We start from the raw sequence: 72,089 nt of genomic DNA, 5'->3' as shown, positions 1-72,089 counted from the left end.
TGGAGTCCAATGTTGGCCTGACCTGTCCACATTTTCCCCAGCCTGTCTCTGTGCTCCCAACATCCCTCTAAGTAGTGCTTTACACTCGGGTACCCTCTGGGGGCTACGGGGGCCACTTTGATAGAGATGGATGCGCTGGTGCTCTACTGCCCTCCAATGGCAGCTGCCACACACACCCAGCGTCGCTCCACTCTCCACTCTGCCTGCCAATGCTGGGCAGTTAGCGCTCAGCACTGAGAGGATGGACTTGGAGACCAGGGAGACTGACCAAAGCAGGGCCAAAGGAGAAAGGCCTCCACACAGGAAAACTAGTTCAAGCAGATGATGCCATGCAGGAGAGGCATGTAGTGGAAGGCTGTGAACAGGTGTATTAAAAAAAAAAAAAAGAAAAAAAAAAGAAGCATGCTTGCATGATGGATGCTAAGACCTGCCACTGCTTCCTCCTGCATTCACAACTGGTGATGGTTATGGTTTAGGAAGCAATGCAGTATGCCTTATTAATTTCTACCCTGTTACTTTCATCTCATTTGAACTTACACTTCGAAGCAAGCAAGTACACAAATACACAAATATACTGTATATATACTCGTGCAAATACACACACACACACACACACACACAAGAAAGCATACACACAGAGCCACATATAGTTCATAGAGATAAATGTAGACAGTGTGCTGAGGCCCAGATGGCTCAGTCACAATGGCGGTGCAGGGCAGTCTTTGATGGGTGTGAGTGATTGATTTCAGGCTTGACTGGCTCTGATAGAGTCACCTCAGGAGGCGCCTGGCAACCACAGGCCCACGCCAGAGCCTTTCGGCAAGAAACAAGATGGAGCTGAAATTCGCCGGATGCCCAGCAGCTTCATTCGCGTCCCCATAGAAGTCCAATACATTCTGGATACTTACAACCACTGGAATTGGATAGATTTTGTCACTGGCTTCAGCTTTCAATGGCAAAGAGGTTTACAGTAGAGTAATTGGTCATTCAGTATGTCACAGCATGTTACTCTCAACACAAAACATGTCTATTTCCAAGTGTTTTTTCTTCATTTTTGAACCTTTTTCTCCTTTTATTCTTTTTAAAGCGTGTATGGAACTGTGAAATCACAATTAACTATCAAATCCAGTACAATTTTAGAGTTATGCAGCCCTCACTAAAATAATTCTAGTTTATTTTATATCCATATGGCTTTTCTTTTGTTACTTTATGCTCTGTTGAAACGCTGTAATTTGCCCTGCATGAAGATATTGAGCGATAGCTGTAATGGAATATGACTGTCATCTTGGGGTGACATTTTCAGCGCTACCACTGTGTTGCGACTGACTCCGCTGAGCTAACTGGGCAGGAGGGCACCGTGTTCATGAGGACATATTTGCCCTGGAGTCATCTCAGTTACCCGCTACACTGTGACATGATTTGACAATCAATTAACCATCCCCTTCGCTAAACAAGACCTCTCGATTCCAAAGCCCTCGCTACAGAAAATCAGCCCGTCCATGACGTCAACATCAGGCTAACCTCCGCTGCCAGACATGTTGTCAGTGTCAACATGGAAGTTTGGGATTTAAAAAATAATAAATAAAAATTGTCCCTGCAAAACGCAGTTGGTTCTCAATGGGCATATTAGTTGTTGAGCTAAGAAGATTACCCTGGGGTGCTGTTTTGACTACATTTATTTCTTTGAAGTTTGCAAACTGACTGTCTAAAATCTTTGCTTTGCTAATAAACATCTAAGGAAATGTGAGCCCAGATGTGATTTTTTTTTTTTCCGTATACGATGCACAAATAGTTATTGAAATACGTGAAGGATAGCATGACTGTGGAGGGTCGTGTCAAAGGATGCCGGAGGAATGTACATTAAAAAAAAGAAAATGGCCTATAAAAGAGAAAAATGAGTTTAAATTTGCAATTATGTTTGTATTTCTAATCGCACCACCTAATTGCCTTAACTAAATAAATCACACCCCGATTCACCATGGCAATAGCATTACCATGGTAATAATTACTACTGTGATGACATTGACATCAGGCAGGTACACTTTGCCTCATTTGAATAATTAACATCTTAAGAGCCACTGCTCTTTCTCCTTTCCACCTTTTTTTTTCTATCATCCTCCATTTCTGCTTTTAATTGTGAGTTTAGTAAGGAAGGGATTGATGAGGCCTATGCATAATTTACCAATTAGTTCTACACATTTATAAAATTGCATCCTCGAATAACACGTGTCACATTTATTTAAGATTAAAGTTTAATGTGTCTTGTTGCTTGTTGCTTGTGGCTGAGAAATTAATTTGTCTAAGAATATCCCGTAGCTGTTCTGCAAGGATATAAATCACAGGTTGGTTCACAGTGAAATGCAAAAGAGAAAAAATAGTGTGCAGTATCGCCCAGATTCACATATTTATGAACAACTGTCCATGATGAAGGCTTTTCTTAAAACTGAGGAGCAGTGATGTCTGAACAAAAACCAAAAGAAGTCACAAAAGTATTAGGAATATCTTATTTTTGCAGTATCACCCATTCAACGTTCTAACAATGAATGATACTGTTAATGTAAAACAGCATTTTGAAGACTCGGTTTCAAAAGCAAACACCGTTGCCAAAACCTTATTTCAGCTGAGACCAACTGTCTAAACCCTGACATGTAAGAAAAGTGAAGAGGGGTATCATCGCCGCTCATGCAGCCCTGGCTCCAAACAGACATATATCTAACTGGAGACAGAGGGGCGGGCAGAGAGGTGAGAGAGAGGGCAGGACAACTCTGCCCGCCTGGGGAGTTTGGCATGTGCCCTCCCTGGGCCTCCTGCGGACCTGGGGTCAAAGTAAATAAAGGGGCGATGTGGACCGCCTCCAGCAACCCCCTTACCAACCCCTTTTTCCGCCCTTCATCCCACAGCCCAGCAACAGGAATCGGTCTCCTTATCCAGTGACCACACCCTGCTGTAGCCATCCATACCTCCACTGCCACATGCCGCCTTCTCTACATTCTCCAGCTCCATGTCCAGACATGAGGCCAGGGCCCCCTTCCCCACAGTTTGTAACAGTGTGACACTGAAACTCAGCCGGGTAGCTACAGTACACGGCCTCTGGTGGTGGTGCAAACAGCGATGCAGCGATGCGAACACGTGCGTAAATTTACAAATGCAAACATGCACCCGCATACAAAATGTACTCTGTTACAGCAGCATGTGTACACACATCCCAACTGTAAACATGCATGCATACATGAGCATGCTTTGTAACTAATTACATGCATGTGTGTAGCCGCACATACACATGTATTTGCACACTGACTTGCCTTAAATTATGGTTTTCAAGTGTGGCTGACTGCTCCATTTTGGCACACACGAATGCATGCGTGCATGCATACACACAAACATATGTGCACATACACACAACCCCCCCGTAATGAAATCCAGAGCTGCGTTTCATAGGAACATGGGTGGAGAAAGTATAGAAACTGATTCTGAATTGAGGCGATGGCGGACAAAGAGTTCACATTCCCCAATAGATTTAGAAAGTGGAAAAATGCTTTACACGTAATAAAAAACAATAGGTAGCCCCAGAGCTTGCTGAGCTCATAGCAGGGAACACGGGATTGGCAGAGTGAGCAGGGTCTAAGAGAGCTTAGCAGCTTTATAACGTCATGTTAAATGCTATTAGTTTACAGTTGTTGCCGAGGTTAACACTCTCCCACACTGATCCTATAACAAGTTCATTATACTACTAATTCACCAAACTTCCATCTATGTTCTGTCACACTCCCTCTGTTACTCGTTCAATGAAATCCATCTCCAAACTTTCATACATCTTCAGTGATTTAACCCTTTCAACAGGACACCAGCCATGTCTGACAAAAGAACAATATGCCAACATCCTTTCCAAGTTAATGTCAGGGCAGAGCAGACACATGGAGACCGACTCTATTCTTCCTCCTCCTCCTCCGCCTTCTCCACCTCTTCCATCCCTCCATCTCCCCATCCCTCCTGCTGGAGGAATTCCCAACCCTCTCTGCAGGTAGCCAGCCAGCCAAGACCAGCAGAACATGTGTTTTCCTCCCCTGGTTGGGTCAAAGTGAGGTCGTTCATTCACTCCCAATGATATAGCGGCCTGGCTCACCCTCTTGCATGCTTATCGTGTGCCGCGCCCTCGCAACAGATGATGAATTCTACTCAGCCGATAGATAGATAAAGGAAGAGAGAGGGATGGAGGAGTACGAGGAAGATGGAGAGAGACCCCCCTCCGGTGCCTCCAGACGCATCTCATCCCAGCCAGTTTGCAACTCAATCAGCGACATGTGATTTTAAGAAGGGAATTGAATGTTATGCCACTCTTTTTTTTTTTTTTTCTTCCCCCATGTGTGCGAGACGGGGATGGTTTTGAACTTTGACCGCAAAGTTATGAATTTTCTTTTAAGGCTCAAAGGAACGTAAGGAAAATATTTTCAGGACAATGTATACAGGATATTCATGTTTCAAAGCAAGTTTTGATTTCAGCAGCATTGAGAAATCTGGCTTTTAAAACCATGCTGTCTCCACAAGTTTGTTTTGCTCATTCTTTAGAACATTCATAATATTGATGCAAGGAGAACCCAAATACAATAGTGATACACGGCTGACGATAGGACGCTTATTAGCTGATTTACTCAGAAAAAAAACTATATACGAAGGTGACTTTTGTGTGGTTTTCTTCTTTTGAGTCTTCCTTTTACACTATGCGTAATCGTTACATAAACAGTCAAATCAAAAAAAGCATCTTTCAGCTGCACCATTATCATAAAGGTGCACTTTTCTACATGAAGCAGACAGCAGGTTTGTCTCTATATCAAGATTTTTATAATGTGTAGATCGTTCACGCACATAAGAAGTTCCCTTAAAATATTACGGTTCAAGTCAGTTAAACAAGTTGAGCCAGTTCAACACTGGTGTATTATTTCGACATGTTTTGGGAGGGGTGCTGTAGTTTTTTTCTAACCCCAGAGAAGGGTTCAAAGAAAATATTGCTCCTCTCACCAGCCCTGTACTTTTCACACAGTCCCTGACTCACAAAGCAGGATTACAAAGTTATCTGGATAACTTGGCTAATTAAATCCCAAAGCCCACTTAAAGCTAGAACCTGGGCTAAAGAAGGAACTTTTTTTTCCCCACCTCTGGTCTAAAGAAAAGTCATCTTAAAAACATGCAAACCCCCATATCACTTTTTTTTTTATCCTACAAAACGACAGCTGCAGACAAGCTGGGGAGGCTGTGAAACACTAAGGGCACATAAAATGAATAAACAACAATAATAACACTTAGGTATCACAGCCTGTACTTAATGTTTATCAGGTGCTGTGGCGGCCATGACACCGTGCTGAGTAAGATTCTCTACAGGAGGCATCCTCTTGGCCCCGTCACCAGCATGTGGGCACCGACGGGAGCTGAATAGGCGAGACAAGAGATTAAGAAGGCAAGAAGCTTTGTGTGTGCACCCTCCCTGCCTCAAACACAACAACCTCGCCATACACCCTCACCCCTCCCATCCCACAACACACACATATACTCTTCTCCCATTTTTTCTTATTACCGTAAGCACGAAGGGAAAAAAGGGCAAAATAGTACTTTCTAATGGACTAAAAATGTCCCAAAGTCCCTACCCTTTCACTCACCAAAAGCCAGAAAGACCACTCACCAAATCTGTTCTCAGTCCCACTATCGAGGACTCCATTTAGTCAATCATACAGGGCCCTATAAGGAATGGATTTCGGGACATCTTGTGAGACTGGGTGAAATGTGAGTTAATGGGAAGAGAGTCGGTGGTTGAGTGAAGAAGCCAGGCAGAGTAGGTAGTTAAAGAGCAGAACAGTGCCTTAGGGGTACTCAGTGTATCCGGACTCACACTGGGAAAAGTGTATTTATCAACTTAATAGCAGGTGTCTGATTGAACATGACTATGATTACAGTAAGTTGTTCCTTCTTTTGGCTCCTCTCCTCCTCCTCCTCCTCCTCCTCCTCTTCCTCTTCATCATACTCCCCCTCACAACAGCTTCCTCCTGTTTTCCACCTCGCCAACCTCCACCTTCTTTTCAAAGCTACAGGAAGATGGTATGGTGGCTATTATCATTGTCAACACTAACTGATTTAATTATTGTACAGGAGCATAATATATCAAAGGAGCATGTCATTTAAAATTCAGATTATGAGGTACATCAACAACCTGTGTGCGCAGCAGCGTTCCAAGAACTTCCTCACGCTTTCCTGTTGTCTTTTTTCTGTTTTTAATATTAACCTTTATAATGTGCTTCATGTAAATTCTGCTGCCTGAGCACACACACAGTTCAACAGACTCAAAACTAGAGAAAAAGCAGGATTATCAGAAGCAGAAATGATATTCTGAGAGACGAACAAGAAAATAAACAAGAAGAGGAATCTGACTTGTGGAGGATGGGGAGCGGGAGCCATTTAGCTGATAAGGCAGGGAAGGCCCTTCAGGTGTCTCCTGCTCCACTGCTGTGTAAATGAGCTCCAATTAAACAGGCGGCCCCTAGCTCTGGGTCTCCCCGCAGCCCTCCCCAGCCTCCTCCTCCATCTCCTAAGCCTCCCCCAGCCCCTCGCTGCTCGCCGTAAGGCCCAACCCACCCCATGGCTCCTGCAGCTGCTCGTTCACTCCCACTCTCTGTTTTTCACTCACACTGCGTGACCCAAAGGCCTGCTTAACTTAACTTGTGTACGCACAGTTGTCTGTTGATGTGTGCGCTTCTTTATGCATGTCTGTGCGTTTGTTAGCCCTGAAGCACTTCGGCTTACTGTCAACTCTCGATAAGTGACAGCATGGTGGAAATGCTGCATCCCAGTGTAGGGTTGATTTGTGTATATTGCAGTAATTGCTCCAGAACTGGAAACTTGTTCTCACAGTCAAAATCAGCCACGAAATAGAAAAAATAAGATTCTGCTCTATATTGATCTTAACTTTTTTTTTCCCCCAGGACCTTGTAACCTGTATATTCCCAACTGTTGGAAGCATCTCCAAATACTGACCAAACACAACATTAACAGTTTGCAAACATTGTCTGATTCCTTAGAAGGCCTTTGCCACGCAGCGACGGGGGTCTGAGAACAGCGGGTGATTTGGCCAATTAGATGAGGCGGTGATTTAGGTGGCCAGATTGGGAGAGTCACTGTTGGCTGCTGGCCAGGACACTGGGGTTGCCACCCCTGATCCTCAAGAAGCCATGCCACGCGTTCCTAAATGACCACAGCAAGGGGAGAGCAGGGAATGAACATTTGATGGCCGGCAACGCGCTCATTTTTACAAAATATTGGTCACGCTGAAGCCTGAAGGGGCTCCAAGTTATGATTAGTTTCATTACTGAAAAATATGTTGATAATTTTTTTCAATTAGTTCACTGTTCAGTCCAAAAAAAAAAAAAAAAAATTCCAAAAGCTTCTTAAATTGCCTTTTTTGTGCGGCTACAGTTCAGAACTCAAAGACATTCAATTTAGAATGATATTAAACACATAAAGGCTTTACAGTCTCACACTTTAGTTTCTGTAACCAGCTAATATTTAGCAATTTTGCTTGAAAAACGCCTGACTTAATTAACTGATTACTAAAACCGGTGCTGATAAATTTCCTGGCCAATATAACTTGTCGACTAATCATTTAAGCACTAAATCCTGCAAATTTCGAACTTAACTATTACACAGTACATGAAAAGGAAAGGTTTTTTTTTTCTGTCAGGCGGTACAGCACATTCCCACAACCTTTCTTATTTTATCCTAGTGATGAAAATTCAGTTGGAGTTTTTGTCTGAAAGGTGCCATTGTTTACGATGGATGGGTCAGAGCCACGAGTCACACTCCAGCTCGTGTGTAACAGATCGCTCCCTACCTCCTACGGTACGGGGAAAGCACAATTACCTGTTCTTGTCGAGGCATACAGGCCCCTGTCAGCAGCACCTCGTGCATAATACATACCTGACATTCTGCTAACGTTACCTGCCACATGTAACCAGTCACACTGTAAAAGGTGTTTGTCTGCTCCCCCGCCACTCCAAATGCTAGATATTTAAAATTAATGGCTGTGATTAAGATACTTTAAAACCGGCAAATGGTATATTTAAATATTAAGTCACATGTAATTAAGCAGGGAGAAATATTCATCCCCACTGTTAGGGCAATTATAACAATTTCCATCAAGGGATTTCTCAGCTTGACTTTTGTTCTGAGCAATAGTGATTAACATTATGGTTAATTGAAGTCATTTTCCAAGACTTGGGGTATTTCTTATTCCCTGGCCTTAGAAAGAAAAAAAAAAAAAGGGAAGCTGGACAGAGCACAGGCAGCAGGCTTAGTGTAGAGTCATAACGACATGATTTTCTCCTCTCTGCTTCCTTCCTGTGAGCATATTTAACTGTGCGTAGGGGGGCCGTCCCCAGGTGGCTGAGGAGGTCAGTCTCCCCTATGGGAGCGGTGAATCAGTGGACAGTCGGAGATGAGGGCTCAGTGGGGAAACACCACTTGGGTTTGCAGCCATTTCCTTACATCACTCAGGACAAAAAGAAAAAAAAAAGGATTTGATGGTGTGATGTCCACCTTGTTAGGTGATAACAGCCTTGTTATAACTCAACATGTTATGTTTTTCTCCTCATTAGCCTTTCCCATTAACACTATACCAGTGATTAAGCTATTAACTGAGCAGTGGGTAAAAATTAACGCTTAATAGTTTAACTATAGTATAATGGCTATAATAGCTTATGGCCCTCCTCCATTCAGAAATGTGAGTTGCTTATTTCACTTGGATGTTTGACCTTGACTGTGAAGAATGGAAATGATGCATATATGTGCATATGAGTGGGATTCTAGAGCCTGGTTTTACTTTTCAGTTGCTGAAATCTGCTTTAATCTCGGTGTATGTCGGAGCATGATTTTATGATCATGACTAGTTTAAGACAATCATGATCCAGGGCTCACCTTACATATGTGTGGTGTGGAAACTCAAGCCTCCAGTGCACAGACAGGCTGAGAATGGACTCTTCGGTGAAGTAGGAGTCATAAATATGTCTTCAACGAGTGTCATAGTTAAACTTTTGAAATGAAAAACATTAGCATATTCATAGCTTTTGTATTTTTCAATAAGGGAGAAGGAGTAGGTGTTTTTTTTTTTTTTTAATCTAGTTAATTTAACATTTTTGTGGAAAAACCTCATCAGACACAAATTATCCTTCCAAGTGGACTATTTTTACACGCTCCTGAAACATGTCTGGAGGGGGGTCTTTAACTCGATCAGCCCATATACTGTGGTTCCTGCATCAGGACATGTTGACAAGAAAATCCCACTTTCATGTTTCAGAAGAAGTTTTCCCCATTGCCTCATGTGGTATTAATAACTGCCAGGGCTGAGATTAAGTTTTAATGGTGATGTGGTTCAGTATATCATATAGTGTGAGGCAAAAGTAACTAAGGCTGACACTGTCAGTCAAACTGACAAAGTGTTTGACTGAATTTCTCATCTGTCTGTGCAGCGAGCTCTCCTCCGTTCTCCTCCATTGTTTGTCAGTTGCCAAAATTGACATTTCATTACTCTAAATCTGTTTACACGATGATTTGATGATGTGCCTCGATATCAGCTAATTGCTCTTGAACAGAACGCGTGCAGTCACACCGCGGCCCCTCTGTTTGGATGCTCAAATCAAGACATAATTGTCCCCCAGCATTCACGCCAGACAGTACAACTCCATTTCCAAATCCGTCTCACTGTAAGTAATACGCCTGCATACTGCCATGAGTGACACGGGCCTCTTCTCCGCGGCGCCGTGACCCGTTTTAAAGATCAACGCCAGCCCATGAGCATGCACCCAGCAGTTGTCCTCCCCCTGAATGTTATTACAGAGGGAAGCAAGGTCAGATTGCAGAGATGATGATACATGGGAAGCACTTTTGAAATAAGAAAGTCCTCTTTTCTTTTTTTTTTTTTTTTGCTACTGCATCGCATATTGACCTTGGCATTTCTGACAATAGCATCCATCACACACATGAAACCTTTCCAACAGGCAACACTGGTCTGCTGAGCAGCCAAGTGAATCAGATTAAGGAATAACACCAGTAGATGGATGCCTGACGTCAAAGCGGCAGAGGGATCAACCTCCCTGTTCCTCATGCATTCCACTTCCTCTGCAGCCCCCCCCCCCCCCCCCGCCCACCACACCCCACCCCCCCGCCCACCACACCCCACCCCCCCGCACTGCCTGGCTGGGTTATGTTTCTCTGATTTTGACACGAATGATTAACGGCTGCAGGATTACTTGTGTTTTCGATCGATACGACAGCATTATGGCGGTGATTAATTCTGCGGAGCATCGAGAGGTTGTCGATTCAATCATCCGCCAAGCAGGGTTCATCAGTTCAGAAAAAAGTAAAAAAGTTCTGTGAAAGAAAATCTATTACTCATGTATAATTGAATCACCCCGTCCGTACTTTTCATAAATTCGGTTTGTTTTTTGTTTAACATTATTTTCATTACAAATTATTACAATTTACTATGATGCGAAAAACTTGCCTTGTAATAAAGTGAAACTCAGTCCCTTTATGGGCTTTCCAGCTAATCACTGCAGGACATGCCTTATAGGACTAATGAAATACCCATTCGCTACACAGACCTTGTTTTCAAATATCTTGTATGGTTTCAATTTTCCTGAACCATTAATGGTCGCATTATTGTAAAATAAATATAAAAAGGATCTCACAAAGAAATTACTCATTTTACGAGGATCCCAAAGTAAGATTCCAGGCTGAAGGTTGCTTTGCTCCAGGCTTTGCTCCAGCAGCCAGGATTTGATCTCAGTAGTGTGCCAGCTGAGACACAGAAAACCCTGCCACACCTGTGTAAGGGCGATGATGACAGCGAACTAAAGGGAATCTCTTTACTTGATCACTTTATGCTGTTACTTAAATTAAGAAACTAAAACGTCCACAGTTATATCAAACTGTTACTAGAGAAAAGACAAGTAACTTTTTTTTTAATCAAGATTGTTATTCTTAGCAACAGAGTCAGCAGTCTCTCAGCTGTCTAAGAATGCTTTTGTGAAACAAATTTTCCTGATTATATAATGAGAAAAACATTCAGTTAATGCTCGAGTTTCAGAGAGAAATGCAGACTACAACACCCCCAAAGCTTTGTACAGGGTGCCAGCATGGAAAAAGACATTAACACAGTGCACGTGTAGATGTGTGTGTGTGTGTGTGTGTGTGTGTGTATGTGCGGGTGTAGGTGTGTGCCTGTGCGCCTGTGTATGTGCGTGTTTCAGAGAAGGGCTGCACTGAAGTGCTCAGCTGGGAGCATCCAGTCAGTGACCCCTGTCTTTCCAACTGTGTGGAGAGAACTCTACAGTGTGCGTGCATGAGTGTGTGTGTGTGAGAGAGAGAGAGTGTGTGGTGTGTTTGCAGGACTGAAAGAGAGAGACACACAGAGAGAGAGAGAGAGAGAGAGAGAGAGAGAGAGAGAGAGAGAGAGAGAGAGAGAGAGAGAGAGAGAGAGAGATAGAAGTACTACACAAAGAACAGAGGAGCATTGTGCGGCGCTGAGCCTCCTCAGGCCCACTCCGAGCACGTCGTCCACATGCTGCAGCTCACGTAGCACGGCCTGAGGAGAAGTCCTGAACCGCACTGACCTACGCACTTTGCACTGACACTGACTCACACAGGGCAAGGTGGCCACCTCGCTGTATCTGTCTGGCCGGGCCAGGTTCAACACAGTCCCAACACCCGGGGAGAAACGGCACACTCACTATACACATGGAGCTGTTCCTCATTTAATATTCAGCACTGGTGCACTAACCCCAGCACCTTTATCTCCATAAGCATTCTTTTCAGCACGGATATGGAAACACAAATTCTAAAAGTTTAAATTTGAAACTGATATTTTTGTGCTCAGAAAATCAATTGTAGTAGATAGTGTGACACCTTAAAAAAAATGTTTTTCCTAAACTATGAGTAAATACTAAAACAATTATTTTCAAATTACACTGCATTCGCAAAGACAAGCAAATCTCTCTAAGCCTGTGTGGTCCTCTGCATGTAACGCATTTCTTTTGAAATAAAATCACTACTGATTTATCCAGACAAAACATTAGCCTAGAATTAAAGACAGCCAAATTAGAACATAGAGAATAATGAAAAAAATAATTTAGTAAGAAAGAATAATTAGAAAGAAAAAAATGCTACAATTATTTTTATCTGCTAAATATCTATAATTGCCCATCAGCTAAATAAATAACGTGTCATGTACCAATGTAACCTACTGTATAGTTTTCGTGAAAGAAAAAAAGGGTATGTGGCATTGAGAATCAAATAAGACTTTCGCACTCCTACAAACATTTGTCATAAATCTACAAGGGTTTTGGAAGTAAAGATAAAATATAAAAATGTTATTTACACAACAATTTCTTTCCTCCTCTGCTGTTACAACCAAAATTTGAAAATAAAAACATCTCCTATTTTTCCTTTTATCAGTCTCAGCGTGATGGTGTTTTCCACAATCAAGTTTTACGGTGTGCCAGCAGGGCACCATGTCCACAGGGGCTCACTGGAGAAAGAGGTGAGTACCAGGTGCTGAGAACCCTCTCACGCTATTACCACCACACTGTCATGGCTCTCTGTCCCATTTTACCTTGCATACACCCTCCCCCAACCCCCAAAGACAACAGGATGGCACCACAACAGCTGCATGTTCTGCAGCTTTGTCCATTTACAGCATATTTCATAGTCTTCATAGATTTTTTTTTTTTTTCCCCATAGTTTTGTGAAATGGAGACCGACATGTAGCACAAAACATGGAGGACTCATTTTGTGTAGGCAACTTGCACGCATGGAGGCACCAAACTAAAATGGAGAGGGTGATTTCATTTTTTTTTTTTGGAGGGGGGGGGGAGAAGGCGGTAGTGTAGGGTTGCAATGCACCAAACAACATTCTCCTCAAACATGGACTTGGAGCACCCTCTACCCATCACAAGTCAAAATGCAGGTCCATTCTGCCCCAGAGTCGTCCCATTACTACGTCTGTAATTGTCTGGGAGCCAGGCCTTGCTCCTGCTCCTCAGAATTTTAACAGAAACCATGAGAGGGGAGGCTTCTTTAAAGGCTTCATCAACTGTGACCAACCACCGTCAGCAGTAACCCATGTTATACAGGCCGCAGTTATGACACCCTCAAAGGGCTGCCCCTGAGGAGGCAGGCGACAGGGAGGGGGGTACAAGTGGAACAGGGCCTCAGAAGTTTCCCACCTTCCCTTGAACCGCAGCCGCACATACTCGGCAGGAGGTGGACAGGGGCAGCTTTGAAAAATAACACCTTTGTGATCCCCAGTGTTTGGGGATGGATCGTGGTCTGCAGATGGCTCCAGATACTCTCTCTATGGATGGATGTTAAAGACAGAGAGAGAGAGAGAGAGAGAGAGACGGAGAAAGAGACCAGACTGAGGACTTTTTTCTATTTTCTACCGAGAAAAAAAAAAAAGACGTCTGAGGTTTATAATGTCCAAAAAGTTTCTAAACATTATCTCATCCAAGTATTTATTTAAATATTCCATTCTAACGATGCGTATTCAAGTTTGTGCATCCATAGACTGAATAGAGACTGTATGCTTTAAGAGAAGGTTGCAAAGAGAACAGTCCATGCACAGCAATGCTGTGGAAATATAATACAGAAGAACAGGCACAGTGAAATGCATACAAAGATGCAAAGATGCTCAACAGTAAGCAGTTTTACAACAGTGCCTCCTCTAACACAGTCATGATGATGAATATGGGTTGCAATTAAGTTATACTAAAAGTTGCCATCATTCTGAAAGTTCACACGTGTCCTGCATGTGGCTAGCTAATGGGCGTGAGTGGAAAACCAAGAAGCAGACGTAGGAACGGGGAGCCAACAGAGTTTTGTACAGGGGGGAATAAATTATTGCGGGCCCAGCAATGGTGACAGCGTTTTTCCCTCAGTCTGGGGGAAGAAAACAGTACGCTGAACTTCTAACCCCGGATTCTGAAATCATTTTTAGCTGCAGTTGACAGTCGGTAACCGGCACTTGACAGCGAGCTCACGAAGGCTGGTGACACTTTCCTGCGGCTCAGCGGGGCCCTCGAATGATCCAACCCTCTGTAAAGGTGATCGGCTCTTTCACTGTTTTTCTTTCCTTCCTCTTGGCTCTCACTATGGAATAGAGCAGGTTTGATCCCTTTTCCACCTCATTTGCATCCTCCGCTCTTTTTCTTTTCTTGTTCGGTTGCTAGCATCATATAAAGATCAAATAATTCAAAGGCAAATGTCCCAGTATGAAACATCCTCTTTTCAGTGACCATTCCAGGGCGCGTCATAAATATCAGAGACAAAAATGATGGATTTCATTCAAGTAAAATAACAAACCTGATTTTAGTAGTATTACTTGTTTTCCTTTAAACTTTAAATTTCACATAGACTTCATCTTGGAAGATTTTCTACCCACAAGTTTAAAGCGATGATTGTGTTACAGTATTCAAACAACAACTCAGCTTACAAAGTCAGCGTGAGTGCCAGTCTGGGAGCTCAGTGCAGAAGACAGTGCCTCCTGAAGGCTTGTTTTGCCTCCAAACAGCTGTGGTGCCTCTTTTGTGTTATTTGGAGGGCCTGTTGCCCCTGCTCTATTCAGGGCTTTCACACCAGTCTCACTCACTTCTCACTCCCTGGGTTCCTCCTCACAGGTCATAAATTAAGCGGAGGGAGGGGAGGCTTGAGATCAGAGAAAAAAGATCAGTCAGGACCTTATTTCAGTTTGTTTTTAATCAAAAATTGAGTGATATAACAGCACAGGGAAAAAAAAAAAAAGTTTAAAAAGTTCAGCGAGCAACAGTAAGAAACAAACCTGCTGCTTGGAGGGGAATTCAAATCCACAGACTTGTCAGTGGATTTGTGAGCTAAGCATTTTGGGGTTTATCCACTTGGGGCCACACTGCTGTTGACACTATATGTTATTTTAATGAGTGTTGCGGCGTAGTGGTTAATGTGGCCACAGCTCATGGCTCAGAGGTGCTGCAAGCCTGTGTGTGTGTGTGCGTGCGTGTGTGCGTGTGTGTGTGTGATCATGAGAGAGTTGGTGGGGAGTGGGGCAGAAGGGGTGGGGGGGTCACAATATGGTTATGGTGACAAGCGCTGGGATAACTCATACCGCCTCTCCTGTCAAAACAAAGACTACTTGAAGTGAATGGGGCGGGCAGCGATGTACTTTACTGTTACTGGAGAAGCTTTTGGTGCAGCGGACTTTTATTTTTCCTTCATGTGTTGAGTTGGATTTCATTCTCATTTTCACTATTCAAATGAAAAAATATAAATAAATAAAATAAAATGATGGACATGTTGTATTCAGCAAGGTCACTATACTCAACCCAGCAGTGCATACTGTGACAATGACTTAATGACATTAATAAGGGAAATATTGCACAGTTCAGTGGCTTGTATTGCCTGCTATTATGCCTTTGTGATACGGAAAGATCAAAATTATGAAATATCATGTGACACATTTGGGATCTATTCAGCAGTATCACAAAACTCCCATTGAAAAACGGTTAAATGGCTTTGCATGAGGCTGTGTACGGAACCATATGGACGCCTCCACATCTCCTCATTTCATACATGTTTCTTTTGACATCAATAATGCCTCGGTATCCAGTGGCGTTTGGAACGCATCCAAAACAATTATAAAGTTGCCGTGGAAACTGAGGTCCTGTGCCAGGGTGAGGCATACTGTCTCCGCTCAGATAACCGCATGGAAAGTCACAGCAAACAAAGCACTTGACAGGGGTGCAGAAATGGGAGAAATAAAAAAGAGGGAGGGAGGTGAGGGATGGGCAGAGGTGAAGAGACAGAGACGGAATAACAAATGCGGTGAATGTGGCAAATTTGGACGTCCAACAATGATGAAAACATACACAATACATTTGCATTTTTTTTTTTGTACGTGTGGGTGTGAATTACAGACAAACATATTGTAGTGCAAAACCCTTGTGATGTGTATATTTGTAAGACCTACTCTAAAAACATTACTAGAAAAAAACATCAAATTAAGGCTGAGAATTAGTATGTTGAAGCTCAGTTAAGGGTTAAGTTTAGGCAGATAATACTATGTGCATGTGTGGCTGTGTGTACATGAATGAGGATTATCACGGCCAACTCATACACAAGCCATCAGTGACACGTGCAATTGCGTGTGTGTGTGGAACATTGGGACCGGAGTAATGTATTGTAACCTTATGCTAACCTAATGAACAAGAGGATGAAAGCGGTGTAATGGAGGCATTTTTACATTCATCTTTAGGCTCCTCATTATGCGCCGAATATGACAACCTCGTTAGGAGTGCACGAAAGATTACCCATGCGGGTAAAGAGCACCACCTTCACGCAAAAAAGAAAGAAAAAAAAAACAACACAAACACATAGAAAAATTGTAAAACAGGTAGGAATGTAGAGAGCAGAGACTGTACAATTGGTGCACACATACACACACACAGACACACACACACACACACACACACACATTCAAACCCCTGGTGGGAGTAACTGGGCTCTTGGAGTCAGAAAGACAATCTGACTGGCTTTCAAAGACCCCTGACTGTCTGCTCTGTTTATTCAGATGGGAGCGGAGAACGCCACCATTTCAAAGTCATTGCATTACTTTGTTTTGATCTCGCTGATGAAGAACATAAGTTTCAGTGCTCTCGTAGGGCAGTCCGGATAATAAAACGGGCCCTTGATGCTACCAGCAGCTCGATTTATTTCACATGTGAAAAAGTGTTTTTAAAGCTCAATTAAATACATGAGAAGAATGTAAAAAAAAAAAATGTAGTTATTATAAAAAACAAAAACAAATACTGAGGCTTTACTTAAAACATCTGTTTATTTGTAAGGCAGAAAACACTCGACTACAGTGTTTTCTCCGCTATTTCAGGTCACTATAAGCAATAGTTGTAACATGAATCAATTAAAACATGTTTTTAGTTGTCTGTGCCTGAAGTGTCAGCAGTTCTGCACGCGAGTCATCATTTGTTCTCATTAGTGTTTCTTAGAGAAATCAGTAGCGCTTGAGGAAATCAGGTAATTTGTATTCGCAAATAAGGATACCCGACCCAACAACGTCATGTCGTTTGTAACAGACTAGCGAGTGTGTGTGTGTGTGTGTGCATATCCGTGTGAGTCCATTTGTGACTGTTTTGTTTTACAATGAAAAGGCAAATTCTGCATTAGTCTTAGTAATGGCCATGAGGCTGAGCATCATTAGCTCAACACTGCTCTCCAGTGGATGAAAAGTATAATAACCAGCACATAAAGTTCAAGTGCACATTAGCTGTGTGTAAAGGGTTGTTTTGTTTTTTTCCTTTTCAGATTCAATGACACTTCTGTCTTAAAACTTGAAACAGCATGATGTTAACTACTGACCACTGCCATAATCTGAAACAACACAAACAACAAAAACTAGTTGCCATCAAAATCCTAAAGCCTGATCCGGTCAGCGTGTTTTACTGCGCTCCTTACTGTGTGCAGAAAAGTTAAAGGTCAACTGTTCTACAGGACGTTTAGCTCCAGTCATTCATGTCACAGCTACATGACATATGTTTTATCTGCCAACAGTTGTTTCTTAATGAAAATGGATGTGATATTTTTCTTTCTCCGCTCTTTTGTCATTAACAAATTCATCAGATGATGTAACTGATTAATTAACAGGCTGATATTTTCTTTATAAAAAGGCAATCCAGTGATCAGCAACAAAAAATGTTGATGACAAAACAGTGAGTTTGAGGACTAAATCATAATAAATGAGAGTCCACAGCCGCTTGCCTTAAGGTAAAATGAGTATAATGAAATTAAACCACTCTTCATTTCTTAAGTTAATTTTGTAGCTTCAACCCCCCTATATTTTTCCAAAGGAAATAACACCTCTCTATACTAAATCATATCGAGAGGAATCCAGTGGAGCTGTTTTTAAAAGTCCTGATGAGTAGGGCCTATCTGATCTATTCTAAAGCACATCCAGAGAACTTTAACCGTCATGTCTCTATTCCCATGCACGAAGCTCAGTCACGTGGAGCACAGCTCTGTGGTTACAGCTGTTAGGAATTACTCGACCACAGCGATGTAGGGACAGCAAAACTACGGTGTAACTATGGTATACTCTCATAACATACAATTTGCTGGGAGATGTAACACAATCGCTGCTCGATACCTGATAGTATAAATACAACTTTAACAAAAGAGCAATGCTGTTTTTGGAGAAAGACCTTCAGTCAGTCTTTATGCATTGTATCCACATATATTTTGTTATTTAGAAATGTGTGTTTTTATGATTTTTATGTGTTGTTGTTAATGCCATATATGGTCTAATGATCTGCACTGACTCATATTCTAAATATGGATTGTCACTTAGGATGAAGAGGTTTGTCGGTATTTTGAGAAGTGAAGTGTTTAGTGTTAACTGGCTTTTGACCTACATTCAAGACACTACATTATACGTTTAAACACATTCATTAGTAGCTAATTACACTGCAGCTGACAGTTTCATACAGTGGTGAGCTCAGCAGTGGTTTTAGGCCGGGCGATGTTCACTCTCTTACATCATACTGGCTTCAAATACCATATGGCCATTATCCAACACATGCTCACATGCAAACTTGCAATGCCTTGATGTTAATATTGCATTTTTTTTAGTGGGAGAAATTAAAGCAACTAACAATAGAATGCATTTTGTTGTAAAATCAAAATGCACATGCATTTAAAACCTGACAAAACTGCCAAATGTTTCCGTTCCATATGAACAGGAACGAAATCCTCACACCTGATTGGTGTTTGTCAGTACGTCAGTCTGGCGTTGCAATGTCTCATTTACACTCTTGATGTTAAATAAAGACACAGCAGCAAATTCTCTCACATTAATCACAGCTTTAAAAATATATATTCTTATATGTTGCTGCAGACTGACTACAGACTACAGATGATGGCATAATGGGTTTATTAATAGAGTTAAATGACAAGCGATAAAACATCTGCTATGGAAAATAAGGTTTACAGCAAAGTTTTTTGTATAAGATCCCACTGTGCTGTACATGTGCTGTTAAGTAATAACACACATTTTCACTCACGTATGTTTGTCTGTATTAAGGGTGACATCTAGGGGATGAAAAATAAAAATCTTCTACACTATTATCATTGTAAATATTCCTGAAACACACCCAGTAAAAAAAAAATGTATGCTACTAACAAATGCTTATGAATGAGCAACAAAAATCCATGACTTCTGTGAAATGAACAAACCTGTGTGTGTGTCCTCCCCGTATGTTGCTGTTTAATTATGCAAATGAGCTTTTATTCATATTCAGATCTTTTCTGTTGAATCCTGTTCTAGTTTATTCTACTTGGTTCTGTCGTGCTGTGTTCTACATTCCCGTTTGGCCATTGGCGCATGAAGATGGGAAGTATGATGACACCGACCAATGAGATTAGAGGTTTATTCCATAGGCTTGGTTCCGGAGTGGCCTGTTATTATTTTAAGTAGCAGGTGAAATATCGGTGAGTATTTCTGATTCCGATATAACAGTTACGTGTCTTATGGCTCATATTAAATGTAGTATGTATAATAAAACAGTTGAGTGTTGGCGGTAGCAAGTCGCTGTTAACAAGTCGCTGCCTGCTATGGATGAAAAAGTAGGCAGATACACCCTCGGGCGTGCGCTCTCTTTACCAGCTGGCGAAACATTCACAGGCAGCAGACATCACACGTTTAACATGATCAGCCACAGAGATCTGCACTGATATGACCTGCATTATTATTATTAATTTATTAATGTATTTATTTTTCGGAGACAGGCGGTGAAGCTGGTGCAGGCTTTAGGCCTGTTGTTTATGAGTAAACACGCACAGAGTAAGAGGATTTCTTATGGTGGTGTCTTCCCGTCAGAAGCCCGTCACTTCCACGTACAGGAATATCTGTGTCGCCCACCATGTAGGTCTGCAGCCGCTGCCCCAGGCTGCGGAAACGCCACTTCGCCGTTTTACTCGCAATAATAAAGGCAATCACGGTATAGCAGAGAAGCTATTGGTGCCGCAGACCGTTAAGTTCACCAGACAATTTTAACCCGGACAGATAGAAACGTACAATAACCGCTGTCCATCTGCCGCCGTTAATCGCCATTTGTTTATGACTTTCACCTAAATAAACACAGGATGGCGCTGTATCTCCGTCTTTCAGCATTTCATCCATCAACAGGTCTCCTTCCACTCTGACAAAATGAACATGTACGCTGTGCCCAGCCCGGGAATACCAGGCTGTCCACCAGGATTAGAATACCTGACTCAAGTAAGTATCTAAATATTTTTTTTTCTTACACGTTTAATTAAACGTAAGTGTCACATAGTCCAGCTTTTGTTAGTCAAGGCACAGAGGAAATGAGAAGATACTATATCCCTGATTAATTCTGCACAGCAGAACCTTTTCTCCATACATAATGTGTGTACCTTCCTTTTTCAGATGAGTTCATGCCATGCCTTACTGGGACACCTGAATAGATTGGTTTCCCATTTACAAACAGTCCAGGATGTGTGTTCAGGCAGGAGAGTAGAAAAATTATTCCCACAATGTTGTGATAGTTTATCTATGGATGTTTTCAGTATTTAGAAATAAAACAACTGGATGAAAATCTGAATTTGAACCCTATCCTCGCATTTCCAAAACTTTCTTTCTTTACTAGACACCACACTGACAGTCAGCTAAAATGGCACATATTACAGTGAGAGATGGTCACTATAGTCGTACTGATAATGCAAAGATCAAGTGTATGTGGTCGTCTTGGTTTTCTAGGTGGATCAGCTACTCATCAAACAGAAAGTGGAGCTTGTTGAAGGTACAGTAAGTAAACATGCTAACAGAGAATACTCCCGCTGCTATGTTTGTCCTGTGCAGTGACATCTACATATATATTGTTCATCCTCCCACAGCCCTCGTCGGTTTCGAAAGCAACAACAAGTATGAGGTCCGGAACATCATGGGTCAGAATGTGTTCTACGCCGTCGAGGAGAACGACTGCCTGAGTCGACAGTGTTGTGGTCCCATGCGCTCCTTCACCATCCACGTCCTCGACAATTTCGGACAAGAGGTCATCACTGTCACCAGACCACTTAAGTGCATGTCTTGCTTCTTCCCTTGCTGTTTGCAAGAGGTGAGCGGAGCCACTTTTAGACACGCCGGTTTTTGCGTCTATGAAATTACACTGGCTCTGGTTCTCTCTATATTGTTGTTACGCCTCACATCTTCTAGTTTTACATGTATAGCTGAAACCGCCTCTACTGAGGATATGGCTACAAATCACGCTCTGTTCTCTCACAATCCCTCACCCAGCTGGAGGTGCAGGCTCCCCCCGGTAACACAGTGGGGTACATTATACAACAGTGGCACCCGTTCTCCCCTAAATTCATCGTTGCGAACGAACACACGGAGCCTGTGCTGAAGATCCATGGGCCCTTCTGTGGATGGAGCTGCCTTCCAGATGTTGACTTTGAGGTGGGTTTATCTAAACACAGAAATCCATTAAATTTGTGAAAACAGAACATGACACGGTAACACTCTCGCCCTCTGGGCAATTTTTTTTTTTTGTAAGGGATCCTCCTCGTGCTCTGAAGCAGGAAATATGTTTCCAATCAGAGTGCGCTGTAAGCTTGGATGAAGCCATCACATAGGGCATGCTCTTGTGTGGTACAGTGTGGCCATTGTTCCATGGCTCAGCTGGTTTTATTAGACTGAGCTGTGAAGGGGATTCGGGTCAGTGGTACAGACCTTTTACCAGACCCAGAGGAGGGGCCACTGAAGCATGATATTACCATCCCAGTTCTTCTTTATCCGCTTTGAAGACATTACTGGGGATACAGAACTCAAGTTACCATTACAGCGGTCAAAAAGCTGAAATTGGATGGGGATTATGAATTGTACCCGTGATCTCCTTCCAACAAAACCAAACAAGTTTAGGGACTGATCTCTATCCTAATGCAACACATGTCAGCAATTTGTCTCCTCTGTAACTCTCTCCTCAGATTTTGACAATGGATGAAGTCAGTAAGATCGGGAAAATCAGTAAGCAGTGGACGGGACTTCTGCGAGAAGCGTTCACAGATTCAGACAACTTCGGTATCCAGTTCCCTATGGATCTGGATGTGAGAATGAAGGCTGTAATGATTGGCGCATGTTTCCTCATTGTAAGTGCAATAATAAGCATTTTAATATAACCTCATCAACTTAATAAAAAAGTATTATCATTACCTGCAAAGTTGCATTCCTGTATATCTGGGTTTTTTTTTTTTTTTTTTAGGATTCTCACATAGCAATTAACTGTTGCCAGAACTGTGGTTATTACAGATGCAGTAACCTCATATGACCCAGCTTTTATGGGGAATGTTTTTTCCCTTCGCCAATAGTCGGAAATTTCACATACCCAGCACTTAATGCACCACTTAGCTTATGTTTCGTGGGAAATGTGACCTGAAACCACCCCAATCACCACAAATGCAAAACAGCTTGACAGAGCTACTTTCTGTTGTAGCACAGAGTCACACTGGCTAAAAATGCAACACTCTAAACATGTTTTTACAGTTAATTTAGAATTGACATATCAGCGAATAAATTCTACACCTTGGCTTATATATTTCAATTAGGCATTAATGTCAATTTAATGTGTTTGCTTTTCTGTTTTTTCCTTTTTTTGCACAGGATTTCATGTTCTTTGAGACGACCAACTAGAAACCAAACAGGATTTTTATAAAAGCGTAAAACATTCCTGGAAGAACAAGGCCAGAAAGCCATGATGATCAGTCCCAAAAGCCCTAACATGGAACAACCTTCAAACGGATAGTTCAAAGAAAGTACCAAAAAGGTACCTAAATGTTATAATTTTGCATGAACAATAACATAGAAGGTTTCTTTTAGTCTTAGCTGCTCAGGTTGGTTGTTGAAACATGTTGCTGGACTGTGAGTGAAGTGTCTTTTGTTACTGCTAAAGAAAAAAAAACAAACAAAAAAAAACACGAACAGAAGGAGGATACAAGAAAATGAAAAGGAAACAGTGTTATATGCAAGTGCTGATACACAGTTTGTGAAAGAAGGATTGGTTTCATTATAGTTTGTATGCAAAGGTGGTCGGCCTTGTGCAGTGTGGTCATAATAATAGTCAAGATGTTAATTTATAGAGAACAATATGTTTGTAGCTATATTGTGTGAGACCTGAGGGACTCATGTAATGTAGTAGCTTGTAGTTCAGATATCCAATGCCCTTATTTACTGATTTATATTTTGTCTGTTCAACAATTTGTCAACATACAGCAATGTGTGTGCGCGCACCGCTTTGTGTGTGTGTGTGTGTGCGTGTGTCTGTGTGCTACGAGTGTACTTGTGTGTTTTAACAGAGACAGAAACTATCATAGGAGACAAAGTAATATTTTCAATGCCATAATACTTATGCATCGTCAACACTGAAGAGGTTGTTGATTTGGGGAAGGGCAGGTTACAGCATGATGTACTATCCCAGTCTTGTCCACAAGAGGGAGCTAGCTTTTCATTTAAGAATAACCCAGCACAGCCCAAATGAACAAACTCAATACTTGCTTATGCCATAGGTTTTTATTCAAGTATTAGTGTCTGATGACATTGTATATTTTTGGACAAACTCAGGTTGAAATGCATGCTACTGTAATGTAGTGTTGGCTACTGCTGGCTCCAGGAATTACACACCGGCGCCTCATACTATGAACTAAAGGACAGAATAATATTTTGGAGGACTTTTTTTTCCCTTTTTATTTTTATTTACATTAAATCATCTAAATATCCATGTCATACATCATATTTTACATATATTTCCAAGCATATCAACTTGAATTTTGATCTTTTACGCTGTTAGATTACACGTGTGGCATCTCTACGTGTGTCAAAAATGCAAAAGTAAGCCCAGTGACACTGCTGTGCACCATGCATCATTGTAAAATTGATTTAATGAGTAGAGCAATCAGTCTGATTAGGGATGGTAAAGCATTGTAGCAAAGACATTATCTGTGCGCTACATCAGCATTAAGGCCATTCAAAGTTTGTTTGTATATGTAATGATAAAAAAGTGTTTCTCTCCACATGTATGCCATCTGAGACTCTGTAAAACTGTTGAAAACACCCACTTTAAGTCATTTTAAGAGGCATCAGGTCTAAAAAGCTTGAAGGCTTTTATTTTTGTATCAAGTATTATAAACTGCCAGCTGGAAGAGATAATGTTTCCGATGTAGACTTGCATTTTTTTCTTGAACAACAGTGTTTTTGTTCCTGCCTTTAGTGTAAAGACACTCGTTTGTAGAATTACCATAAGTGGATTTATCTTTAAGAGCAGCGTTTTTTTATTTTAATTTGATTTTAAAACAAATAACATGATTACTTACATGAAGTACTTGAGATGGATGTTTTTTTTGCCGTCTGTTCTGAATTCATGGCTTAATTTGTTGAGAAAATACTCTGTTTATGTAAAATTGAATTACATTCTTGCCATTACGATTACACTGATCATTAGGCATGTTGTGTTTGGTAAAATGCATTAATAGTATAAGATGCTGGTACTACATCCTCTGAAAGCTCTTTGATTGTGTTTAAAAGCCAAAAATTAAAATCAGAATGTGCTACAAAGGGTTTTTAGCTATTCCTAGTCAGTTATATATGAAAACAGAAACATTAAAGTACTTATTCTTCTACTTTTGCACTAATACTGTGAACTAATAAATCATTTAGTCATGCAACGAATGCAAACAAACTCTGTGAGCTAAGCTTAAATTGTGCAAACAGTCAATGGAAACACTTCAATAAACCACAATGGTGTGACACGTGTAGTTCTTATGATTTTTGCTTCCTAAATCACCAGATCCATTAGGCTTTAAAAACCACTGATCCTCCAAAAAGTTTTTTTTTTTTTTAAATCTGAGCTCCAGTCTTTTCAATACAGTTTGTACCTTTGAGTGTTACAATGGGTAGTGTAAAGGGTAATGTAAAACCACCAAGCTTTGCTTGTTAATTAGTATACTTCACTAGATACTGTAATTACCACCTTCATCTTTTTATCAATCTTCTGAATCTACTCAGGTTAAATGTCATATCTTTTGCTTAAAAAATCTGTCCCACTAATTGAATGGACAGATTACGTTGAACATTGATGTCCTTCAATGATAACATAAAAACGAGAACGTACTTTTTTTCCCCTTTTCAAATAAATCATTAATATGAAGCTGTTAACCTTTGGCAAAAGAACTCTCCTTTTTTTAAAGTAAGTAAAGAGGAAGGCTGGAACAGAAGTCGTGCTTAAATGCTTACTGTTTCTGGTACAGGTTTGGAACAGATCCTGCAGTATCTTCTCACAAAGTGTTACACCTCTGGAACAATCGAAACCTTTCATTATGACATTTGATTGATGGAAGATACAAAAAAAAAAAAAAAAAACACTGTGTTGAGTGGTCGTTCTTGTAATACAAAAGATTTGAGGCCACAGATCTCTAACATTTAAACTTTGATTAAAAAAAATAAAATAAAAACTTACTCACACTTTCATGAATTTCCACAAGTTTGGACAGATGCTAGATGTTTTGTGATAGTGATGCACATTCCCTGGCATGATTTTCTGGAATATATGACGCAATACTGCTGTGAGTTCTATAGCTAATTATGCTGTGGTTGGAAAACAATGTGAACAGCGGAGGTGTGTATGGGCCAGAGAGGACACGGGTAGGTACGTTTTTTTAATTTCCTAGTAATCATGAGACCCTTTGCTGGTAGCATGGCTTTAGAAATGGCAATGTCAGTCTGTCAATTAGTCCGTTCACCACTTTGGTCCAAACTTCAGTATATCAATAACTATTACATTGCTGTAATATTTAGAACAGATGTTCATGGACCCCAGAGGACATTTCCTCTGGTTCCACCATGAGGTTGGTCCATGGCCAACCAATTTTTGAGAATTCATACCTTAATGTTTAACTCGCCAGTATTTCCTATGAATTGCTTGCAAAACGAACTGCTGAGACTTCCTTAGAAATCACCCTCTCCGGGGGTACACCACACAGTAAGAGAACATGCGGGACATCTCTGGATTTGCGAGAACTGTGCTGCAAGATCAAATGCTACAGAGCAACACTCCTCCTTTGGAACGAATGAACCAACCAGACCACACACACAAGTGATGTCACTGATGTCACTGCAGCAATGATTTGCTGGCTGAGAATGGGAAAAACACAGATGTTCTCTCTAGCTACATTATACGGGATTCTGTTTTGTGCAGTTCCCCATTTCACAGACTTCCCTTCTAATTAGACTGGTATTAAAGATTTGCAGCCCGTAAACTGTGTGATAATTGTATGGTATCTGCCTTTAAAAATGACACAATGCTTTACACAAGCAAAATTTGAAGTCTAGCAGTCAGGAGATACAAACAAACACAACACACAAACAACTTTCACATGCTTTGCCTTTGTGATTTAAGCAGACATGTCGGCTGGGGTAACTAACCAGCCATGTGTTGCACTGTGTATTTACACTCTTGACACATTCAGAGTGTAAACACTCTTAATGTGGGCTGAGGTTCTCCTATTGTTTGTTTCAGTGAACTGCTGGGTTGAAGTATGCCACACGCTCTGGCTGCTGCCAAAAGACTTTAAAATGAATTTTAAATGGCATTGTGAAGACTGACTGGGACTGTTTTCTCTAAGTTTGACCCGTCAGGGTTATGATAACAAATCAGTAAAATAATAGTCTTAATGGAAACTCTGTTTCTGACCATCGTGGAAACAAAAACACATTCTTTTGATTAGTTTTGGAGCTCAGCAAATACTGAGAGCCAAACGGAGAGCAGTTTGCTCGGTGTTAGGGTGATTACAGTTGACTCACAACAGCATACAGTAAGTGGAATTCCTGGTATCTGTGCTTTAAACCCACTATGATAAACAAATGGCTGAAGCAACATCTGTGCAAACGCAGCCAAGGAAAACACCACAGACACACAACTGGGGGACAGACAGCAGATGTACTGTGATATAAAATGGGGGTTGGTTATTTACTTTTACACTTGCATTCTTGAGAACAAATCAAAGACCGGAGACATTTAAGACCTCACCAACACTCTCTCCTAAAAGTGATGCCCATACTTTTGTACTGAAAAATCCAACACAGAGTTGATGCATGAGACAAAGACTTTTTACAATATTTAACAAAAGTCTGACCAAAACCTAACATTTAAGTAGCAAGTACTAACATTATGTACAACAGAAGACCCAAATCCCAGTCTATGCTGTCAAAGTCTTTGGGTGGGTGCCCCTTTGGGCTTTGCACATATAAGCACCCACCCTAAACTCTCCTCTGTCTGGGCATTATAAAGATGACGCCCTTTCTGGACTGCAAAAAAATGTGTCAGTGAATTTAATGATGTTTCCCTCAAACTGCATCTGGCAAATGAAATTAGCAGTGTATTAACATACTCTTGCCACCTTTTTAAAGCAAAAAGGTGGCACTGGAAGGACAGGATTAATGCAGGGTTGAATCCTCTACTCCTGAACCTACTCCTGGTATAGTCTTGGAGCCTTGTGGTTTTAGTGTGGTTGCCTAATGATGACATTCAAATGAAAGGCCCAGGAAAAGAGCTCATTATGTGTAATTTTCAAGGAACACTGCCCCCAAACCCTGGTCTACTCAGAAGAAGTTCTAATCTATAGAACTGCAAATCGCACAGGTATATTTAATATACAGTAATTTGCTGCTCAAGTCTTTACCTTAAGCTCAGGATGAAACAACAGATGGAAGACCGCTTATGATTAAAAAAAAGGGGGAAAAAAAAGAATCAATGCATGTCTAACCCGTTTCCCCTTGTGGCCAGTCGCTGGGGTGACACTGGTACTTGCTGTGCTTGTTAAAGTTCCTTGGTTTTAGATTAAATGTGATGTTGATGTTGAACCCCTTTGCATGCACCCTCCCTGCAACCCCTAGACGGATGCCCCGTGGCCTCATATGTGGAACCAACGTAGACAGAAATGGGCCGGGGATGACGCAGTGTTGAGTTCTTAGAAAGATGAGCTGAGTGAAGGGAACGAGCGCTGCCCTTTCCATTGATCTGTACTAGTAATTAAACTCTCTGTGGAGTGATCAAAGCATTTTGGGGATAAAAATAAAACCCATTCTTTTACAATCATGGTGCAATTGTGGGTTCTCAAGCAAGGTTTAGGGGACCACGTGTCTAGGATATGTGACTCACCAAGGCAATTGCAAAACCATCCGGCTGTACCACCAAAAGAGGGTTACGTCAAAAATAGAGTAGAAAGAAATCCAAGGTGTGTCCCGACCACTGATAGTTCTGTGATTTTGGTTTCGATATTGCCTGAAGCAGTGCACTGACATAAATGAAAGGGACTACACATTGTTTTTTAGATTATATAACCAAAAATACTGATGGCAGTCATTAAAAAAAAAAAAAAAAAAAACAGTGGATGAATGGAGGAACAATTTCAGCTTTACTTTCCCATGAGTCTCTTTTTTCACTCAGCCCTCTTTTTCCTCAAAGGAATTTTTAGTTTTATATTCAATATTGGGCACCTCCATCAGTCTCCCAAATGAATCATCTGTTTCTTCTTTCAGCTTGATTAAATTTAAACAGCGCCTGTAAACCCACTGTCTCCACAACAGTGCCAAAAATAGATGACGGTTTACTGTCGTCAGGAAGCTGCATTCACTGTTTAGTCTTTTACTAATGCAAGGACAGCGAAGGCTGGAGGCTTGGGCGTTTTATGTGGCACCGAAATAAGCCAAAATGAAAAAGCAGGTTTAAGAACACACCACCTGTGGTGTAGGAAGGTTCCCAACACTCAGTGTCTCTGTTTTCAGGTTGGTAAACAGCTGTATTTAGCTGCACGTACATCCATGTGCGCTGCAGTTCTGCATCCACTGATACCCGAGCACATAGAGAGTGAGGATAATCATGTGCAGGTGTGCCTGGTTGTTCTAATGAGCTCCTGGCTTTCTACTGCGTCCTCACTCCACTTACCACAGCAGTCTCCCAGCTTCTGTGTGCTGTATCTGACAATTTTTATGCAATTAAATGTAATTTTCACCCACACCGCATATATATCCCATGTATTTAAATTTGCCACCAGCGCCACTGCCACCACTACGTGCGCTACTAAAACGTGTCTGCAAATCCTGACTTCCAAAGATGTAAAACTAAACTGGACGGCCTCATGATTCATATAGACTTTACAGTATATCACGTCTCCCAGTATAGGACTCTGATGGGATATTAAACTCCTCATATAACTTCTGGACATTTTGTCTGGGTGTAATCAAATCCAGAGGACATTTCACTAACTTTTTTTTTTTTTTTTTTAATGTTTAGTGGGTACGCAGACTTGAGCCAGAGAACTGAAGCGAGACATTGCATATTCCCTATCACCTGCTGCCAAGATGCAGCATGAGGTTCTGTGCCACAAACACTTCTATTTTCCAGCTGCAGAGAGTTCCCTCACTAACCCACAGGGCAAAAATCCCTGTTAGGTATTTGTCACTGAGCCATTAAATAACACATTCTTTAAAGCTCTCTTTGATTACAAATAATAGGATTGATCCCTCAGTAAAGCTGCTAAGCCATTTTTTCTTTCTTTTTCTTTTTTTTTTTTAAAAAAACTTCCTTTGTCTGGGTTTAGCAGCAGGGAGGACTGCCTTTTTTGGTAGAATGTGTTTCGATTTGAGAGACAGTTCAGACAGCAAGATTTAAAGTGGTGATTTTCTCATGACACTCTAATTCCCATAAACGTGCCTCCTCATTTCTCACCTCAGTGTCAGCTGCATGCTGAATTACAGTAAAAAAAAAAAACAAAAAAAGGAATGGCTGAAGTCCAAGTCAAGTACTTTATATTGGGTTTCCTGGCATGGCTCTATGTTTTCAAGGATCATCGGGGCCCCATTGGAGGGAGGCAGTTTATCTCATTTAAAAAAAAAAAAAAAAAGTTCTGCTTCTACTCCCTCCACATTCAAAACCATGAACCCGGTGACGTCATTAAGTAAAACAATCTGGCAGTCATCGCAGCTGAGCTGCCATGCAAAGTGTTTGCCAGCACGAGTGGGCTGAGAAAGGGGGCAATTCTGTTACTCCTAATAAGGAATGAGCGACGCAAATGAGACAAAGCATTGGTTTCAAGGTCAGCTGAGACACAGATACAATCCGACAGTAAATGGAAGCTGGATTTAATGTCTGGCTAATGTTTTCCTCTTTATTTTTCCCTCGTGTGTGTGTGTGTCTGTGTGTGTGTGTGTGTGTGTGCACTGCTGTAGGGGAACATGCGTGACTTGACTGTTTTAAATATGCATTTTTCCGAATTGTTCAATCAATAGTTCCTTCTTATTTTGATTATTGTCCAGTAGTGTGGTCAAGGGAGTCAAATAAAGACCCTGAACTGCAACAGGAGAATTAACATCACCATCAGAACACACAGAACCATTGGTTGGCCTGTGGTTAGGGACAGGATGGTTGTTTCCCTGTTCTTTTTTATAACAAATATTTCATTTGGCTAAAAAGCCAAATGTCCTAATACTAATGGTCAGTACTTTAATACTAGGTATGCTTCATAAGGTTGTTTTTCCCTTCCTGTCTCAAAAATGAAGACAAGGCAGTGTATTGTTACATAAAGAGGAATGAAAATATGGAACGGTTTGCCACCACACGTTACGCATTTAATAAGTTAAATTGCTTTTAAGTTTAAAGAAATACCCGATGGCTCCTGTACTTCTAATAAATCCCAGTTACAGAACTGTCTCCGACCACGACATGTTTTTTTTTTTTTTTTTACAGAATATGTGACTATATGATCATTACAGAGGGATTTGTTGTTATTATTGTTATTATTAGTTTTTACTGTTGTTGATTCATTGTACTTGCCTTGGATTTTATTAAAATATTGTGTATCTATCCCAGAAATAGGAGTTCCTACCTTAACAGTAGCTAATGGGGATCCACTGCTGATATAGAGTCGTTTTCATGTTAGATTGCCCCATATAGAGCATTAAAGGGACAGCTATATGTGATCTGAACAAAGGGAAAATGAGGAATAAAACAAAGCAAGTATTGAATAAGTTCAAACATGTTGAATGAACATTGCATATTTAAAGTGTGATTTTGTAGTTTTATTCCAGTTCTTCCATGAATGAGCCTGAAAACAGCCTCCTCTGAGCAGGGTGCACGGTAGAAAGGGTGCAGTGTTGGTTAGAGAGAGGCTGGGTGCTCAGGGAGGGAGGGTACCAGGGGAGGGATATTTAACAGCCAGGGGGTGGTGGAGGGGGGGGGTTCAAATACAGCTGTGCTTAGTCACACTTTCGCGCAGGACCTCCCTGCGTCAGGGGTGAATACCGTTATCTTTCCTCCTTCACTCTCTCCTCTGTGACTTCACTTCACCGGGAGCCCAAGTGGCTGCAGTTGCAATTAAGGAACCACGCCTGTTGCGCTCTAATTTCCCTGAATTGCAGTACTTATACGAACCCTCCCTGGAGCAGAAAGAGCTGTCTCTCAAGAACCGCTTGTCCAGAAAACGTGATATTCATCAGACGAATTTTTTTTTTCCTATATTATTTTTTATTATCGCGAGAGCGAACATTACGACCCTCCAGGGTTGATCCTGACCACTGCTGTGCGTCTGGGAGGCGAATAGTCCAGTCGGTCATCCAGCGCTCTCTGACCGGGAACACGCGCTATAACAGCAATGGAGTACCTCATGTTTTGTTTTGTGTTTTCATTCTGGATGAAGTTTGCAACTTCGGTCCTCTCTACTGATGCACCTCAAGCTCCCGCGTCTATTCCTAAAGGTAAATAACGACAAAACTTTCTCTCCCTTACTGTTACTGTTGGGGGGGGTCGCCTCGAACTCTAATACAGCCCAACTTACTGTCACATACTCAGCATTTTATTCCTCTTCCAAGTTTGATCAAAGTGTTTTAAGTCTCACATCTTCTTGCTGCATTTCCCAGCTGTCATCATGCCAGTTGTGCAAACTGGGAATTATGTTTGCGAAGATGTAATAACGCCACTGTACAGGAGGAGCAGGTTGCATGCCTGTGGCTCCCTGTGTGGGAATCTGAATACGTCTAGCGCGACATATGTTGAAGCGTAAAATTACATGATAGAGCTTGACACAAAAGAACCGTCTGCGGTTTGTCACAATCCTGTTTTTATTTTATGTTGCTTGGCTGCGTGCAGCCCTGGCTTTTTTTTTTATATGTACAGATGTCAGCCTGTTAGAAATAACCAATTGGAGGCGAGTCCTTTTGGTGGTTTGACTTGTTTTCCATTGTTTAGCGCTTATACATAAAAGAAAACCAGAACAATCACACGGTTATTAGACGCGATTTACTATCCATCAGAATGCGCAAGAAATCCATTAGTATTTGATTTTAATCGCAAAACAAGTAATTATGAGTCTGAAAAACAGAGAAGCAGTTGTAAACCTGTGATAATTGAAGGCTTGTGGAGCAGAGCCAAGCACAACCTGCTCTTAGAGCTGAGAGCTCAGCTGCTGAGACAACCTATGCACAGTACATGTATAGGTTTTTGCTCTCCAAAGCAGCCCCGACGAGTTGCAATTTTATTGACTTGTTTGAAAATCCTTGCGGCTAAATTGCTCTAAATTACCCTAAAATCATTTCAGTTAAATGCAGCTTTTGTCAGAGTCACAGTTCATCTTGTAAAACGTGCAGACAACATAAGTAGATGTATGTTTGTTTGCTTTTTCTTATGCCAGTGCTGGTGTCACAAGTACTGTGGGCCTTATGCTTCAGCTAAATTTGGAAATCTGTATCTTGTCTGATGATGCATGTTGCTGGAGAAGGCAGTATATTTTCAGGGCACAACAGCTGCCTTCAGTCTCCACAGACTCGTTTTGTCCTCTGGTCTGGACTAACTGGGTGTCTTCCACACAGAAGCCACTTCTTTAACTTTTACGAGGGTTAAAATGTTTGCTTGTGAAATCCTTCCAACAACTTGGAAGGATCATATCACCGGGGAACGGTGATGCGGCAAGTTATCACGCTCAACTGTGTTCTAAATTCATGGCAGACAGCAAATACAAAGTCTGACAAACAGGATTAGGACTAAATTAGACATGGTAAATGAAAACTTTGTATGACTATGCAGACTGAATGTGATGGACATTTCACTTAATGACCATTTTAAATGGGGATTTTAAAAAAAGGATTTTTTTTTTTTAACTTTTTTTTACTCTGTGCATTCAATAGCTGAACGAAAATAACAAACAAACACTTTTTGGAAACACTAGCCAAACAGGAAAGTCCACGGCCCAAAACGCACAGCATGAGGCAATTACACATTATATGCCACAGTTCGATTTGTTGTGCATAAGTTCTTTTGTTTCTCTCATTATATGTGATCCAAATGGGAGCCATATGTTATTGACTGGGGCATAATGATAAAACACTCTAGTCCACCAATTATCATTTTGGGGGCCTATCTGAGAATGTCAGACACACTCACGGAAACACCTATTTCATGATGTGTTAACAATGTGAAATATCAACCTCATGAGTCATGTTTTCCCCGCTCTTTTAAATTTCTTTTCCAGATAAAGCCCAGAAATACAGAGTATTTCTCGTAAAACTTAGTAGGATCATGTTGAGTCTGGGTTAAGGCCTGAGTACGTTTCCTGAGAACAATGGGCCGATGGCCTGTCATCCGCCATGTCAAAAAGAACAAGCTGTTACTAGTGTTTGGCACAGGGACAGTAGGAACGCAGAGCTCTGCCCATTTCTCACCTATGCACACCTGGACAGTCACTGTGAACAGCGGACGTGGCTGTGGGTTTGCCAGTTTTGGAAAGTTACAAAAATTTGGGCGGCGTAGACCCCCACTGTCCAGCCATCTGAAAGGAGCCTTTCACTGATTTCTGACTGACTGTGTGAACAGCTACTACTGACAGAGTATACACCGGATTTAACATGTAGTTCTTGAGGTGTGAGTCTTAACAGCTGCAAATCTCTGTTCATGATTTGACTCTATGATTTCAGCTGCTTTCAGTGTCATTTTACAGTATTGGTGCCCGAATAAGTAAAATGGACAAGAGTCAGAAAAAGAAAACTGAAAACAATGTTTCTCCGGCGTTTTACGTGTCCTTAGTCCATCTGTTCAGTAAGATATTAAGTTTGAACTGAAAAACTGAACTGAAAAAAAAAAAAAAAAAAAAAAAAACTCAGGTCTTCTAAAGAGGGATCCACTGCTTCTTTATATCAGAAATATTTAATAAAGTTTTAAAATGACATTATTCCTGACACTTAGTAGGACATATTTCTTAGTGAATGTTTATGAGAGGGTGGGATAAACACCATTACTCGGTATGATCTGCTCCAACGTCCCTGTGACCAGTGACCTCTCCCAGACATCACTGACGTGTCAGCGGGACCATTTTATAGAGAAGAAAAGGAAACTCCACCTAAGGTTGTCCATGCATTATATACGGTATAATAGCGCTCTCTATTGCCCGTAATTCCAGTCTAACAAACTAACAAACCCCGTTGGCAGGCCAAGCCTGTAATCATGTCTTAGAACATTGTCACTATATCACCACAAGGTTGGTTCCGTGCCTCAGTTTCAGCCAAATATGTGTTGTGTTGTCTGCCTTTTTACTCTTTTTTTTTTTTTTTTGCTGTGTCTGAGGAATTTTCTGCCAACTATCAAACAGATAAGAACAGAACAGCAGGACATTCAGCAGAGAGTTCCCATGATGCAAAGTCTTTGTCTTAGGCAGTACTAAAAAAAACAGATGACTGTTCAGCAGTGTTGTCAGGACTAGCCAACTATCCTTTGTACTGTATTACAAATATTCCATTATTCTACCCAGCCAGTAATTTAAATAATGACTGTCTGAAAGTGGGAGTTGAGCAGCTGTAGTTATTTAGCAAAAGCTATTTTGGCTGAATCTTGTATTGACACAGCTGACAGGGCGGACTGTTCAATATTCCTCATATTGCTCAAACTCGTAAAACTTTGTTTTAAATTGTGATTATTTCTGGTTGTGAACATATTAAAGATATTAAGACTGGGGTATTTACTTTGATTTTGGCCATTTTACTTTGGTATCTTTTTTAAAAGGAGAGAAATGGCATCAGAAAAATGAGACCATCGCAGTAAAAAATAAATAAATAAATAAATTGTGACAGTGTTCAGCTGTCAAAAGTATAGACCGGACTAAACTTCCAACTTTTTCCTGGGAAATTCTCTCTTGGTCAAGAAAGAAAACAACAAAGGCATGGGCTTGTATGAAAATGTTCAAGGTTGTTACTCTAGTTGATTGTTTAAGTAACTGATCTCCGAACAAAATTGGTTTTCCAGTAGCAAAAATTTCAAATTACAGTCCTTTTTCTGTGTTTTTATGAGCCCATGATTTCAGTTTATTTTTAGCACTCACTGAAGCCTGTTAAAACAAATCAGCTCACTGAGCAGAACACGCAGATGCCAAACAAAGCACTTGGGGAGCGACTCACTGCTTATCTTTCGATTCACGTTCCAGGTAGAGAAACAGGAGCCATTTCAAAGCAACGGCATGTGGCTGTACATGAAAATGCTTGAATCATATCAACCTTGCAGAAAATATCAAAATATAATAGCTTAAATAATAAAATGCCATGTTCTCCTTTCTGCTTACAGTGATTTAAGCCCAAAAAAAGACAAATTCCTTAAAACACATTCTTAAACTTAAACAATTAACCCCTAAGCACATTATGTTGAGTTAAACTAGGTGTGTGTTCCTGTCAGTAATGAATGTTTTCTACAGGAAACGACTTTCTCCACTTTAATCATTACCCCTGACAAGAGCACTGCATGACATACGCCAGATTAAATTAGTTGTTTTTTCCTATAATATGGTTGTTGTTGTTGTTTTTTTAAGGGAAAATAAATAAGCTATTCTTCATTCACAATGACGTGTGACGAGACTACAAAATTGTTTCCTGGCCCAGTGCTGGTGACGTCATGCCACATCCTACGGCTGAAGTGCCTGTGGTCTGACATGTGTAATTGAAAACGCAGCCTTTTTTCTGCGGATGTAATACACGGCATTATGGAAACGGTGTGTTTTATCAATTACGGTAACTTTGAAACACACACACACGCACACACACAAGCACACACAGACTCTATTTTAGTTGTGGGCAGCCAAAATAATGTCCGACTAACAAATCTGTGAGCAATTGGGTTTTCAAGTCCTTTGTGTATCCATCCCTCAAATTTGGTTAGCCGAATTACAAGCACATGGAGTACACACCTCAGTAACAACAAAGGTATTTGTTATTCTAGGTGAAAAGGAATGTCTGCATGTCTGGGGGCTCCCCGGCTTTTAGATATCGAAAGTGCTACTTCTGTACTGAAGCTGTTTGTGGTTACATTAAAACTCTAATGCATTCTAAAGCTGGAAAATCTTTAAAAGTAACTGTAGGTTGGGTAGCATGCATCTATGTTTAGCTGAGGCCTGAGAAATGAAGGGAAGACAGAGTTACATGTGTGACAACTGAGCAGCTAATGACATGTATTTGGTCTTAAAAGATATTTGTGTGTGCGTGTGTGTTTATCCTTCTCATATACATACACCCACTGTATACAGATGTGTTTTCCAAAACCGACAAACCAACGTTCAAGCCCAGGCCGTTCAAGCCAGCTGTGCAGAAGTGACAAAGAAGCCAGGGTTTGGACTTTTTTTCATGCCACTTTTCATGTGTGTAACCAAGTGCAACACTATGAACCCCTTCCAGGAGAGAAAGCCTGAATGCATTTGCTGTTATCCCCCATTTTTAAACACAATCAATCACCTGTAAGGCAGCATTCGAAACAGGTATACACAAAGCAGCAACAAGCAACACCTTTATAAATAACCACATGTGACATGACAATGTGAAAACAATGTGACAATATGAAAGGGGTCGCTCAGAGTGTTGAATCTATCAATAATTATCACCTGAATCTGCAGCTCCACTCTCATCTTTACAGGGATTTACAGTGGGTTTCAGCTTATTGTCTCACTGTCGGCCCCACAGCTTCACTGTCTGGTTCAGTCTGACTGCTCTCATAGCATCGTTTTCAAGCCCTGAAACACCACTGTACAGTACTTGCTCAACACCAAACGGCAGACAAATTGAGGCAGCCACTACTGGCCAAAAAAAAAAAAATTATTTGGAGGTTTAATGACAATGATGGAATACTGCCTTTCTAAACTATTACGCAATAATCTGATGAAGCCCAGAACTGTAACAGCTGTAGTCATATTAGTACTGATGGTCAGATTAACACCTTCTTGGCTTCTCTCCTTCCCTTTGCTGTGATGAAAAATTTGCTTGGGGGACGAGGCTGCCTCCATTCCTATGACTAACTTTGGTGGCCAAGCTAAGGCAACTTGTTTAGAACCTGGAAAATTAGCAAAGCACACACATTTAGCCCCCCCTGCATTACATACAAACAGAATACTCGTCCAGTGTTGTTTTTTTCCTGTAAATTTGTTCTTATGCAAACTGGTTCCAAATGTTTCCACCACATTCCCTTTTAGTGAAAGTTGTTGTCAGGATGGAAAGGGTTTATGTTAGCTTAAGCAATTCAAGGAGAGCTCTCAGCTGTACAGCCTGGCAGTGCGAATCACTGTCGAAGTTTTGGCACAGCTCAAAGGCTCGGGCCCATCCGTGAAAGGCAAATGCCTGCGAGTCTGTTAAACTCAGCACATTTTAAAAATGTCTCACCGCTCGCTATGCGCTCAGATACCGACGCCCCCCTTTCATCATTTTACGTGCAGGAAAGGAACACAGAGAATGACTTGAGTTAAAGTTAATTTCACATTTCATATGCTGAATGCTGGCTTTCCAGGGTTGTGCAAATCTCCAGATTCAGGAATGGCAGATTGGGTTGCACTCAAAAACAACAGAATTAAGCCTCACAATGTGCTGCCCTTGCATAAAAGTCTGAATGAGGTCAAATGTGGTTGTAAGCATGTCTTTTTTCCATGTCCCATCTCACTGTTTCTTGCTTTACTTTAAGATTAAAGCCAGGCTCAGTCAAATAAACGTGTATGCCATTATGTAGGTCATTAACCTAACTACTTGCACTTTCCTTGGCCTGACACTTTGTAGATCATTTTTGAGAACCTTTAGGTGAAAACTGTTTATTTACCTGAATGACAAAAATAGAACACAGGTTTTGTGTTCACCAGCCAAGACTTTCTCCTCAAAGAGGAAAGATCCTGTTATCCTTATGTTCAAGGCCAGGGCACATTCCCATGATACCTCTTTCCGTTCTACAAGAAATGCTTACTTAAGCTTAGCCCCGGCCAGTGGATCAGAACTTTTGCTCATCGAAGTGTGAAAGTTTACCTAGACGGCTGAGCCCCATGTGGTACAGAGAAAGAGTGAGAGGGAGAGAGCACTTGGCGTCCATGCCCTTTCTTGGAGACCGGTAATAGCAGCACTGTATGAGCTGCATTCCTCTCCTCCTGTGGGCTGTTCATACAGCACTGACAAGAGAACATGATGCATTCACTCTGACTAGACACTTATCCTCCAAAATCGCAGCTGTCTGAAAACCTTTTGAGCGTTGCCATCTGTCTCTCAGCTATGCCCAATTATTAGCTTAATGAAAGGACTGGATCACTGGCAAAGGATTTCGTTTTGTGTTTAGACAGAAAGGTAGATTTGCGGTTTTGTTGTGCTCCAATGGTTATTGTTTTCTCTCCCCTAGGATGAATTAGAACAATGAAGCAGTATGTATCTTCCATCAGGACCCTAGCTCATTACAATGAGCCTGTTTTTTTTTTTCTCTGTAACCAGTCGGGATACAAAGACATTACAGTCTTAATAACAAATAATAATCTAAGGCCTGAATGCTGCATGAAATGGGCTAAATTGCTTTGAGACGTCTGACACTATTTCTAAACTGTATGCAAAAGGAAATCAGGTGAGACATATTGGCTTGATCAGATGAATGACTGAATTATTATTTATGATTATGGAAACCCGATTTATTCAAGGATCCCAATGTTTTACATACATTTGCCTGATTAGGAATAATACTGTATATTAGATCATTATACAGTTGAGATGTTTTAAAGCATTTTTGTGCCTCCCAGGTGGCCTTTGGTTCACATACATTTCAATACAGTATGAAACTAATTTGGTTGAGATTAGTTTTTGTTTGCATTAAACATCATGTGCCGGTTGGAAGCAGCGACAACTACGACCTGAGAGTCTGTTATTAGACAGAAACTGTAACACCATGTTAAGATACGACAAGTTGGGTGTTTTGGAGAAGTAAAGAACGAATTTTAGCTGTGTGAGGACATAAAGAATGGATGAAAGTCAGTTTAAAATAATCTGCTACTTTTACAGTTAAAATTGATGAGTGTGTAATTCAGAAATCTTTCTTACAACAGTGTGCCAGACTGATTATAAAGTGAATTACCAGTACGTGATGAAAAGCACAATCCTAAGCTGGACTTAAAGTTGCCAATTGACAACCCCCAGTTTAACGCAACATAAAAAATGATAGATAGAGACAGAGATAAATGGCCGTGGCTTGGCATTGAATTGGCAGATCATATTTCTCCCCTGGGGACTTTGTGTTGTATTTGGTGAAAATGTCATGATATCCAGCCAAGGTTTCCAGCCATAGTTCGCATGAGGCCACTCTGAATCCCAAGGGATTTTTTTTTTTTATCCTTCAGGAATGGCGTATGGGACCGCCATGAGAGAGACTTGCCGAAGTGTTTAAATAACACTTGTAATGTAGGAAATAAAAGCGTCCGTCTCACCTCTTTTAAATCTAAGGAGGTTTGGATCCCCAGGCTGTACTTAGCTGGGAGCTTGCTTGTTGGGATGCACTCATCGGGCCTGAATGTTTACGATGGGAGGAAACTGTGTGGTTCTATAAGGTCAGAGCAAAGTTACATAGGGATAATTAGTGTTAGCTGTCAGTCTATTTCTTCCTGACAGGAAATGTCTCCCTGTCATCACGGGCAAGTAAGTGTTTTTATTTCAATATGTGTGCTAAAGCACAGGCAAAAAGAACAGCCCTTAATAGTTTATTGTTTAGAAAATTAAACCAAGCAAGTCATCCAAACTGAATGGAACGTGGATCCCAACATGCGGCTCACCATTGGCTTTAGATTACAAACAAACCTACTGGTCATGAATTCACATTTTATGGGAACAGAAAACTGAACTGAGTTCATTGCAGAGAAATACAAAACACGTGTCCTGGCTGTAATCCTGACAGTGATTCTGCATTGTGTAATGCAGAATTTTTCGTAGAGGTTTGCAAATATTGCCAGGAAATCCCAGCAGAAAATACTTTAGGCGCCAGTATACCTTCCAGGAGAGACTGTCTGAAATTGTGTGCGGTTACTCCTATATTTATTCACACAGCAAAAACCGAGAAAAAAAATGTCTAGTCTAGTTAAAAGCTCATCTTTTTGCCAGGAGAATTGTTCTCCAAACATGCACATGTTGCATTCTCCATACCTAACTGCGTGACATGGGGTTCAGCTTTGTCAGTGTGGTAGTCTGTTGTAGGGAAATAGGAAGCATGTAAAGCTCTCCTGTAACCATTAAAATCACCTGTTTTATAGAGCTGCATGGAAAATGTGTTTCCCAGATGTAGGAGACACCATCCCCTCCCTGCACTGTGCTCCATCATTTTCTACTTTCAAGCCAAGAACAGGAACAGGGACACACCTGTGGCACAGAATACACATCCAGTCCCTCTGTGCTCTGCTTAGTTTGAAACTCACGTTGTTCTGAATCTGCCCAGTTCTTTGCTACGTGCCATCTGATGCTCTTAAGTTAGAGGCAGACAGGAAACTATTTCCAACCTGTAACAGAATAACGTCTGTATGAGAGGAATACTGGAATGGCTATTTGAGTGATGACAAGGCCACAGGCTAGACTGGGATGAGAGAATGGCAAAGTCACACTGACAGGAAAAGACGGAAAAGAGCTGGAAGGGGACTGCTTGTAATGTACTTTGGTGTGGATGAGTGAGTGGGAGGTGGGCAATTCTGGTTAAACTGAGAAAAAAAAAGGCTTTAGAATTTTAGATTAGGACCTAGGCTCTTGTATACCCTCAGGCTTTGTTCAGTTTACTTCTCCAGTGTGGAAATAAGGTACAAATCAGGCAACTCAATTTACATACGTCCATTTTTTTTAACATCCACAGAGTCTGTGTCGTACGAATCATTTTTTATTAAAGCGGTCTCACTATTTCAACATATTTGCCCCCCCCCCAACCCCCAGCATCTTAACTTTCCCTTTCATGGCTGCCATAGAGGTTTTATTTGTCCAGTGGGAGTGAGGCGGGTTATACCACATGAAAATGTAACATCAACACGTATCCTCTATTTGACACGTAATTCGTTATAGCTCGACTCTTTCTGTGGTTGGTGAGATTTGCTGTGCGGTCAACAAGAAAAAGACAATCAATACTGCAGGCTAATTAAAAACTGCCATAAAATGAAAAAAAAGTGAACACCTGTTCAGCTTTTTATTCTAAAGGTGTAATGTCAGCTCTTTAGCTGTGTTTTGGGAGCAGAGTGCATTTTGAATTAGGTCTTCTCAAGGCCTTAATACGACCCTGATATGTACTCTTTCATACTTCCAATGCTTACTTTCTAGTGCAGGGACTGTAAATAATTTACAAGGGTTTAGTGGAACATAGTGTTATATATTAAATAGAAGGCAGATTGGCTTTTGAAACATGAAAAGCAGGATTAGTATTCAAGTGTTCCTATAAAACCATATTAAAGTGTCATTAAGTTTTTTTGTTGGCCTGTCTGAATGCTAGCACAGACCAACGTATTGCACATTTTGAAATGATCTCTTGGCACTCGGGGATGAATTAGTGCTCCCACCTCATGGAATAATCGAGCTTGATGAAGCAGATCGAAAGGCTACTTCCTTGCTTGGCTTGCTAGCAGACGGCAGCCTTCCTGATTAAAGCTACCCCTGCTTGGTTTTTGAAAACACAACAGAACAAGTGAAAAACTAGCTCAGTGGGTGTAGTCTGCCTCTCTAGCCTCACATGAGGCTATAGTGCTAATTTGTATTTGGTCTAACCTTCTTCAGACCTCAGACATCAGCACTCATGACCACTGGAAATGTCCTGGAGGTTTGTGGGAGTTCCTTTAACCCAACAAGAAAGAAATGGTTGAGTCGATGTTTAAAAATATGCTTCTGTTTTTGAATCAGATTAAAACTACGGAAGATGTTCCTAATTTGAAATGTAGGTTTAGACTGCTAGACCAAATTGTTACCAGTTTGTTGACATAGGTCTGAGGTTTACAAGGAACTTGGTTCAAGGGAACTGGAAAAAAAACAAATTTGTATATATTTATATATCTCCAGGTCTAAATTCACAATTTTCTGCTGTAAGAGTATATTCCCAAATCCCTGCATCCCTATAATCAGCTGTGGAAATTTGCTCTTCTTTCTTTTTCAGAAAAATTGCTTGTCTTAACTGTTGCGACAGAGGAAACAGATGGCTTCCTCCGCTTCATGCAGTCTGCAAACTATTTCAACTACACTGTGAAGGTAAGACTGTCTTCTCATATTCTAAAATTATGTCTACAAATGGGCAGTTTGTCCAAGCAAACAATGCTACACTCACACACACACACACACACAGCCGCCAAATGTTTTTTTAAAACACGCTTCCCAAGATTGATTAGGCCTGTTAAAGGAAACAATGGAATGCACTTTAACTTTAAAGGGACACTCCTCAATGTGGGTCCAGAATTCCCCTCTGTGGTTGAAACCAGCAGTAAAAGAAAAAAAAAAAACAAAAAAAAAACACTGTTTTTTTGGCTTGGAGCTCTCAGTTCATGCCCTACTTGCATTTCCATACTCCTGTGTGACCCTTCTGCACCAGTTTGCTTTCCATCTCCTGCAGACACACACTTGCAAAGCTACTTTCTGAAACTTTTTGGGTCTTTAATCAAGACGGTGCTTGTGAAAACTCTTTCTAAATCACAGCTAATGTTGCCAATTTCCTGTTATCCTGTGCTTGGTTACATTGTTCCTTCAGGCTAGATGTGCACTCACCTCTGTACAGCAACCTCTAAAACACCACATTAGTAAACAAAGAACAACAGCGACCTGACACTTTGACTGCAACTCAGCTGTTACCTCAGTACTGCAGGTAATTTGGCTCATGTGGATTATCAGTGGGAAGCTACCTTGAACTCCTGGCTTCACATTTTTATCTACTGCTCCTTCATCCTCCACTTTTTTTTTTAAATTCACAGTCATGTGACAAACTAATGTGAATGTGTTCTTGCGATCACTGGGAGAAAAGAATCTCCCTACAGTAAAAAGTAAATGACCCATTTTCCAAAGCAGGTTCTTTAACCCATTTTCTTGAATCAAGTGTAATTTTCTTGATATTAGTGGATTGACCTATATTTCTCTGCCTTAAGTTAGAAAAAGGTCTTGGAAAGTTCTTGCATAGTGGGAGAAAAAAAAGCAGCAGAATTCCTAACTGGTTTTGACAAACAAAAAATCAAGACGTAAAAATTAGTGGAAGACATGAAGATGGATATCAAGCTAGTTTATGTTGGGCTCTACAGCTTGTCCACCATGTTTTCTGTCTCAGGTGCTGGGAATGGGAGAAGCATGGAAGGGTGGTGACGTGGGTCGTTCTATCGGCGGAGGGCAAAAAGTCAGACTACTGAAGGAGGCTATGGAGGCTCTGGCTGACCAGGAGGATCTTGTTGTCCTGTCCGTGGATAGGTACGTTGACCACAAAACAAACTTCACTGGCCACTAACCATCATCCCTGACAAAGCAGCCAACAAATAAAATAAAGACTCTTAGAAATGTTCAGCTTCTACCCAGACATCATTTTGACTCCGCTTTGATCTGACTTAGCTTTGATTTGAAATATATAAAACATTTCCATAACAAGAAGGGGATGCAAAACGCCTTCAATTACTGCCTAGATCTATGAATCTGCAATGAAACTAATTTTCACAATCACAGCCTGTAAAAAGCGCTTTGAAAGCGATGCCTCCTCAGTGCGAGGTGTTTCTGCACGTTTATGTAGCGCTAAACCGGCTCCACTCATTCATGCAGAGGCATTATTACAGAGCATCACCGAATATATGAGGAGAGTAATTCTCACATGCAGGTAGCTGAATTATGAGTTTTCAAGGCCAATGGAAAGTTTCACTGAGTTAATGTGAGTGGTTTAGAATAATAACAGCTTTGCAAGCCGTATTTCCTCAAACAGAGCAGAAGATGATGATACTTACTGAACCATGTCACATGAATAACGTTACCTATAATTATTGTGCAAAGTTGTCACACCCTTAAAACAGGTAATTGGAATGTAATTTTTTTCTTTTCTTTTAGTGGAAATGATTGTAGTGTAATAAACTGCAGTCACACTTCACGGGAGACAATGAGCCATGCAAATGTATTTTAAAAATCTATAATCCGACTCGACTCTCTTAGACAATTATCATCAATTATCACGCACACCAAGAATTCATTCTGTCTTATATTTAATTCACTTCATTCACAAAAACTGAAATCCATTCACTGTGTGCCCGAGCCTCTGAGCATGTGCTGAAATTTCCAAAATGAAAAGAGGAACACTGAAAAATTCACGAGGTGGTTGAATAACATGCTTCCTCCTGTTGGTGCACAGCACTTTGAGATGAGTTTGTTCTCGTTTGGTGGGTGTGACAAGGGTGAAAGCTGATACATTCATGTTAAAAACCCTCTCTGTAAATTACTTAGAGGACACATATAACTGCATTATTTACATAAGGTCATTTCATACAGCTTTAAACACAACCAAAGCATTTTAGTATCTAAAGACAGCAACTGAGACAAGTTAGTCTATTGTGCTTATTTTCATATAATTAACTTTTTAATCACTGCCATGAATGTTCTGTCATGGATTCTATGTCCTTTTATACTGGAGCAATAACTATGATTGATGATTTAACAAGGGACAGAGGGTACTTGGATGAACATCTGTCAGCCAGCTGTGGATACAGTAAAGCGTACAGGCTTCCTCGTCTATGTCAGACATCTCTTCCTCTCATGACGTGACTGTCTGAGGTGGTTCAGGATGTCTAAAGGACGACTGTCTTTTACTTTCCCTGAAACCTTATATAAACTGGGGGTGTATATATTATATAGTTTTTTGGGGGGGATTGGTCAATTTTACTGCAGTACACAGACACAAGTGCAAGAATAGTACAAAGTCAATGTCACTTCTAGAAGAGAGTGTTTTATAGTCAGTGACTCTGGTGTCACCAGCATGAATCAGCTCTTTTACTGTCATGACTTACAGTAATAAAATCACCAGAAACATTAGGATTTTCGTCCAGTTTGCCCTTTGAAATAACAGCATGCTTTTAAAACAAGTCACCACAAGGTTCATGTAAACTGCACTTTTTCCTCTGCCTGTCACCGGCCACGCATCCATCAGCACAGTTTCTCTCTGTTTGTTAACATCTGGCAAAGCAGGACCCTTTAGGAAATACCTTACAGTGCAATCCAGGAATGCTTGCTTACACAAATGCTCACTCATGAAGAATGTCCACTGTTTACATTTAGATTTCTATCTATCTTGAAGCAAGTAGAAGCATAGCTTGTGTGTCAGATGTAAGATAAAACATACTTGATAGTGATCTGTTGCATTTCATCTTCACTCCTCCCTTTTAGCTATGATCTTGTCTTCGCTGGGGGACCAGAGGAGATTCTCAGGAAGTTCCAGCAAGCCAATCACAAAGTGCTTTTCGCTGCAGAGGGACTGATATGGCCAGATAAGCGACTAGCTGACAAGTACCCCTCAGTCCGCAGCGGCAAGCGTTACCTCAACTCTGGAGGTGGGTTCCAAAAATTCAAACTATGACTGAAATCCTGATAGGTTTTGACCTGTTGAATGTCTCCACTCTGACGTGACGCCATGTTGGCACCTTGTTTGGATAAAGCAAAGGTGACCCCTAAACTACACAACGATCAGCTGACAAAAAGTAGATGATAAAGTGTCACCCGTGAGAAGTTGCAGCATATTTTTAATCTGGTAATCTGAACCTGAATTTTGTCTAAATCTAACCTTGTCCAACGTTAACCTGTAGAGAATAAATAATAATAATTTAGGGACAGTTACCCGAGAGAAACAATTCAAAAAAAGAAATATCTGAATTATAATTTAAAGGTCGGTGAAGCAATGGTTACCACAAAATTTATATTATGTGCAAAACAATTTCATGTTGGGGTAGATTGAGTAACCTTGTTGTAAACCCACAACCCCCCATTGGTGCACAGTGGTTTATACATTCTGACATCAGCTGTCAAGCTCTGAAGACTTGCAGGCTTAGAAGGAATTCAGCGGGCTAAACACCAGTCCACCCTCAGTGTTATTGGTTTAAAGAGCAGTGGACTGACTTCAAGGCACGGCCTCAGACTGGTGTTAGTTTTTAAATATGAAACCACCCGACTTTTATTATTATCTCTTGCTGTAAAATGGAAGTATATTTTCCCTGTAAACTGTCTCCCGGAGGTATTTCCTGTCCAAGCAGACCGGAGGTGACAGAATCCCATTCATGCGAATATTAACAGCAAACTTTTTTTCCAAACCTTTTTACTCTGCATTTCGTCTTTTAGTGATCGCCCTCCTCCTCCTCCTCATACACACAAAAGATGCGTAATGAGGGGGAAAAAAAGTACTGAATATGTGCAGACATTTCAACAAAGAAACAGTAACAGTATGTTCTCAAATGGCAGGGCCAGCTGCATCCTGCCCGTTCTTCAAGACATGGAATTACTGCTTTCTCTGTGGTCATCAGCCTGGTCTGACCTCCCATATTGGAGTCTAGCAGTCTCAGACTGATCAGAGACTCTTTTTAGCATTCATTGTCATTGACATGACATGTGGATTTGTCTTGGCCCCCCAAATGTGCCACAGTTTGTGTAAAATTGTAGGCTTTGTTTGTGTTACTACGGATACCGCCCAAGTGACCATTGGCGATGTTTTAGAGCATCTGGACACACACTACTGTGTCACAGAGAGTGTTTTGGAGATGGAATCAAGATACAGTAGGGCTGTGTTTGTGTGTGACTGTTTGTGTTTATTTATTTAAGAAGGCCAAACTAATCGTGGCTGAAACTAAGGGGCAGTGCAAAACAGTGGATTGTTCCAAAAGGTCTGGGACTGAAAGGCATACAGTTCCCAGCATTTTCCGGGATCTGTTGTTTTCAAAGCCATCATTTTGCGGACTAGCTACTGACCATATGAATTGCATAAAATGTCATGATGTCCTTTTAACTTTTTCTCGCTCCTGGCATTTAGATTATGTCATGTCTATCCATCGACTTGTTTACAGTGTCTGAGGCTTTTTTTTTCTTAAATGATGGGATGCAAAATGGTGCACACCAGCAACACAGCCAAACCCTGCAATCTGTCACTGTGGTCAGTGACCCTGAGCGAGAGAGGGAAAACGAGGAGACGGGAAAACCAGAGCAGAGACTGCTATGCGGATGTACATTGTGAGAGGGTGTGAGATCCTAGCATGCAGTGTTCCAGAAGCTCAGTTAGTAGAGAGCTGTGAGACGGTTATAACATATAGATTACAGGTTTCTCACTGCCCATCATTACACGTCTTTCTATCTGCAGACTGTGGGAAGAGAAAGTCCCGGCCCATTTCTTGTTTGCTTGGGACTGCTGCCAAAAATCACACTTTGTGTAAGACTTCCTAGAGTGAAATCTTTAGACCATGGAGCCAGCAGATACAGTATAATTGTCACTAACAGTCTGCCAGTCGTATATATGACCTTGTAAATGTGTCGCAGCCTATACTTTACTGCTGCATATGTGTTTCACACCGTTTATTACTTGCAGGTATAATTGGCTACGCCCCGTACATAAACAGAATAGTTTCACAGTGGAGCCTCCATGACAACGATGACGACCAGCTCTTCTACACTAAGATATACGTGGATCCTTTACAAAGAGTAAGTATCTTGTTATCAACACCAGCACTTAATCTGAAAGTATATCTCTAGAAAACATACTGTGTCTTGGATGGCTTAGCAACTCTCTGTTTTCATGCCTTTTAGCAAAATCTCAATATGACTTTGGACCACAAGTGCCAGATTTTCCAGAACCTGAATGGAGCAGTTGGTGAGAAATCACAGAAAATGGATTCCGTAATTCAATTTCCTGCTAATCTGTATATCATTTCTCAAATACTCTAAACTCTGTTAACCCAGTTTTAATGCTGGCACTTGGAAAACTTGGGTATGAAACAACTTTTGCTGCAGCTGCACTAACGTAAACCAACATTGTGCTGTTTTGCTCTCGCACATACTCCTGTGAAAGACTGCATGTTTTCAGAGAAGTTGTAGTCTTGGCAACTGACCCTGCAGGTTATAAACATCTGCAGGTCTTGCCCATGTGGTAAGTCAGTTTTCATTACCTGGTCTCGTGTTGCTGTCTTTGGCAGATGAAGTGCTTCTGAAGTTTGGAACAGACCGAGTGAGAGTTAGAAACACAGTGTACGACTCTCTGCCAGTGGTTGTCCATGGCAACGGAAACACCAAAGTGAGTAAGAAATGATGCACTCCGGCACACCTAATATACTCTACTTATGGCACAGCATAGATACTTTTAAGTTAATCATCCTCATTTAGGACTCTGGCTTTGGGTTGAATTATTGAGCTCTTCTTTTCCATTTGCTGATGAGTTTCTGTTGGCCCATGCCTTTTAGATTTTCAACATTCACCACCAAAGACTATATTTCATTGTATAAATTCCCCCACTTTCAGGAAATATACATACTGTTCAAGTGATACTTGCCAGACGCTGGCGATAAAATCCAGCTCATTATTCTGTGGAGAACAGAGATCTGGCCAAAACTGGGTCATAATGCATAAGTACTTTTTCTGTTCACCATCATTCTCTGTACATCAGAGTGAGAAAGAGTGATGAAGCTGAAAAGCAGGATGTCCGTACAATAACGTCATCATTTCCCTCCCCCTAACTCATCACGCGTCTCGCTCCGCCACCAGCCGCCTGTCTCTGGTTTCCCTTGGTAATGAACCAAACCCACCAAACTGTTGAGTCATTCTTCCCAGAGGGCTAAACATCTGGAGGAGAAGCTCTAAATGGTAGATCACAAAATCCGTGTCCTAGTAGTGGTTTCTACCATTGGAGCTGCCTAGCTGGACCTCTGACTAATACTTTATTATTATTTTCCAGTCTACGCACCAAGTTCAGTCTGGTGACAAATACATGATCACTGTGTTAATGTGTGTGATAAGAGACGTGTAAACAGTAGCGCACAGGAAATTATATGTTCCAAGAAAATTTATAACTTTCATGCACACTAAATACAGAGCAGCTATGATTGTGATTACAATATGCTGAAATTTATGAAGAAAACTACAAAGAAAAGGAATAATTACACTAGATTGTCAAGTCTCAATTTCAGTACAGGAGACATTTATAACCCTGTGGTCTTTACAGCGACTTGCAAGTGATTCGGCACAGTCATCCCACATTCCCACAGTCAATCTGAATATCCAAAGTCATATTCCAGGGTAGGACATTCCAAACACATCAGGAAAATGAGCTCTTCTGAAACATAGAAAATACTTTTTTTTTCACTTATGCTAATTTAACAGTAATTCACTTTAACCAGTGATTCACCTATTCTAAATTATTTTCCTTATAGATGTACTTGAACTACTTGGCCAACTATGTCCCCAATGCATGGAACTATGAACATGGATGTAGCCACTGTGATGACGATGTTGTGGACTTGTCTCAGTTAAAAGTAAGTTCTTCACATCAAGCTGTTTTACTTCTATTTGCTGTCCTCTTAAGTCTATTTTTAAATACCTGCTGTGGAAAGTTTGTCTTTAGCCTCCTCCCTGCAGACAACGGAAAGGATGAAACATAGCCTGGTTTTCTAGCATAAGCCATTCATCTATCAGCGACTGTCTAGACAGTAAGAGTGGAGCCCAGTCCTATTTCAACAGATAAGGAAGACTGTTGGTGCTGCACACACTGCCTTTCCAACAATAATAGGTTATGCGCCCGTTGGTCCTCTTGGACCCTTTTAAAAGAACACAAGTGCCAGGGAAACTACTTGGGGAAAAGGAAGCACTGCACTGCTGCGGTGCAGGATATGGCTTCTGGGGTTTTCAGAAGGGCTAATTTAAAGGGGTGTCACTGTCGACCAGCCTTGCTTTTAGTGGGCTTCTTAGTATGGGTTGTATCCACAATAGTAAGTTATAGTGGTTACACTGAAAATTTGTTTCAGAGTTCTGCCAAGACCGGCGACGTATAGACAGCAGGAATGGCAGGCACTAGGAAATGTCTCTGGCTGTGTGGTTGCGTCTGTCAAAAAAGTTACCAACTGGACTTCTCTCTTTGTGGGCACAGTACTGAGGCATACACAAGATCCCAGTCAATATATTTTATAATCTTCGTTTTTATCTACTTTGTTTATGCAAATTCCTTTGGTACAAACCTGTTCAAAAGTGTGAGAAAAGTAGTTCCTGCAATTAAATAACGTCAATGTTTTCACACCGGCACAACTAGCAAGGTATCTATCGCATAATATAATGCTGAGACTAATCCAATAGGCTCCATAAATAAATGTGCTTCAATAGTTTAACTGGACCGGATTCAATGCAAACCCAGCTATATAAAAGACATCACTGTGAAAGCTGCTCTCAGTGACCTTCCATAATGAATGCATAAAAACGCTGCCTCTCGGTAATAGGCGAGTTGGTGAGGGCATTTCATTCCACTGTGCCACTCTGTGTTTGGGACAGAGACTTCTGGAAGATCAGGTCATGTGGAAACACTGGTCATACTGCCTTTCTTGTGGGGTAAACCCAAATCACTGGCAGCCCTGTTTGGTTCTTTGTGGACTTTGGTTTGAGGACTGAGCTTAGGCCCTGTACAGATACTGTGTTACACCATCAGAACCAATACTGTGCTAGCCAGACCCCTTTGCAGCCTACTGTAGTTTTGTCTCTGGTTTTGCTTCTGCTTTAATAAATGTGTTACTTATTTAGTCTTCACTGCCCCTTTTATCACTCCTTTCCTTTTGCCTGCCTGTCCACTGCCTTTCTGTAACAATTTAAGCTCCAATTGGCTGCATGCACGAGTTCCCCTTCTTGTGCCTGAAACACAGTCATTGTGGAACTTGCAAATTAGACGGTTCTGCTCGGATCCCTTTTGATCCCTGGCCCAGACCTTTGCTGTGAACTGGTCAAGAGGATCAGGAGTCCAGACTGAGTTGTGTGGGCTGGAGCTGAGTGTCATGGGAAAATGTTTCCTGCTCTCTTCCCTGTGTCTCTTGCTTGATTTCTCTTTATGTCGTCTTCGCCCCAACTGTCTGAGCAGTCATTTGGTACATGGGCTGTGCTCTACAAAGAATTACACGTGGCAATCTGGGTTAGAAGATAGAATTACTGTAAAGCAATTTCTATATGAGCTAGTATTTAGTGTGCTTATCTAGTGGGCGTTTATTAGTAACATCAACTGTCCTGGTCTGTACAAGCAAGAGATGTCCAATCATTTTTTTTTGCATAGGTCACTAATTATAAAAGTAAACAGATGAAATCATGGCTTAAAAATGTAACAGAAAACAGCAGAGAATAATAACAAGGGTTACATCAGTTAATTAGGAGCAAGTAAATAATGTTAAAGAGTAGAGGATGTTGTCATGGAGACCATCTGTTTCAACGACACTGTTTACGTCTGACGTGAAATGTCAAAATCATCCATGATTTACATTAAACACTGTTCCATTACTAAGAGCTGTTGTTTGAAATAGTGCTGATTTGTCTCCCCTCTAATCTAAACAGGAGTATCCAAACGTGTTGGTTGGAGTGTTCATTGAGCAGCCAACTCCATTTCTTCCTGAATTCTTCCAGCGGCTGCTGACCCTTGATTATCCTAAGGATAAACTGAAACTTTTCATCCACAACAATGTGAGTGTATGCAGCTGCAACTGCAGCTGCTCTTAGCTTTTTTATTTTTATTTTTTTTTCCCCTCTATCTCATATCATACATGACTCCTTACATGTGGCTCCTAATCCATTAACGTTGGTTTCCTCCTCAGGAGGTTTACCACGAGAAACACATCCAGAAGTTCTGGGAGGAGAACAGGAATGTGTTCAACACTTTCAAGGTTGTGGGACCAGAAGAAAATCTGAGCCAAGGAGAGGCCAGGAACATGGGCATGTATGTTTGCCTCTTCTCTAAATCTGTCATCTCTCAGAACCTGTGGTTCAAAGAACAAAATTGATGAAACCATATTATGGTCCAGATTAATCATAGGTTTGGGAAAAGTTGCCTGCGAAGTTACTTTTAAAGCTCTAAATGGTGCTTGCATGATTTCTATTCAAGAAAGCAGTCGTCTTATGTTGCAGAACAAAGCATAAATATTTAACAGTATTAATGTGTTGTTGCTTCGGAGGTTCCCAAGGTGATCGTTTCAAACTAAATGTGTTATGGATGCATGTACTGAAGTATGGTTGGAAAACTGTCAGCTCAATGTTTTGCTCTCCAGACTTTTGATAATATGTCCTCCCTTGGCTGGACTGTAGAGAAGTGTGGATATGATTTATTACATAGCAGCTCACTCCTATATGGACCTCACTGTTCAGTGTTGAGTAGCAGTCTGTCAGTGATAATTCAATCTGTGAGGCCTTATCATAGAGATTCTATCAAAAGCACAGTTTGCCTAAAAGCATTGGCAGGGACGTCCCTATAATGAAGAAGTCTAGAGTTTATTAGCAGTCTCTAATTTTCCACAAGTCACATTATCCACTGGAGGCTTAAAGATAGTCAGCCAGAGTCCGACTCTGCAATTGAAAATGACACCTTATACTTATGAGCTGATAAATTTGAACTTGTGAGCATGATTACTTCAGAGCATTTCATTGACTGTAATCAGCTCCGGATTGAATAATCACTGCTTTCTCTGCTGTGTCTGTGTTTTTGATTTCATTAGGGATCTTTGCCGCAAGGATGCCACATGCGACTACTACTTCAGCATGGATCCTGATGTCATGCTTACCAACAGACAGACACTGAAGCTCCTCATTGAGCAGAACAGGTAATCACGCAGCAACTGGAATGGAAGCCACACTGAAACCTGCTCAACAAACCTCCTTGGTAGCTGTCGTGATCATTGAACCTTTGAATTTATCCCTCAAGTCCCAAAACCACAGGAACATTACAGCCAGGCAAATGAAAGTTTAAAAATAAGTCACTCTGGCTTCCTGTTTTTTGCCTGGCCACACGGAAACAGTGAAAGCTTGTGTTGCACTAACCCCGAAATGCCACTTCGCATTATACAAAAAACAAACATGCAAACTCTTTTTTTCCCCCCCGCTTCTGCAGCTCATGATTGTGAAGAAAGCTTCCCATAAACTAGATGTCATTGTGGCTGTGGAACTGTGTGTTGTGACCTGTTGGACGCCTGCAAAGCAAAAGCCTTGCTGGGATATTTAAAGAACAGCATGAGAATTCTCATCTGGCGCAGAAGCAGTGGCAGGAAAATGCCAATTTGTCTTAACCCAGACAATTTAGCATTAGTACACTGTAGTGCATCCATATCAACAACCAACACTGTGAATTATGGCTCAATTATTTTAAGTCTGCCCAGTTTTTTTCATATAAACAGAAGAAAAATTCCTTTCATTGTGGTTTGGACTTGACAAAAGGAAGAGCAGTGGAAAAATCCAGTGTTGCTGTATTTCTTGCAAATTCAAAGAAATACACCAAAAAACAGGCCTGCTGCATCAAGTCCATGTACGTACTTGAATCCCGACCAGCATGATACATGTGTCTGGTTTGCATTACGCACTTCTACGACCTGTTACTGACTTGGCAGTGATCATATCTTTCCAGTGAGAGGCTGATTTGCTTCATGCAGCACACTGGTTTTTACCACTGAGAGACCCAGTGCATTAGGTGGTTGGCTGTCTGTGGGATGTCACTGAGTTTTATCTGCTTTGACAGAATTACCATTTCTCCACGGTGTCTCCTGCTTCCCTACAGAAAAATAATTGGTCCCCTTGTCACTCGTCACGGCAAACTGTGGTCCAACTTCTGGGGAGCCCTGAGCCTGGATGGTTATTATGCTCGCTCTGAAGATTACGTCGACATTGTGCAGAGAAAACGCGTGTAAGTCACAAGTGCAATAAGTGTGCATACAGCTATGGCTTTGTACTTTTATGATTCACACGCCTGCATGCGAGTGTTGGATCTCTCTGAGTGTTTATGACTGTAAATAAATCTTGTCCTACTGTGCTGAAACAGCTGATACCCATGTTTAGCCATAAAAAACAAGACAAATAAGATGCCTTTATTATGAGCTACATCCCAGAACGCACATATGAAGCGTCATTTATGCCACCGTCAGACCTGAGCAGTGATTTTGCACTGAGCATTAAAGGCTGAGGCGTGAAAAAAGCTGTAGTCAAATTCAATTCTCCTCTTTGACTGACTCACTTTCTGTGTGTTTGAAAATAAAATTGAAATAACGCCCAGATGGCGCAGAGGAATAACCATTCACCCACCACAGTGGAAACACAGTGGAAGGTTTAATCACCCCTGAACCTGCTGGGAAGGAAAATGGCAAAGGAACCAGGTCCTTGTCACAGCACTAGAAACCCCTACAGCACCAGGTAGTTAGGGTGCCTGTGTGGAGGAGTTTGGGTCCAGGAATAGCGCGACTCTCCAGGCCAACACAGTGGGAATTAGTCATGACACAGACTGAAGCATAATGGAATTATTCATCCCAGACTGGGAGAAAAACTTCAGGCAAAAAAAAAAAAAAAAAACCCACAAAAATCTTTACCAATCACTTGCTGTATATTAGTATTCCAATAGACCAAACCATTTGAATGAACATCTTTTCCCACACTGACATACTGCTTTATTTTACCATACTGTTCTCCCACACGCCCCCTCTAAAAACTCCTCCAACACACCTGTCATCATGAATGGCGTGACAAATCTCCCCCAGCATTCCACGAGCGCAGATTTGAATGATTTCCGCAAAATGAGCACTTCCTTTCTCCATGTCGTGTTGTTTCTAGGGGCGTGTGGAACATTCCTTACATGGCACATGTATACCTTGTCAAGGGCAGTGTCTTGAGGAATGAACTGAAAGAGAGGAACTACTTCGTTCTGGAGAAACTGGACCCAGATATGGCTTTGTGCAGAAATGCCAGAGAACTGGTAAGAAGGCCCAGCCTCCATCTTTAGGCATTCATGTGTCAGGATTGTAAACTAGGGGTAATATACTGTATTTTAGTTATGTAGTCCTTTACAATATGAATGTTATTTCTTCTTTAAAAACATGTCTCTACAAGAACATCGTCACTTTAAGGAACATTTATTCTAGAAAATGAAAGTCTGTACTTTACGAACACAAAAGGCTCAGCACTGCTAGTTTAAAATGCAATGAATCTTAACCCTGACAAAAGTCAACAGCTCAACGGAAGCCAAAGATGAAAGCCTGGCAAGTATGAGCGGTTTGAAATGTCTTTGTCTGTCATCAAGGCATGATCCTTCTCTGTTTATGGTTGCTCTATGGTGCGTTAAGGTTTCTTGCTCCACTTATACCCCATCATTCTTCACTTTCTCTTGCCTTCATTGTCGTATGATCACAGACAGTGCAACCAGCTGCGATGCCTGGCTGGCTAGCCGACAAAAGTTGTCTCGTCTGTCATGTGTCTTTCTTTCCACTTTTAAACGTAGAAAGTGTTTATCAAGCTTATGTTTAATGTCACTGACATGTCACCCGTGCTCAGCTCTAAACAACTAACCGTGCCTGATCCAAACTCGGTGTACTTTTGGATTGCTTGGCCTTTTCCCCCAGCATGCATTCCCCTAAAGTTAACCCACAAAAACATCAGCTTCAGAGGGAATCTTGCTCCTTTTTTCATGCAGGCGAATTTCCCCTCCTCCTGAGTTGCTATGTATGTGACATGTATATTTCAACTGTCACCCTGTCTCTTATTCTGAAACATTGATTTATGTTATCCTATTTACATGATGCTTCTCCTTTATTTTAGACCAGTCACAGAGAAAAAGACTCCCCTTCTCCGGAATCATTCCATATGCTCAGGCCCCCACAGGTTTCCATTTGTTTTAATTATTCTGCTTTGTGAAACATCTATTTCCAATGGGTTAGCACTGAGAAGCCATTCCGAGCTTTGGCTCATTTCATAGGCAGACTCTTTTTCATGTGCAAAAGACTTGTATCAGATTTGATTGAGGATTTCTTGGCTCTGCTGAGTTTAATTCTGTAAATCTGCGGGTTGTTAATAACGTTAAATTAAATAACGTTTAATTTAAATTTCATGTTTCCTACACTGTATTCATCCACTGGAATTTATATGAACATATTTCAGACGTGGCAGATATAATACTGAGTTGCTGTCCATGTTGCTGCCTATGTCCTTACATAAGAAATTAGGGTGACTGGCAGCTCTTTGGAAATTGATGTTGACCTTTTGCTTGTGATGAGTTTAGGTCTAAAAGCAGACTTATCTAAGCTAGAGAGAGAAAGACCTGTGCTCTGTCCTGTTTTTATAATCGCTTCCGAGAAGAGATCAAGGAGGAGAAAGAAGACTGGAGAGTCAGTACACATGCAAGTCCCCTGTCCTGATGCTTTACCCCGAACAGCCAAACCTCACAGCAAACACACATATAACCAGCTGCTCTCTCTAAACACACTGACTGATCTCAGACTAGGCTCCAAAAATTATTCTTTTCACTCATGTAAATCATCTGGTCCAAATCACAGCTTTCACAAGATGATTTTGTATATTAGCAATTTGGAAACCTTCACCGAGAGATTGCAAAACTATTCCCGATTCATCTTTTTTTTTTTTTTGTTATTTACAAAGCCTAGTCTGATAGTGAGTCCAAATCCTCCCCTACACAGCGCCCTCCCCATGCTTCACTGTAGAGGGAATATCATTCCTGGATTTGCTTTATCCCAAGCTGACCAGCACCCCTCTGTTCCTGTTCTCCCCCCTCCTCTCCCCTCACTGTCCCACCCTGTCCTGTTCCCAACCCACCACCACCCCTGCAGCAGCCCCCTCCAACCCCATCCACAACCCATAAATAATCTTAGATTATTTATATGGCACCTGTGTCTGTTTTGGTTCTACTTACGTTGAACATATTTGATTTCAGTGTGGTAAACCACACTTAAATCAGACCTAATTTACATTTTTGTGCAAATGAAGCTTTCTAGTAGTTTGTCACAAGTAACACTGATGGGTGTCCGTCATAAACATTTACTGTAATTATAACCTGCAGTGCACTTATGTACTGTAGATCTGCATGTATAATGGTTATGTAGATATGGTTCTGCTGTAAATTCTGCCTGTTTAGTTGAGATTTTTTTTTTTTGACTCTCTAACTTCTGTGAAACTGACTGAACTTTTTCCCGTTTGCTGCAGGGAGTCTTCATGTACATAACAAACCGTCACGACTTTGGAAGGCTCATTTCCACAGCCAATTATAACATTTCTCATTACAACAATGACTTGTGGCAGATATTTGAAAACCCCGTGGTAAGTCATTATGATCTCTCATTATTTGTCTGCTACGAAAAAAAGAAAAAAACAAGACATTCTCCTGAATAGCTGAGATAAACAGCAGCCACCTGTAAAGGTTATTATCCATAATGGAAGGATTACAGATTTGAGATGATTCTGACATAATGACTTCAGTGTGATAAGACTGATAAAGCTTTGTGATTTACTACTGTATTTGGCACGCTGGGACATGCCCTGCAGGAGAGAGGATTAGCTCTGTGAGGTATGCAGGTCAGCAAACAGTCTAAAAAAAAAAAAAAAAAAAAAAAAAGGCCACTAATCTGAAATTCTTTCTCCTTGCAGGACTGGAAGGAGAAATACATCCACAAAAACTACACTCGAATTTTCACCGAGAACTACTTGGAGGAGGTTTGTATTCATCTATGTGAATTCGAGATGGAGATAGAGACAGAGAAACGGTGAAAGCATGACATAATGTCGCGCAGAAATCCTAACATCTGCTTTTATCATACAGTATCTGGGTATCACATTACAGTCTCTGCAGCTCAAGGTGAAGGTGTGACTCGGGTCTGTTCTCAGTTGTTCCTTTGTCTGTGTGTGCATTGCAGCCTTGTCCAGATGTTTTCTGGTTCCCAGTGCTCTCAGAGAAGGCCTGCGATGAAATAGTTGAGGAGATGGAGCACTACGGTTCATGGTCTGGAGGCAAACATGAGGTCAGTGCTGTTAGCCCAGGTTCCCTGAACACAGAGCTGTGGCCACTACTCTGCAGGCACATATACACTCACATAAACTCTCATGTCCCAAAAGCCATCTGTCTTTGTTGGTTGTCTGAGCTTCAAGCTACTTTTCACACCCTGGCATGAGCCAGATGTAGTGAGGAGTAAGTAAACTGTTAAGCTCTTAAGCTGTTTTTTTAGATTTTTATTTTATGTTTTTTTAGGACATGCACAATCTCACACATCAACACATGGTCCACCATTTAAATATAATGGTGTTTAAGTCATGTGGTCTGTTTTATGTAGTTTGAAATTGGTAATTAATGTGCCTAAAAGTTAGCCCGGAAGACTAAATGTGTACAGATACAATGACTAACTCCGTTTGGGAATCGCTGAGCCAGATGGGTCATTAAGCCTGATGCAAGCAGACAACGGTACAGCCTGTGGTTTTGAAGACACACACATGCTTACACAGACACGTCATCACCATCCTCATCACCACTGTGAAAACTGCGGTCACACATAGAGGATGGTGGGTCATTTGTTCCGTCGTTAATCACCCTGCACTGTGCTTTATTTTCTTTCCTTTTCTTCTCAGGACAAGCGAATCGCCGGGGGTTATGAGACCGTGCCGACGGACGACATTCACATGAAGCAAATCGGGTTTGATAAAGAGTGGCTGCACTTCATCCGAGAGTTCATATCGCCCGTCACTTTAAAAGTTTTCTCTGGCTACTACACAAAGGTCAGTGAGACCTCATGGAGAAACAAATGAAAGATAAACAGTGAACTCTACCTCTATTTGCCCAAAAGCTGAAATAGCAGAAAAAGTTAGCTCTTTTCTTGGGACCTGTTTTTACATGTACTTGCCCGTGAGCTTTAACAGTGGCTGACAGGTTTTCCACTGGATGACGTTTTGACAGATACACGACTGTCAGCTAATTTGACGTATTTCCCATGTCTTCATCGCAGGGTTATGCCCTAATGAACTTTGTGGTAAAATACACGCCTGGCCGACAAGCGTATTTGCGGCCCCACCATGACTCCTCCACGTTCACCATCAACATCGCCCTCAATAACAAAGACACAGACTTTCAAGTAAGGAGAAGGAGGTGTTATGGGGGATGAGTCATGCTGATATTAAAGTGGAATGTAATCTGGATGTCATTACATTTGATTTAATGTCCACTTTCTTCATCTTCCTCCCTAACATTTGTAATTTTGATAATAATTTTCATCTCCTTTTCAGGGTGGGGGCTGCCGCTTCCATAGGTATAACTGCTCCATAGAGTCACCAAGGAAAGGCTGGAGCTTCATGCATCCAGGACGGTTGACTCATCTCCATGAAGGCCTGCCCACCACCAACGGCACCCGCTACATCGCAGTGTCGTTCATAGATCCTTGAACCATCTGATTATACTGTAAATTGGTCTTTTGACCTTGCTTTGCTTTTTTTTCTGTCATGTTTGCTCTGTTTTGTCATTTGACGTTTTGCTGATGCAATTCTATTTTTCTATTTTTTTTTTTTTTTAAAGCAACTGCTTTAAAAGAATAAATAATTGCATTAAAAAAAATCTCTGTCAAACAGAGTGTAGAGTGGAAAGGGAAGTGACAAAGGCAATTCACACTTTAGATACACATATCAAAGAGAAAAAAAAAAATGCTAGCAGGGTACAGGGCCTCCATTCCCATTACAACCAGTAAGAGTGAGACTCAAAACCAAAATCCTAGCAAGACTTATTGGTACTGTAGGTTGTCATGATTTTCACAATACTGATTTAAAATTGTCATGGTAACCATCATTAATACACACTGGTGCCTTTGCTAGCAGTTAGCTGTACCATGCTAGTGTGCAGATTGCTGTTGTGTATCTATTTGTGTTTCAGGTAAAATGTCACTGAACGCTTTTATACTGTAAAACTCACCATTGCTTCAACAATAACTACTGGTGCTCATCAGCCTTCCATGTTTCTTCATTTAAAAGTTAAATCATATTTTGCTGGGGTGTAAGTTAAGGTGTTTTTTCCACCTTAAAACAGTCCAGATTCCAGAAGTTAAGTTGTGCCCAGTGGATTTTAAAAAAAAAATTAAATAAATCTATTTTTGTAATTTTGCACACCAGAAAAACAAGTGAGCAGAATTCAGAATGAATCCTGTTTTAATGAAGTTCAATATTCTGTTTTACTTGAAAGGCTTCTTTCTTTTTTTTTTTTTTTTTGGGAAATCGGCAACATTCATTTGCTTCCCTGAAAACACTTTTTCTGCAATTTATTTTTTTTTTCTGAGAGATATGTGTGAATGGATTTTCAGCAAATTAGGTTGTTTAACTTATTGTCAAAATTCAATAAAAATCTTTATAAAAATTAAATGTTTTGCTACGTATTTTTTACACCTGCATTGATTTTACACCTGATTATTTCCTGCATCATTAAAACATGAGTGATTTTGCATTTAAAGCACACACTACTCCTACTCATTTTTTTTTTTTCTGTAACTGCAAATTTCTGGTAGATTCTGGCAGAAGCAAAGCAACGTCTGGAAGAGATCACTCAGCACCGCAGACAGCCTTGCATTGTGTCGTCGCTGTTATCAGTTCATCTCCCAGGTCTGTCGAATTGTTCTCCACTGAACACGTCACATGTAGAAACAATCAGGCCTGGTCTGGACTTGAGTGCCCCTCTGCTAAGGGAGGGCTACCACAGGAGTGTTCTGGGTATGGCGTGGTGATGTACATCAGTTCAAAAGTAGTTCAGTTTACCTTAGGGGCTGAGTGCAAACATGTACATGTAACCTTATGAAAGTTGTACAGATGGGGGCTGTAAGACTGATGACAGAATGGAGGGGGAGAGTATGGAGGGTGGAACCTACAGAAAACTTGGAACCCTTAAAAAGAAAAAAAAAAGGAGCATTAGTGCTCACTGATTTAAATCTGATTACCATTTCAATCAGCCAGTTGGAGCAATCTAATGAAACCTGATCAACTTTTGAGAACTGGAAATAGACACACATGAAAACTGTGATTTCTTTTTAGCAGTTCCAAGCTTCTACATGTGTATCATTTTTTTTTAGCACCCACAGCCTCTGAAGACCCTCACCACCCCAAGAGGCCCATGTTTTTACCCTGCAGGGTTGACTCCCTGAGCAGGCACACGTTTCTGCTCCCTGTGAAGCCTGGACGAAGGCTGAATGTCTGAGAAGCCACTATGAGGCGACGAGGGGGGGGGGATTTAGGTCAGCACGGGGGAAAGGCTCTCTGCCGCTGAAAGAGCCCTTTGTGACCATCATTTCCCCTGGTCTGCCCTGTGTCCAAGCCCCTCTGAAAGGTGACATTGATCACAGCCAGGCGTGCAGGAAAGCCTGCATTCCTAGCAGGTTTTTCACAAGAATGACTTTATCAAAAGGCAGAAATGGAGCAAAAAAATGCTTTAAGTCTTATTTATTTCTAAAGTTGAAATGACAAATAAAACAAAGTGAATATCTGAAATGCAAAGGCAGATTGTTTCAGATCATTTCCCTCATTTGATTGATACAACAATTCAACTCTGGAGTGCATGTTTTTACAGTGAAACATGAACACACCAGGATGCCACACAGTCCCTATTTAACCCAGTGAGTACTCATGCTTAGGGTCAACGGCTCTAAAGATGGGAAACGTGATACTGTACTAAAGCAGATTCAAGTGTGCCACAAACTGCAGGTTGCCCAGTAACAGATAGTGATTTAGCCCTTACTGCGGCATACACTCTGGTCCTGAATAAACAAAGGATTTAAATTAAGTGTTTGCAATAATGTGAGAATGCAAGTGCCTGAGGTCAGTCTATGTGTGGGCATACACTATCTGGTATCCATGGTTTAGAGAATGACAATAATGCTCTGTGGCAGGCATGAGCTCTTTCTAACCTATTCTGGCAATACTTATGGCAATGCAGCCAGATAGACTGATTCAAAAAGCCATCATATGTGCACAATGTATACAGTGTCCCACATGGTTAGCTTACTGCAAATTTCTCAAATTGTGTTTTAAGAAAAGGGTGTGTAGGCATGTGTGTGTGTGTGTGTGTGGTGGGGGTATCTGGGGTTCAGGAAAAGTGCAATTGTGAGGCAGATATTAGTGGAAAAGTACTGGGATAGAGTGTGAATACAGTGAGGAAACATTCAATACAGCTGTGCACAGATGCGTTTGTGTGCATGTGCGTGTGTGTGCGTGTCAGTGGTGGGCAAGTTTGTGTTTATTTTTACTTGTGTGTGCAGTTCAAAGGAAGTAAAATTTATGAAATTCCACATTTCACAAAAACGGGGACTTCAGGGAACAAAGCATTTCAAGGAACAGAGTGTGTGTGAGACAGATACACTTAATACAAGAATGTTTGAAAGCTTGAAACAAGACCCCCTCTGTGTAATTTGCTACACGGCAGCGTGAGACCTCTGCTAAGCAGCCCCATATTCAACGTGCTTTAAAAGAAGGGAATGCTGAGGTATGAGGCCTGTTGTTATTCTGATACTTGTTCATTAAGGGTACGTCCACAACAACAAAGGAAACTGAGACTGAAATTGAGATGCATGAAAGCTACTTGCACAATGTCAGTCAGTTCAGCCATTATTAAAAGTTAATAAAGATGAACTACTAGGTCTTTATGACGAGCCTCGCTCGCATATGAGGAACACTGGTGCTAGTTTATCATCTTTACATTTGCCATTGTGTGAGGCAAACAAAGAGAACAGCATGTTTACATACCGAACTATTCACATCACTTATTTTCAGCTTAATTCGTTCATCTTTCAGTTCTGATTTTAGTGACCTCGCACAATCCACATTATTTTACAGCCACGCTTTTTGATTAAAACCTGTACCTTTCCATTATCATGTGGCAGATTTAAGTCCTGTACCAGCTGCAGAGAAGGAGCCTTTAAATCCTTAATTTTAACAACTTAGAGCTACTGACCCTGGCAACAGCAGCAGCTCTAACACATTGTAAAAAAAAAAATTCTGGTAAACCTTAATGGGCTCTTAAAAAAAAAAAAAAAAAAAAAAAAAGGCCATGAGAATTTATGCATGCAAAGTCCCTGCTCATTTTTATGCTAGGAATCTCTCATATTAGGCTAATACCTATGATTATAGGTGCCATAAAATGGATTTAGACATGTCAGGTAAAATGTGATATATTGAATACAATCTATATTGTATAATTTAACCAAAATATCACTTATTATTTCGAGGCTGCCATCATGCCTATCTCCCAGGTAAGTAATCAAATGCGTCCACAGTCCACAATACCAATTATAACTGATTGTATGCTTCGTGACTATCACCACACTCCATTTTTACCAGCCAGACTGTTTACCATCTCAGAGTAAACCGGGTGCAAGTACTATTTAGCTAAATTACACAGCAACGCTCTGTAAAAACAATCAGCAGCCCCACACTCCCAGACAGATATTGATTTATGGAAAAGACAAAAGCGGAATGGAAGACGGGTGGAGGATGGGGAGTTGTCAAAAGCCACAGAGGCTCCGTTTATAGTAAGCAGAGAAAAATCTAAGTCACACAACGTGCTTTTTATGAGCTATTTCGGGGTCTTCTGAATGATCCTTCGGTGTGTTTAGTCTGGTTTTGCTCCTCCAATCGGTACTTTGCAGGCTGAACTGCAGATGAAAGAAAGGGAGTGTAGGGTATTCTGGTGTCAGGGTGTGTGTCTACGTGTGTGCCCTTTCGTACGTGGAGGCTAACTGCCTTAGGTCAATATGGGCATAGAGGCAGGAGCAACAGGAGGCCAGTGTTCAGGCCCCCAGAGCCCCCGTGTGGGTACACACTGTCTATGCCATTTCTAAACTGGACGTCACAGAGTTTGTCGCTGTGAGGTACGAAGCCACGCAGTAATATCACCGACAGGAGACGTTCTGCTCAAACCATTAAACATTAATCTTTTCTATGGCAGATACGAGCTCTGATGTAAGGAGTCAAATGCAACATGCTGTTCAGCATGATGTTATTATTAAGACAGTCAGTCAGTCAGACAGATAGTGACAGATTGTTTAAGTACGTCAATAACAGAATTCCCACTTATAAAAAAAAGGGAAATAAGATCTTAAAATCTAACCTTGTCCACTGACAAGCAGAGGAAAGTCCTGATGTTTCTTTTAGACAGGCAGTGAAACAGCCCAGATGTCAGATGAAGCTACTTTCTGCAATGTTTGTTGAGGTCTGTCAACAAACTCTGTCTCTGTTATGTTTATATGTAGTCAATTTCCTTGCTACTTTCATCAGAGCTTGTTTGTGATTCTTGGCACAGCACTGGACACGGCCACCCACACTTGCCATGTCCATGACACTTCACAAGAACCTAGTGTCTGGGGAAAGTGGGTTGTAATGTTACTAAGGACTAAATATATCAGTGTTTGCTAGTTTTAATTTAGTTTCTGCAACAGTAGGAGGTTATGAATCATGGATGGAGAGCTACAAGAGTTCTTAGCATAAATTAAAGAACTGTCGTAATAGCTGTCAGTACAGTCCACTACCAGTGTCAGTATCAGATGTACCAGAGAGGAAGAATCTTCGGGGGGGGGGAATCCAAGAAAACCTCACCGTGCTTCCTTAAAATCCTCAAATACAGCCTCAGAATAATTGAGGATTTGAACAAGACACTGACACATAAAGCAGCGACAGTCAATCCGAGCCTGTGAATTCTGTGATGAAACACTGCGAGTCAAACATCTCACTAATCTGAAGGTGCCAGCAGGCGCATGCAAGGCTCATCCAGGAACACGAAATGCATCAACCACATTCATTTTTTCCTGTGTCTAAGTCTATATTTATGCCACTTGTAAACTCAATTGTGGATGAGTAGTTGCAGCGGCGCAGGCTGGGCTCCATTCACTGAGAAACAGAAAAGGAACAGGGCTCAAGCACCATTCGTGACATGAGAGCATTCCCACCACTACTCTTGACCTCGTGCCATAGAAAGCTTTCTCCCAGTGCCTGTCTATCCATTGGTATGATATAATTGCACGTTCCAGTTGTGTGGCTCTTGTTGGATTTGTACTTAGCACTTCTTCTTCAAGTCCTATCAGATACGGAAAGACGAAGAATCCCTCAGTAGAGGCGTGTTTGTTTTTGAGCCATCCATGTGAACCTGTTGCCCTCTGAGGAGCCAGAAGCAACACAGCAGCAGACTGGCAATCTGGTGACCACAGCACCTCAAGACAAAACCAGTGGTGATCCACCCTAATCCTTCTAATTGGCTCTTTGGCTCCAACTTAAAAGACCAACCACAAGTGAGGGAGTTTTTTTTTTCTTTCCCCCCACAGATACCTCTGTTGCATGCACAAAGCGAATCCTCCACACTGGACGTTGTGGTCTGTAGCTGTGTTGTGGTATTCTGCCTCCATGTGGGCACAATGCCATAACTCTCTTTTTGTTTTGACTTTCACAAGTTTACATAGAGGGATAATTTATGATCTGGGTCAAGTGTAACTACCCATGCAATACTTTGATATTAGATTTCATGAGGGAGATTCGCCTAGAAACCGCACATCATGCATTCGAACGCTGTACACGAGTGAAAGAGTTTACATAAGACAATTTAATAAATACTTCTTCCTTTTTGACCAATGTCCTTCCAGAAGAAGACGCAGACAGACCCATGTTTATTTTCCCCATAAGTGGAGAATGAGTCAGTTTAAATGGCTGATTCCTGTTGATTTTTCCATTTTACCAATTTTAGCCACGTCTCAACATCTCTCTAATTTTTCAGTGTAAATACATGTACATGTTATGAGGGAATCAAAAGCAAGAATCAAGTCCGATCTATCTCTGCACAGTTTGCAGGGAAAACATATTAAAGTGTGCTACAAACAGAATTATGTGTTTGCCACATGAGGGGTTTCCATGGTCAAGTGCAGGACACTTGCAAGGGTGCCTGTCCTCAGCAATGCCTTACTCAGAAAGTTCTGTATTACAGTAAATAACCACATAGAAAATTGTATAAAAACGTCTCCTCTGCCTATCAGAAAATGACTTCATAGTCTATGTTAGTTATTTCATATTGTTTGTGGCGGGCAGGCAATAAACTGCTTTGCTTTCATATCTGTCAGGTGCTGCTCGGTGTAATATTAGGGTTGGTCTGATAAAATTACAGAGTAAAGCCGAACTTCGCAGAGGGTCCTCTCTGTGAGGTGGCAGCGTAAATTTAGTCCGTGAAGGTCGGGGTTTGGTAGGGAAGCAAGTGCAGAGCACAATGCCAAAGTCAAGTCGTGGTCATTATGGAGCACACGTGGGAGCCCCACCTCCACACTTACCCACACCCTCTCTCCTTCCCCCGACACACACAAACAAACACACAGAGGTTAGAAAACCAAGGGGAGTTGTGAAATCTAGAAATCACACAGCTCTCTCGAGAAACACAACCTCTCAGGAATGCAGAGCCTGAGACTGCTCGGCAAAGGTCAAAAGTTCTCTCCCTCAGATCTCTCTCTGCATCTCACTCCTTCCCTCTCCTCCGCTTTCCTTCCTGAAACCGGTGCTGTAAAAGCATGTCAGACCACTGATTAAAAATGTTAAAAGCAGCATGATGTTTGATATTTTTCGTTATGTGGCTTGGGGAGCAGCCTGTGAGCTAATTTATGTGGCAAAATTCCACAGTATCTATGATTTATGGCAGGAAACATGCATACTGCAGGCGTACATATGTTTCCACTTTTGTACATAGTACATCTCTTCTTGTGCAAAGCCGTACATGTAAGGCTCCTGAGCTCTGATCAGCAGCTCTCAACAAGCTTTCCCTCTGTTACTGGGGATTGCAAACAATTGCCCAAATGTACCCTGGAACTTGGCAGCACTCGGCAACACCTCTTTGTTCTGAGCCTCTTACAGTCTGCAAACAGGCGCAAGGTCTATGAAGCATAAAAAAAAAAAAACTGAGCCCTTGTGCAGACTGCAGGTAAAAGAGTTTGCCCATTTAAGCTTTAAGAAAATGCGTCATTGTGGTGAGGAAACGTTAATGACAGTGATGCGGCAAAAAGTGAAGCCCCATCTTAGCTTTTCAAACCAGATGACATTTTTTTTAAAAGCCTAACTTTTCATACATTTATGTCTCCACCTGTCACGGCCGTAGGTAGATCTAGACCTGTCATGTATCATGTACACCATCAAACACGCATGGAGTCCTTTGAGACAGCCTCATAATTCACTGCTTGTCTTTATGCTGGCACGCTTGTGAACAGTCATAAAACAGCTGGAACAGTGCGTGTTGAACTCAGCTCTTCTGGTTAGGGCCTTTTTTTTTTTCTCTGTCAGAGCTGCAGACTTCGACCGAAAGGTGATTTGGAACATCCGCCATCTAGAAACTAAGCTCTAACTCCCTTATCATAAATTTAATCGCAGGCTACCTTGACCTCATTCATATGCCTTGAAGACACATACCATTAGAGGGGTTTCCCATGAGCGCTTCAGATCATTTGGATATGTGCGCTGTTCTGTGATTTCGTTGCGAGCTTTGTAATTTTTCCAACTGGATTCTAGCTGTCATTATCAAATATCAATTTATGTGTATAAATGAGCAAGAAATCTTTTTGAGTAAGGATGCAATTTATATGTCTCCTGGGTAAAATACTTCCTGAACATTTCAACCACAAAGCTGCAAAAACAACTCATGAATACAAATCCACTGAAGGGTTTACACTTTCACATCTCCACCTCAAATGGCATGATTTTTCTCTGGCCAAAAAAAAATTAACATGTACAAAGTGTAACTCTTCAGAGCAAATCATTAGATCGCACATACATGTGGCTGCATACAAGCATGATTATCTGCAATAATACGCTGCGGATAGGCAACACTATACTACACCCACTCACAGACTCTCACACACACAGACTCTTTCAAGGCACTCATTTGATTTAGTCAGTAGGCTGAAATAACTGGGGTCAATCGGTGGTTGGCGTATGTTTGCCTACGTGCACATTCACACACAATTTCATCTAATTTTCACTTGCACAGGAAGTTGGTTAAATGTACACATATGGCCACCCAACTACGTATACTTATGTACTCAGCAGTGGGTGTGTTGATTGCCTTCTCTCCCACACACAATGTGCTGATTCTGCCACTGGAATCTCACATTCTTGCTCTGCACTTCAAGCACTTCACTTTAGCGGTTTGCTGCTTCATCCGATCTCATCCATTGTGCGGAATAATAAAGTCAATTGCTTTTAATAAACTCGTAATTTTTATATTCCTGGCTATTTATTTATTAGTATGTTTTGGTGTGCATATTACTCAAGCTTAGGAGTGGAAAAAAAAAACCTCTCCATAGCACATATCCAGAGATTTTGCCAGGAAATTAGATGTATCTCAGCAATAATGATCCGAAATGACTCTCAAGTGAGCCATGATGGAATGAAAATAAAACATTTAGCTCGCAGGACTGCCTCTTGTGCCAAAACCAAAATCATCAATCCTGTATATTGCTCTAAATTTGTGCTGCACTCCACTGCAGCACGATACTGGAAGGTATCGCAAGAAGTAAAAACTTACAGCTTGCTAACAAGGCACTAAAACGCGCTTCATAAGAGAGCTGAGGAAAAGAATGGAGTTTGTATTCTGCACCCTAGACAGGAATGATCAAAAGCTTGGCTTGTTTCTCATCTACAAAAAAAACATGGAAATGGGTGTTTCAAGAAAAATGTAACGGCCCAGGTGTTTTTCCTCACATAGTTCGGCTGGCACTGCCAAGACAGTTGAAACTGCCAGGGTTCCAAATGTAGGGCAACATTAAAGCGCAGCCCGAAACTAATGAGTCATGGTAGTCTGGGCGAGGGTGACATCATTTCCTTTTCGCCTCAGTGGGTCTGGAATGTGACCCCACTGCTCACCCACCCTCAAGCTCTGACTGCAGCTATGTCTGGACGGGACAAAGCTGAGAAATTCATCTACAGTGGAGACAGTCAGGGGCCACCGAGCAAAACCTCTGAGCCAAAGTCAAATTGGACACGAGCAGCAAACCTGCAACTCATGAGGGCCCACAGATAATGAGGCACTATGATAGTACAATTTAACTTTGAGCAGCATAAAGGAAATAATAAGAGCCCTAAAATGACAGCATGATTTTGGTATTTTCCCGACTGCTATTTACAGAGATGTGCTGTAATCCAGCCTCGTCAAATTGCAGGGTTGCGCCACAAAAAATAGGCATTAAGTGAGTTTTTCTTCCATTATGTCTCGGGCATGGATGGAACATAAAGCTAAATACCAAACTGAATGGTGTTATTACTATGATCTGATGAAATACTGAGGAATTTAAATGGAAGTGGTGTCGCGAATACAGAACTGAATATGAATATCAACAGTAAAACATGTTGAGAGGACTGGGGAGGAAGGTCAGAGGGATTCCTGAAAATGACGACTTTTCCTAAGAATTACTTCCTCTGAACTGATACTGTGGCTCAGTACTGATAAAGACGGATAAATTCTCTGGTGGTTTGAAATGATATGTAAGGGAGAGCTCTGTGAACAGTCATACATTATAGCTGGAGACACTCTATAGCCTGCGTGGGACAGACATCTGGACAGATGAAGTATGGGAGTGGAATGCAACCAATCATGCAATACTGTAAGACTAAACCTACTTTCCCAGGAGGTTTGGTGTTTCTGTTTCATACGGTAATTAAAGTGTTATTCAAGTTCATGTAACAAATATGTTTTCTTATTACACTGAAAAAAGTGACACTGCTTGGAGGAAGAGCACCGGCCTCTTCTTCCGTTCTGTTAATGATTTATAAAATTATTTAATGGAGCTGATGTTGTTTTGTTTTGTTTTGTTTTTTTTACATATAGGAGACTCACACATACAAGTCCCAGATGCAACCACAGTGCAGAAACGCAGGATGCTGAGTGTCTTTACATTTTACAGATGCAATTTGTGTCCAGATCGATCGAGATTGTGTCCTCTTCCATTTGAGACGGACTGTGGTTTCTACTTTATTTATTTAACGTATCTCAAATGCATCTAAAGTTTCCATTAATTTGATTTAATATCTGCGCAAACTGAAATCACTGTTAGGCATTTGTGCTTGGTCATACAGATAAAGACACTGACTGCTGTAGGTTTTTTTTGTATACCTCCACAGGCCGAGGGATTCTCATGCATCTTTGACTACCTCTGAATGAACAGCAAGATCCTTCATTTAGTGTAGGTCCCTTCGCATCAGGTCGACTTCTGTCTCATTCTAAAGCAGAATGTCAACACAGCTGTCCAAGCTAATGGAGGGAAAGTGGCAATAGAACTGTAGTGGCATGTGCACTTTAAAGACCATAAAATCAGACACCTGGAACTGCTATTGTATGTGTGTGTGTGTGCGTGCGTGCGTGTGTGAACAGTTCAGGGTCAATTTGAGTCCGACATGGAGTCAAATTACACACTAAAAAAACACCATAAACCATCATTAAAATGTTAATATCAATCTGTGAACGGACAATAAACCAGAAATTATACTGTTTGAAGTTTAAAAGATACTGAAACCGCATAAACTTTATTTTCATGTTAACATCTTTGGTGAAATGTCCAAAACCAACCTAAAAGAAGTAGAGACTGACTGAAGACTGGCAGGTAATAATACACTTTAGGTGAACTTAACTATGTTGCATGTGTCAACCAGCTGCCACAAGGTGTCACTGTGAGGATGACCCTGTTGCATTCTTATCCGGGATTATAATCAACACATTACAGGGAGAGATTACAAAATATATATATATATATGCTTCTGAAAACCACTTTGGATCAAAAAAAAAGGAATTAACATTTGCTCATTTGCATTTGTCAAATGCTCCGCCATCAGAGTTATCAAACGCTGACTGAAGTTGTTGTCAACATCATTAACAGCAAAGCAGAATTTCAAATGAAAAAGAAATATTTGATCACTGAGATGAGAAGCTCTGCGTCTGCATCTGTTCCACTCTTCTTCCCCCTTGTGGCTGAGTGCAGGACACAAAATCAGTCCTAATGAAGGAGTCACTATCAGACATGCAAGCCCGTATCTTAAATATGTTCATCCTTGCCTTTAGATACTTTGGCCAACAAAATATTCTCAAGAAATATCTTAATTCTGTAAAAATATAATGAACATCTTTTATTTTTCACATAAAACCTGCTGTTTTAAAGATTATTTAACTCTGAACAGATATTTCTAATATTGAGAAATTAATAATAACAGTATTTCATATTTTTATTGTATTGCTACTAAGAGAGAATTTATTTCAGGAGTGGGAAAATGAGGATGTTTGTCTTAACACCACAAGGCAGCGCCAGTGAGCTGCAAATGGAATTTCCAAACTCCATCTAACCTGCATCTGAAAACCAGTTTAACTCCACAGCTAACTGCTTGCAGTGGCTGCGAGCTCCTAATTGATGATGTGGGTTTAGAGTTTCTGCACCATTCATTGGGAGCAAACTGGGTCATAATTTACAAACATCATTTAATAATAATGCCAATTCATTAGTGCAAGGCCCAAGCAATCTCTTTCATCAGCTGAATAGAAGAATGCCATTGGGGCTTGAAACCGGGTCGGGGTGGTGGTGGTGGTGGTGGGGAGGCAGGGAGTGGGGGTGGGGGTGGGAGGGTAAACAGCGGTGCACACTCGCTGGCTTAATGTGGCTGCCTGGAGGATTTCTGTGTCACCAGTGAATCTGTGATCAGAAATAAG

General features: G+C 41.2%; 2 protein-coding genes across 3 annotated transcripts; both read left to right on the top strand.

The window, feature by feature from the left end:
- Positions 1-19,511: 19,511 nt before the first annotated feature.
- Positions 19,512-24,876, top strand: si:ch73-206p6.1 (phospholipid scramblase 1). Its single transcript, XM_041065262.1, has 7 exons — positions 19,512-19,563; positions 20,261-20,350; positions 20,852-20,894; positions 20,989-21,209; positions 21,389-21,550; positions 22,078-22,239; positions 22,751-24,876. The coding sequence occupies exons 2-7, from the start codon at positions 20,282-20,284 to the stop codon at positions 22,778-22,780; spliced, it is 687 nt and encodes a 228-aa protein (XP_040921196.1). The 5' UTR covers positions 19,512-19,563; positions 20,261-20,281; the 3' UTR covers positions 22,781-24,876.
- Positions 24,877-31,421: 6,545 nt separating this feature from the next.
- plod2 (procollagen-lysine, 2-oxoglutarate 5-dioxygenase 2) lies at positions 31,422-60,760 on the top strand. 2 transcript variants are annotated; one of them, XM_041066089.1, is made up of 20 exons: positions 31,422-31,891; positions 42,555-42,646; positions 43,707-43,843; positions 45,791-45,954; positions 47,970-48,082; positions 48,188-48,251; positions 48,574-48,671; positions 49,804-49,905; positions 51,953-52,078; positions 52,210-52,331; positions 53,104-53,208; positions 54,156-54,281; positions 55,199-55,340; positions 56,180-56,242; positions 57,578-57,691; positions 58,019-58,084; positions 58,285-58,389; positions 58,991-59,137; positions 59,365-59,490; positions 59,642-60,760. In XM_041066089.1, the coding sequence occupies exons 1-20, from the start codon at positions 31,789-31,791 to the stop codon at positions 59,795-59,797; spliced, it is 2,271 nt and encodes a 756-aa protein (XP_040922023.1). In that variant the 5' UTR covers positions 31,422-31,788; the 3' UTR covers positions 59,798-60,760. The 2 variants fall into 2 exon arrangements, with proteins under 2 accessions (XP_040922023.1, XP_040922024.1); XM_041066090.1 differs by lacking the exon at positions 56,180-56,242.
- Positions 60,761-72,089: the final 11,329 nt, after the last annotated feature.

This window comes from Toxotes jaculatrix, chromosome 20, assembly GCF_017976425.1.
Source record: "Toxotes jaculatrix isolate fToxJac2 chromosome 20, fToxJac2.pri, whole genome shotgun sequence".
NCBI classification, from domain to species: domain Eukaryota; kingdom Metazoa; phylum Chordata; class Actinopteri; family Toxotidae; genus Toxotes; species Toxotes jaculatrix.
Note: the sequence above shows the minus strand (reverse complement) of the source record. Positions and strands in the feature narration are given on the sequence as shown.

Coding starts and splice junctions, on each gene's coding strand:
- si:ch73-206p6.1 (XM_041065262.1), top strand. CDS start 20,282: ATGAACATGTACGCTGTGCCCAGCCCGGGAATACCAGGCTGTCCACCA. Junction 21,210..21,388: donor TCCCTTGCTGTTTGCAAGAG/GTGAGCGGAGCC, acceptor TCCCTCACCCAG/CTGGAGGTGCAGGCTCCCCC. Junction 21,551..22,077: donor TTCCAGATGTTGACTTTGAG/GTGGGTTTATCT, acceptor CTCTCTCCTCAG/ATTTTGACAATGGATGAAGT.
- plod2 (XM_041066089.1), top strand. CDS start 31,789: ATGGAGTACCTCATGTTTTGTTTTGTGTTTTCATTCTGGATGAAGTTT. Junction 57,692..58,018: donor AGATATTTGAAAACCCCGTG/GTAAGTCATTAT, acceptor TTCTCCTTGCAG/GACTGGAAGGAGAAATACAT. Junction 59,138..59,364: donor TCTCTGGCTACTACACAAAG/GTCAGTGAGACC, acceptor TCTTCATCGCAG/GGTTATGCCCTAATGAACTT.